General features: G+C 42.3%; 5 protein-coding genes and 1 long non-coding RNA gene across 11 annotated transcripts; all 6 read right to left on the bottom strand.

The window, feature by feature from the left end:
• Positions 1-10,965: 10,965 nt before the first annotated feature.
• Positions 10,966-12,198, bottom strand: LOC109734790 (uncharacterized). Its single transcript, XM_020293976.1, has 2 exons — positions 11,915-12,198; positions 10,966-11,431 (listed from the first exon to the last, which is right to left on the bottom strand). Exons 1-2 carry the CDS (start codon positions 12,196-12,198, stop codon positions 10,966-10,968), a joined length of 750 nt encoding a protein of 249 aa, XP_020149565.1.
• Positions 12,199-22,842: 10,644 nt separating this feature from the next.
• On the bottom strand, positions 22,843-26,695 carry LOC109734797 (subtilisin-like protease SBT3.9). Its single transcript, XM_020293982.4, has 10 exons — positions 26,585-26,695; positions 26,371-26,462; positions 26,159-26,256; positions 25,915-26,079; positions 25,049-25,662; positions 24,457-24,524; positions 24,096-24,362; positions 23,884-24,001; positions 23,599-23,770; positions 22,843-23,515 (listed from the first exon to the last, which is right to left on the bottom strand). Exons 1-10 carry the CDS (start codon positions 26,663-26,665, stop codon positions 22,977-22,979), a joined length of 2,214 nt encoding a protein of 737 aa, XP_020149571.1. The 5' UTR covers positions 26,666-26,695; the 3' UTR covers positions 22,843-22,976.
• A 2,213-nt stretch (positions 26,696-28,908) lies between these two features.
• Positions 28,909-32,705, bottom strand: LOC109734796 (subtilisin-like protease SBT3.9). Its single transcript, XM_040397110.2, has 10 exons — positions 31,991-32,705; positions 31,824-31,915; positions 31,592-31,689; positions 31,345-31,512; positions 30,638-31,251; positions 30,435-30,502; positions 30,049-30,279; positions 29,833-29,950; positions 29,534-29,705; positions 28,909-29,447 (listed from the first exon to the last, which is right to left on the bottom strand). The coding sequence occupies exons 1-10, from the start codon at positions 32,069-32,071 to the stop codon at positions 28,909-28,911; spliced, it is 2,181 nt and encodes a 726-aa protein (XP_040253044.1). The 5' UTR covers positions 32,072-32,705.
• A 1,555-nt stretch (positions 32,706-34,260) lies between these two features.
• On the bottom strand, positions 34,261-38,724 carry LOC109734793 (subtilisin-like protease SBT3.9). Of its 2 annotated transcripts, none has more exons than XM_073505629.1 (11): positions 38,326-38,724; positions 37,909-38,197; positions 37,727-37,818; positions 37,539-37,636; positions 37,172-37,336; positions 36,464-37,077; positions 35,923-35,990; positions 35,556-35,822; positions 35,328-35,445; positions 35,017-35,188; positions 34,261-34,930 (listed from the first exon to the last, which is right to left on the bottom strand). In XM_073505629.1, the coding sequence occupies exons 2-11, from the start codon at positions 38,065-38,067 to the stop codon at positions 34,392-34,394; spliced, it is 2,292 nt and encodes a 763-aa protein (XP_073361730.1). In that variant the 5' UTR covers positions 38,068-38,197; positions 38,326-38,724; the 3' UTR covers positions 34,261-34,391. The 2 variants fall into 2 exon arrangements, with proteins under 2 accessions (XP_073361730.1, XP_073361731.1); XM_073505630.1 differs by having other exon boundaries at positions 35,328-35,437; positions 38,326-38,699.
• A 494-nt stretch (positions 38,725-39,218) lies between these two features.
• LOC109734791 (ABC transporter C family member 10) lies at positions 39,219-47,278 on the bottom strand. Of its 2 annotated transcripts, none has more exons than XM_020293977.4 (13): positions 46,982-47,278; positions 46,243-46,322; positions 44,065-46,097; positions 43,282-43,602; positions 43,116-43,202; positions 42,420-43,016; positions 42,158-42,322; positions 41,696-41,990; positions 41,057-41,271; positions 40,668-40,973; positions 40,427-40,490; positions 39,946-40,185; positions 39,219-39,758 (listed from the first exon to the last, which is right to left on the bottom strand). In XM_020293977.4, exons 2-13 carry the CDS (start codon positions 46,256-46,258, stop codon positions 39,649-39,651), a joined length of 4,449 nt encoding a protein of 1,482 aa, XP_020149566.1. In that variant the 5' UTR covers positions 46,259-46,322; positions 46,982-47,278; the 3' UTR covers positions 39,219-39,648. The 2 variants fall into 2 exon arrangements, with proteins under 2 accessions (XP_020149566.1, XP_073361729.1); XM_073505628.1 differs by lacking the exon at positions 46,982-47,278 and adding an exon at positions 46,654-46,955.
• A 1,051-nt stretch (positions 47,279-48,329) lies between these two features.
• Positions 48,330-52,975, bottom strand: LOC109734795 (uncharacterized). 4 transcript variants are annotated; one of them, XR_005764214.3, is made up of 6 exons: positions 52,514-52,975; positions 51,866-51,928; positions 51,183-51,264; positions 49,436-49,669; positions 49,240-49,318; positions 48,330-49,129 (listed from the first exon to the last, which is right to left on the bottom strand). It is a non-coding gene; the product is annotated as an uncharacterized lncRNA (long non-coding RNA). The 4 variants fall into 4 exon arrangements; XR_002225941.4 differs by having other exon boundaries at positions 49,436-49,672; positions 52,514-52,955; XR_002225942.4 differs by having other exon boundaries at positions 49,436-49,685; positions 52,514-52,950.
• Between the last annotated feature and the right edge of the window lie 17,410 nt (positions 52,976-70,385).

Raw genomic sequence — 70,385 nt, forward strand, 5'->3', positions numbered from 1 at the left:
TACTTGGAAACTTACAAATTTGGGAAGCTGCCGGTTAGTGCATCTGAGTTTTTAATATCAGATTTTTTTTAAAAAAGGTGCAGCCATTATAAATCTGAACTTTTCTAGTACTCACATGTGTACTTCTCTTTGCCTCTTGTCTTTTTTTGCAGTGGAAGGCGTCAGGTGATATCGTGTACAACCGTCCTGTTGCAGTTGTATGCGGCAACTCTGATGCGGGGCCTAGCACTCATGCTAGGTTTTATGAGCCTATCTGTAGCCAGCTTCCAGCCTATGATGATGAGGTGCCGCGTACTCGTGGTTTCATGGCTCGACAGATGTTTTATAATAGAAGCTCTTCTAAACAGACATTTGTTGGCGGCAAAAAACACGAGGAGATTGATGAGCTTCTTCTGAAGGTTTTGAAGTTGACTGAAGATTTGCCAACCTCTGGTGACAGGTTGAGGACAGTTGCTGGTTTTTTCCCTGTTGGCCATGGCCCACGAGATGAAGATATTGTTGTTGCTCACAGTTTTGATTGTGGCGTGATTGAAAGCCTGAAGATTGCAGTGAAGAATGTTCAGTCTTCGTATGCTCAGTTGAGACATTCACAGGAAGAAAAATGCGGTCGGTATGAGAAGGATGTTGAGCATATTTTGGATGAAATGAATCGTCAGGACGCTGGCGTCGACGCTGATAATGTATGTTCTAGGTTTTTGTGCCTTTGAACCTCTTTTGTGTATTATGTGGACTGCTCCTCACTATTTTTGTTTTTGTGATAGGCTGGAGTGGAATCTTCTGGTGTCCATGGATCTAGGGACGATGGAATTGGTCAGGTACAAGTACTTCAGCCATGTCTGTTCTGCCATGCGTCCCTCTTCTTGAACTTGCATTTGTTGCTTTCCATTTTATTGTATTTTTGTGTACTTCACGGTTTGTAAAGTGTGTACTGCTTGTGCATAGTTGAAGTTTTTTCTTTTTTGGTTGTTACCATCTTATTTTTGTTTTTGGTTTGTTCTATGCCCGTAGACTGGGGTTGCTACTTGTGATGTGCACAAAGAGTCCTACGATGGCTCTGGGAAGGATGAGGTTTTGGCTGATGCATCGTCCCCTCCGGATGTTGTAGCTGATAAGGTATAGTTGTATTACTTTTTCTGTTAGTGGGTTGTAAACTAATTTTTTGTTGTTGTTATAAACTTGATGTACGCTGTTATGTTCACTCATATGCATTTTCATTTACATATGTGAGCTGCAATAGTTTTACATGTGTGAGCTTCAGTCTTTGACAGAAGTGACCAATAGTTCTTTTCGCATGCGTGGTCCATAGTCTTTTACATACGTAAGCTTCAGTATTTAACATAACTGAACTGCAGCGTTTGACAAAGTGAACTGCAGTTCTTTTTTACATATATGTGGGTTGCAGTTGTAGGTTTTGACACATGTGGGTTGCAGTTGTTTTGCATATGTGGACTGAAGTTGTTCTGTGTATGTTGTCAACAGTCTTTGACATAAGTGTCATGTGTGTTGTTGTGTTAATTATCCCCACGCTCATTTGTGTTATTGTGTGTTTTTTAAACTTTCCACGGCCTGGAGAAGGAAACGTAGAAGTTCATGTTGATCTGAAACAGGGGGGTTGTGCTGTTGATGGTGGTGGCAGTGTTGATGCTTCTGCATCGGTTGCCGTCGACTGTGCACACCCTTTTGTAGCTCAAGAATCCCATGATGTTGTTTCCCCTAGTCGGCATGAAGATTCTGATTTTGGCATTGAAAAGCCGCTGGAGAATGTCGTTCCTGCTGTTAGTGTTGCTGCTTCCCCTGTTTGTCTGGCGGCCAACAATGTTCCTGAAGTATCGAGAGTGGAGCCTCATGTAGCTGAAGTATCTAAGGACGTTGCGGTTGACCAGACTGTTGTAAATCCAGAGAATGCTGATGTTGCTGCAGAAGGGCAATCTAGTGAGGTTGTGGTGGATTCGTCGCAACCTAGCCAAGAAAATGTCTTGGTCACCTCTGAAGAACAACAACATGAAGACTCTGACACTGAAGGCAAGAGTTTTCTTTCGAACAGTGCAGTTGAAATTTTTCTCAATCATTTTGTTTAATTACTATGGTAGCTATATTAGATGTTTAATGATAAGTGAATCTTGATCTTTTGTTGATGATTTTCAAAATAGCTAGCAGAATTTCCTTATCTTAATATTTGAACTTCATTCTTTGGATAAGTGAACTTCATCCTTTTATTACAGATGACGAACTTCCTGTTGTGACACCGTCGAGCATTGATTTAGCTCTTCTGAAAAGATACAATGAGTTGTACGCTGCTATTACGAGGGTTCGGAAGGACAAGAAGAAGAAGTATGGTTTTTTAGAAATTGTTTTGCTCATATGTATTTTCTAATTTTGGTATTTTACCCTTTTTCTTTGTTGTTATTTTTTTAGTATCTTATGTTTCATTTTTTCATAAAAAATTCAGGGACATGATTGCTTTTAAAAGTGAGATGGCTGGTATTACCATTGGCGAAGTTGGTCAATCTTTTTGGGATAAAGGGATGCTCACTACAAGCCTTATAGATCGTGGGTTTTCTTTGCTGGTAGATAAGTTTAAGGGATCTCCGACAATGGTTGCCCCGTACCATATTTGTGTAAGAATGTAGAAATTTTTCTTTTATTTTTTGATCTTTTCTGATTTCGTGCAACGACCTGTTTGCTTGAGCACTATTTGATTTTTGGTTTTGTTTTGGCAGACAAGTATTTGGAATGGTGGTACTGTAGGCAGGAGTGCTAAAATGATGTTCTCTTCAAAAGCCGAGGAGCGTGTTGATAAAAAGGATATGGTGAGTAACGTTTTTATGTGTCGAAAACTATATTTTGTGTGTTTGTTTTTAAAGTGTTCTGTTTCTTCTTCTTATAATAATTTTATTTATTTATCGTGCTTCGAACAGGTCCTTTTTGCAACTTTTGATCCGCCAGAGATGAGGGATGGCGTTGGTCATTATTGTGTAGTTGCATTAAATGTGAAAGAAAGGCAGTTTGAATTTCTTGACTCGCTCAATAAACCTGGCAACCCTGATGTGATCAGGATTCTTAGGAGGATGGTTAAAAATATCAAGCATGCATGGAAAGAAGGTAGCTCAAGTTCTGATGAGCCGCTAAATCCTCCTACACTTGATGGATTTGTGTTGAAACATGTCATTGTCCCAATGCAGCCAAATGGGTGTGTTCCGTACAGCCCCTCTCCACCATACTGCTCAAGTTTTTTTTCATTTTGTGAAACTGGTGTTTTTTATTCTTTTATTGCAGGCATGATTGTGTATTATATATGTTTCAATTCTTGTAGACTTGGGATGGTGTTCGAGTTGCTCGGTTTGGGGTGGAGCAAGGCCATGCTCTATAGTTGGCTCACATCAAGAAAGTGTTGCCTTGATTTAACATCACTTTTAATTTTTGCAGATAAAGGTTGTTTTAGTGAACTTCTTTATCCTCCCTTATTTATCTGTTGTCTACTGCTTGCTTCCGCTTCTTATGGGCTTTTTTTACTAGTGTGTTTAGTTAAGTGTGTGATTTAGAATGGATGTGTATATTTTTTGTTGTGTTAGTGAGCTGCATTTGTTGTAGATAAAATTAGCTGCATTTATTTTTTGGGCAAGTGAGCTGCATTGTTCTTTATAAGTGGGCTGCATTGTTGTATACAAGTGGGCTGCATTGTTGTATACAATTGTTCTGCATTGCTGTAGACAAGTGGACTATATTGATGTAGACAATTGGGCTGCATTCTATTCTTCACTGAACTGCATTTTTTATATTAATGAGATGTATTACATGTTTTTTGGTTTTGTATTTTGTGCTGAGTGTTTCCATGTTTTTTCTACACGTTTTTAGGTTTTGATGGGGGGCTTCATGAAGGCTGTACGTCACTGTTCGAGTCCCAGGGTTCTGAGGTGGTTATGGAGGATTGTGCCATAGAAATCTCTCCAGATAATTCTGGTTCTTTGGCTGGAGATGGTTTGAACACAGTTGTGGCGTCTGGACCTGATGGTGCAAGTGTTTCTCGACCTAGCTCTCCACATGATGTATTTGATGTTGATGATGATGATTTTGTTACGCCGTCTCCACGTGTCACTAGGACTAGGAGTGCAGTAATTAATCGTCCTCCTGTGGATGAGGTTGAAGTATTTTCAAACAAGAGGGCAGGTGAGAGGGCTTTTAAGTTGAGATGCTCTATAGAGAAATTGAAGCCTCTGAGGTTCAAATATACTGATGAGGCGAGGAAAATAAAGGATTTTGTTCTCAGCAAAGATTTGTAACCAAATACCACGAGTAAGTTTTATGTGTGTGCCCTTAATCCTTTTTGTGTGTTTTGTTTTTAATTTTAATTTTATTGATCCCATCTGTGTATGTTTACTGCAGGAACGCGTTCTTTATGGTGAATAGTCCTTTTGGTGACGTTGATACTTACACTGTTGACTATATCTATAATACATTTGGCAAAGGAGCTTTCGTATCTCATGGATTTTGTCATCAAGTACTGGAAGCAAGACCCTGAATTGGGTTTAGTTTATCATTCTGGTGAACGTGTGCTACTTTCACCTTTATTTATCACGGTAAACGTGTGCTGTCATTTTTCTATTGTACTGGTTTTTTCATGTCCATGCGTGCATGCATGGTTTATTCTTTTTTTCATGTCCTATTTTTGTTCTTTTTCTGTGCAGTATGTTCTTCAAATGCAAACCTTTGTGACGAGAGATGATGAATTAAACCCTGTGTTGCCAGTTGTGCATAGCCCGTTTGTTTTAGAAGATGAAGTTAAGCAGTTCAAGGTTTTTTGTGAGCGACGACGTAAGCCTGTTGGACACAAAACTGGTAAGTCCATTGTTTTCCGTCATTTATTTTCTGCTTTGTTGCATTTCTTTTTATAGTTATTTTTAGAACAGTGGTCCTAGTGCTATGTGTTGAACGAACTTTTCATTTCATTTTTTATGTGAATAGATTATGACGCCGCGCTCCAAGGATGGTCATTATTCCTTATACACGATGAACCAGCCTCGCCAGACGTTTGATATCCATGACCCTAGGAAGTACACTGGCCATCCTGATGTCACGACAAAGTGGCGTAGGACTGACTACCACTCAGATTGCACTGAAGTGGTATGTCATTTTTTCTTGCCAAGTGCAAAGCTTTTTTGTGTTTCTCCTACTGCATTTTTTTATAAACTGCACATGCAATGTTAGCACACATAGAACCACACTTGTTTATGTAGTGCACTGCAACATATGCGTGACAGAACTGCATTTCCTCACACACCCCTAATCTGTGTAAAAAAAGGTGAAAAAAGGAAATGACCTCACGTGCATTTAAAAGAGGGACTGTCTAGACATTGAGAACAACTTTGTATTTTTTGGTTCGTCTAAATAGTAATTTGATCTGTGACGTGTGTTATTTTTACTTTGTGCTTCCTTTTTTTGCCAGGTGAGGAGGATGACTTAGCTGCTGAAGGCGATTTATGGTGAAAAAATGCATAAATCTAAGAACCGCCCTCACTAGGTTAAATTGGCAGAGAAGCCCTCTTACCCGGTCGTGCTAGCGCAGGGAGCAAACGAGTGCGGAATCTATGTTCTGAGGTTGACGCAGTTGTATGACGGCCAACGTCTAGTTGAGAAAATTATCAATCCGACATAATACCTTCTCTGTTTCTTTTTTTCTTGTTACTTTTTTTATTATTTGATTTTTTCACCTTTTGTTCTTTATGACAACCTTTTTTTAATCACTGGTCTGCATTTTTTTTATTTTTTTCAGCCTGCTGTCGAAGATTGGAAGGCAGAATACATGTTCCAGCTGCTGTTCAATCCTTCGAACATGTTGTATTATCAAGACATTCCGCTTGAGCTACGAGATCTGATTGCGGACCTCGGGCTTACTTCCCTGTCGCAATCGCAGACGCAGTCGCAGACGCAGTAATAGTCATTTGGCATTGTTTCTCCTGGGTAAAAGCCTGTGTATGGACAAGAACTAGGGTTCATGTTGTGTACTGTGTGCTGTCTAAGGTAAATAATGTATGAAAAGATTTTCTTTCTGTTGTTGTGTTTCATCTGCTTTTTGCAGCTGCGTATATGGACGAATTTGTATGTGTATGTGTATTTTATATAAATAACTCATACAGTATATATATGTGTATTTTTTTATTTTGTTGGCCACCACGTTCTGTGCGAACTGGCATTTGTCACGCTTACATATATCGTACGTGTCCCAGAAACTGCATTGCATGTGATGCCGAACTTCTTCGTCCAACAAAAAGCACTGCATTTGTCTACAAGTTTGTGCTGCACCTGTATTTTTTTGCTGCACTTGCCGCAGCCCCTGTATTCATGTGTGTATCCAGAAACGGCATTGCTTTATGATACTGCACTGCTTTGCCTAACCAAATGCACTTCATTGTCTAAAGTTGCGTCCTGCAGTTGGTTTTTTTATTGTTTGTACGGTAGGGTGGGGGGCCCAACCCCCCCCCCCATTTTTTTAGTTGTCTATAGATTTGTATTGCTCATGTATTCCCTGTACTTAGCGCACTGCGTGCGTTAGCGCGAGGCTGAGCAGGGGGTGGGAGGGGGGCCGTGACCCCCCTCCGCACCCCCACTGCAAGGCCAAGCCTAGAACGAGCCGGAGCAGGCAGCGACGCGGCGTGCCGCGGCACCGGATGCGTAGGCAAGTCCCTCACACTCCGCCGCCTCCCTGTCTATCGTAGGGGTGTGGCTCTGGGGTTGCGTGCGTCCTACGGTTGGAAAAACAGAATGTCCGCACTGCGCCTGTCAACCAAGCGCACTGTGTGCGTTAGCGCGAGGCCGATGACCACCCTTCCCACCCCCCTGCGAGGCCGAGCCTGGAACGAGCCGGAGCAGGCGGCGACGCGGCGTGCCGCGACGCTACATGCGTAGGCGAGTCCGTCACACCCCTCCGCCTTCCTGTAATCTTAGGGGTGTGGCTCTTGGGTTGCCCTGCGTCCTAGGGTTGGAAAAACAGAATGTCCGCATTGCGCCTGCCAACCAAGCGCACTGCGTGCGTTAGCGCGAGGCCGAGCAGGGGGTGGGAGGGGGGTCGTGACCCCCCTCCCCCACCCCCCTGCAAGGCCGAGCCTAGAACGAGCCGGAGCAGAAGGCGACGCGGCATGCCGCGACGCGGCATGCGTAGGCGGGTCTGTCACACCCCGCCACCTCCTTGTCTATCTTAGGGGTGTGGCTCTGGGGCTGCGTGCGTCCTAGGGTTGGAAAAACGAAATGTCCGCACTGCGCCTGTCAACCAAGCGCACTGCGTGCATTAGCGCGAGGCCGAGTAGGGGGTGGGAGGGGGGTCGTGACCCCCCTCCCCACCCCCCTACGAGGCCGAACATGGAACGAGCCGGAGCAGGTGGCGACGCGACGTGCCGCGGCGCCACATGCGTAGGCGAGTCCGTCACACCCCGCTGCCTCCCTGTCTATCTTAGGGGTGTGGCTCTTGGGTTGCGTGCGTCCTAGGGTTGGAAAAACAGAATGTTTGCACTGCGCCTGTCAACCAAGCGCATTGCGTGCGTTAGGGCGATGCCGAGCAGGGGGTTGGGGGGTCGTGACCGCCCTTCCCACCCCCTGCGAGGCCGAACCTGGAACGAGCGGGAGCAGGCGGCGACGCGGCGTGCCGCGGCGCCGCATGCGTAGGCGAGTCCATCACACCCCGCCGCCTCCCTGTCTATCTTAGGGGTGTGGCTCTGGGGTTGCGTGCGTCTTAGGGTTGGAAAAACAGAATGTCTGCACTGCGCCTTTCAACCAAGCGCACTGCGTGCGTTAGCGCGAGGCCGAGCAAGGGTGTGGGAGGAGGGTCGTGACCCCCGCCCCTCCACACCCCCCTGCGAGGCCGAGCCTGGAACGAGCCGGGGCAGGCGCCGCATGCGTAGGTGAGTCCGTCACACCCCGCCGCCTCCCTGTAACACCTCGTGCGCCTGTCAACCAAGCTAGGGTGTGGCGTGGGTTTGTGCCATTGTAGCCAAGTGAAAAGATTCACCAAGTGGAGGAGGCGGTTTGACTCGGGCTAGCCGTGGTAGTGTTCTTGATTGGCTGGAAAAAATAATCGTCTAAGCGAACTGCAATGCTTTATTGACAGCACATCTTCGGTCCCATACTGAACTGCACAGCGGACTACATTTTTTTTAGGTGAGGGGGTACTGGAGTTACTTGCTAGTTGTGCGTCGTTGGACTTTGTTTGTTTTGGGCTTTGAGAACTTGTTGGGTCCGTTGGGTTGTAAGACGCATTGGGCCCAAGTCGGCCTGTGAGCACGGCTGGTTCCCGGTGCGCTGTGTGTGCGCTCTAATGTTTAGTCCCACCTCGCCCGCGGAGACCACGCTCGACCTGTTTATAATCATTGGCGACGCATCTCTATCGAACTCCTCTGGTTACTTGTTTGGGTGCTTATACACGGCACTCGCTGCTCTGTACACTACTAGGAAAAGGGCTATAGCTAATATGGACACTAATGGCGCACCATGTATGTGGTGCGCAGTGGCGCACCAGATACAGGTGCGCCATTAGTGTCCTCATTACTAATGGCGCACCACACACACGTTGCACCATTACTAACAAATTTTTTTATTTTTCCAAAACTATTAATGGCGCACCAAGGCACAGTGCGCCATTACTAAACTAGTAATGGCGCACCACAAACTCTGTGCGCCACTACTAACATTTTTTTTACTTTTTTTTCAAAACTAGTAATGGCGCACCAGGGTACAGTGTGCCATTACTACTTCAAACTAGTAATGGCGCATTGTCCATGGTGCGCCATTACTATCTGAGCCTTACAAAAAATTCACCAAATGCAACCCCCCCCCCTGGGACCGCCTTTTCAGTTTCAAAAAAATAAAAGAAAATGATAGAAATGTCAAAAAAAATAAAAGAAAATAAGATTCCCATGTGATATGTGGTCTAGTTGTTAGCAAAATTTACAAACATGAATTTTCGACTTTTTTGCAAAATCTCTCGAGAATTTGTAAAATGGGCATAACTTTTGCATACGAACTCCGATGAAAAAGTTTTTTATATGAAAAATCATCTACTCGAAAAGCTACATCTGAATTAAACTGGGGGAACTATGTTCAAGATTTTCAGAATCCCCAAAAACCTAACAGAAAAAAGTTACGGGGCTTTTAAGATCTGGAGAGGCAAAAAAATCAAACTCAGTAATGGCGCACCTGCCCATGGTGCGCCATTACTATCTTCCCGCCTTCAAAATTCAAACTATATCAAAAATATAAATAAAAAAATTAGTAATGGCGCACCTGCCCAAGGTGGGCCATTACTATCTTCCCGCTTTCAAAATTCAAAAAAATAAAAAAAAGTTAGTAATGGCGCACCTGCCCACGGTGCGCCATTACTATGCCGTATATATGGCTGGGCGGGGTCCTCTCCTCCTTACCTCTTCATTGTTCTCCTCCACTCCACCTCTCCTCCACTCCATCTCCCCTCCTCTCCTCCACCATACTCCCCTCCTCCTCTCCGGCGACCTCCTCCTCCCTCCTCTCCTCCCCTCCCTTACGGTTTCTTCTCCCTCCTCTCCGGTGAGCTCCTCCTCCCTCCTCTCCGGTGAGCTCCTCCTCCCTCCTCTCCTCCCCTTCCCTCACGGTTTCTCCTCCCTCGTCTCTGGTGAACTCCTCTCCGGCGACCTCCTCCTCCTCTCCGGCGATGTAGGCGAGCTCCTCTCCGGTGACCTCCTCCTCCTCCTCTCCGGTGACCTCGGCCCTCCTCTCTGGTGAACTCCTCTCCAGCAAAAGAACGTACAAGATCCAAAAACGAGAACAAAATTTGAAAAAATATCGTGCAAAAAAACAAGCAAAAAAAAGGGCAAAAAAATCGCGATCCAGATCCAAATTCAAAATTCAAAAATAGCAATGGCGCACGATGGGGGTTAGACGGTGCGCCACTACTATTTTCCCGACTTCAAAATTCAGAAAAAAAATCCAAAAAATTCAAAAAAAAAGTTAGCAGTGGCGCACCTGTAGCAATAGTAATGGCGCACTACAGGGTGCGCCACTGTTACCTGCAATACTAATGGCACACCAGAGGTGTGCCATTAGTATTTGTTACTAGTGGCGTGGTAATAGTGGCGCACCTGTAGTGCGCCATTAATGACCAAAACAGGTGCGCCACTAATTAGCCTTTTCCTAGTAGTGGTGCTCTCTGACCTGTGAGCCCATGTGTGCCCGGCCCCATGCATTGTGGCTCAGAACGACTCGCCTACTGTGGGCGCAGACCTATTACGGGACTGGTTGGGGCCTGGTTGCACATGGGTGGTCAAAAAAAATCCTTATCTGAAGCATTTTTTCTTTTGTAGTATATATATTTCGTGGTAGTACAAATTATGTCATTTGTACTGCTTGCACCAACGTTGAGTACTGCACTGCGCGTACCAAGTCTGTGTGTTATGCACTGCACGAAAGTTGCTGCATCCCCTCTCGTTCTACATTTAAGCATGTACTGCACTACATGTATACACTTTGTGAACTGCCTTATATTTGTTCTGTGAACTGTATTCACGTTTGTTTAGAACGGTCTGCTGATTATATTTTTTTAGAAATATTAATATTAATGTTCTTTGTCTATAATTACTATTGTGGACTGCATGTGGACACATGTGTACTGCTTATTTTTAACATTGTGAACTGCATTAATCTTTCTTTTTTAGGTATGAGTTGTAGTCAGATTACTTAATTTTTTTGAATATGTTTTGTATGTGTGCAGTATGTTTTGGTATCACACATTAAATTTTTCAAAGTTGTCTGGATACTTGTTCTAATACAAAACTAAGTTCAGCAAAAGCAAATGATCACAAGCAAACTGACGACACAGAAGCAAACAACAAAAAGAAAATTTGATGATAATTCTAAAACGACATTGTTTTTACAAAAGAAATGTTCAATATGAACAACGGACATAATCAAAAGCTTGCAGACATGAAACAAAGATCAACACAACCACTAAAGTAAAATGAAACTAAACATAGCCCTGATTATTTCTAGTTGCTGTATTGGATTACAGCCTTGTTCTTCTTTTTCTTTGCTTCTTTCTCTTTTTGCCCTGTCCAGTCTCATTATGACATCGTATATGATTCTCCATGACTCATATGTTGCAAATGCATCTATTGCTGCATATTTGATAAGTTTTTCTGGCAGCGGGCAAAATCCCAACAGAGTATGGTCCTCCTTGCGGCTAATTTTTTTCTTCATGTCATGGTAGTGAATGTCTATCATCCTGCCGGCAACATCAGCCAAAGAGTCAAACTTCTTTTTATTGTATGGGTCTCTCCATTCCACCTGAATATCAATGTAGTTGTCGGAGTTGATCTCCAATCCAGATAGCTTCAGCTTGCTTTTGTCTCCTTCAATGGTGAATCCGACGAAGGTGTACTCACCATTCATGAGGAATTTGTCTAGTTCCATTGGCCTGCAAGATGTTTGTATAGACTGAATATAGCTTATTTTCTTAGAACTACCAATGTTTTTTTGTTTTTTCTGAAACTGAAGTGCAATATGAATACCTGAATCTGTTGCAGTGAGTAGCTGCTAATACTTTGTTTGGCATAACTAGTAAAACTGATAATAGATTGCATAAACAATGCATGTTTTATGCATGTTTGTATTCTTGAATTGAATTTCATACATGTTTTGTATAGTAATGTTGCAGTTTTCTATTGTTCAGTCAAATAATTTGTATTTGGTAAAACAAAATAAAACTGCGTGTATCGCTAGATCATATAATTCAAGACTTGAACACATGAGTTACATGGAGCCAGATGAAAACTGTCAATGAATTCCTATGCCATGCTTTTTAAAAATGAGAACCAAATTTTAAATAATGGCAATTGCAGTGAACAAAATTTAAAATCAATATTGACAAGCAATAGTACAGATTGATAGTTATTCTGACCTGTATTTAGCTGTAGAGATGTGGTAGACAAGGCATTCTTTTTCTACACATAGCTGGAGCACTGCTGCCCGCTGTGGCGTCACGTAGTGCGTGTACTTGACATCAACGCCGACTAGTTTGACGGGCATTCCGCCGACCTTCCTCCTGAGCGTGGACAGCATCTTGTCCACATCTTCACCCTTGCTTGTGCAAATGACGTGGAGCTTGTGGTTGTCGTGGAGGTCGATGTCATGGAGCTCCCTGGTGTACCTGTGGTGCTGCTTGTACAGAGGTGCATCCGCCATGACTCTCCTCTGCTCTCTCGTGTTTGTTCTGGAGAGAGAGGTTAGTGAAGGGAAGTGTGGAGAAGAAGATGCAATGGGGTTTTTGAGGGGATGAAGCGGTTGTGTTTTCTCCCCTGCTCTCCTTGACAGGACGTGGGAGAGGTGGAGCGGGGTGGTAGCGAGGTGGGGCTGCATTTTTAGTTACGTGGCAACTGCAGAGAGGTTCTGCTATGAGGATGCTCTGTTAGTGCGTTGGAAATCCGAAACGTCGTCTCCTCTTTTTTCGTGACTAGTTCAGGTATGCACGCAACTGTCAGAAAATGTGATGATTGTGTTTTCGGTGAATTTTCCTAGTAAGAACACTTCTTCGCTATCAGAATAGAACTGCATATGTCGACGTAGTGTACTACATGGAAGTGAAATTTATTCTTCGTGCACTGAATTATATCGGATCAGGATTCACACAGATGTACACACATTTAGTTTTTTGATGGAGTTCTTTTTTTATGGCAATGCAACTTTTGTGTGGATGGAGGGTAGTGTGGGTAGGGGTGTCAGACTGCTTTGCTTAACTAACAGGGCTGCATTCTTCATTTTAGCCATACTGCATTGCAGTAGAAAGAGAACTGCATTCCAGAAAAAAGAGTACTTCATGCTTCCACGTGGCGAACTGCATTGTTGTACATCGCGGACTGCATTTGTATGTTTACTTGGGGCCTCCTGCGTTTTATTTATTAATAGCCAACTGTAGTTTCTGGCAGTGCCCACGCACATCTCATTTTTCTTTGATGTTTTATTTTTGTACTTTTTGTTTTTTTAGTGGGCCATGTTGGGCCTGTGTTCGGGGAGTGAAGACGCATTGGGCCAAAGTCGGCCTGTGAGCACTGCTAGTTCCTGGTGCGCTGTGTGTGCGCTCTAATGTTTAGTCCCACCTCACCCGCGGAAGGCGCGCCCGACCTGTTTATAAGCGCTGGCGAAGCAGCCGTATCGAACTCCTCTGGTTACTTATTTGGGCGCTTATACACGGCGCTCGCTGCTCTATGCTCTCTGACCTGTAGGCCCATGTGTGCCCGGCCCCATGCATCGTGGCTCAGAACGACTCGCCTGCTGTGGGCGTAGATCTACTACGAGACTAGTTATGGCCGGTTGCACCTGGGTGGTCATTTTTTTAATATTTTCTCTTGGGTATTTTTTTTCCAATGTAGGGGTGTGCACTGCTTAGTAAGTCATTCGTGCACTGCATTGATCAGTATTCTGTACTGGATGTGCCGCATTCAACACTACACATGTTTGCACTACATTTTTGTGCACTGCATGGGGAGCATTTTTCTTTATTGTTTTTTTCTCTTACGTATCCTTTTTCTAGTGTACGGGTGTGCACTGCTTTGTTGGCTCTGTGTGCACTGCATTCGTCATAGTCCTGTGCTGCGGGTGTACACATTTTTCACTGCATGCATCCTTCTTTGTGAAAAAGTTGTGGCTGCTTTACCAACGCTGCAGACTGCATGACTTACATTTAAGGAGTGCATCAGGTGCACTAGTTCTGCCAAAGTTGTGCACTGCGCGAAAGTTCTTCTCTTGTGCTTCATTTTGAGCATGCAGTGCACTTCATGCACACATATAGTGAACTTCCTGATATTACTTTGGAGAACTGCATTCACTTTTATTTAGAATGGTGTGCATATTATAATTTTTTAGAAATAATTATTTAATGATCTGCGGTTAGTTCGTGGGAATTGTTGTAGTCAAAGTACACCTTTTTTGGGTCCTTTTTCTTTGGTAACATAAGCCTTTATTGATTGTCCTTCATTCTTGGTAACATAATTTTCATTAACTCCCCTTCAATTTTCAATTTTGACCTTTTTGCAATCCTCTTCTATAAATGTAGGCCAACTTCTACCCTTCCTTTTCAGTTCATTTCTCCTCTAGCCGCAACTTCTCTCCTTTCTCCAGCCTCTCTTTATTTTTTTCCTTTTCTAGGTTTTTGCTGCGATGGCTCCAGGCCCCTACGTGAATCTCTCCTGCTGCGGCCATGGTTGTGGTGTGCCGACACACTGTGATTGCTCAGCTTGCTCGCAGGCCCGTCGTGCTCGTCATGGGGGCAAGGTCTTGTGCTGAGCTGGGCGAGCGGAGCAGCTTGCATATGGCATAGTATTCACGGAAGGATTGGATATGGGCCACATCAACGTTGTTGCGTTCTATTCCGCCCTGCTTCGCCGTGGCCTTGGCCGCACAAGTCCTTTTGTTCATCAGCTTATGCCAACAGATGTGGAGACTCACTACAAGATTGTATTTTTCGCTTGATCTGATTTTTTTTCTTTGTGTTTTCTATTTTTTTGTATAATTCCATACTATTCTGAACTTCTAGTTTTTTAGGAACGCACTTATTTTGTTTTATTGAAGTGTACTGCACTATGTACTTATATCTTGTTTTTTTTTTGCTTGTGTGCATGGAGCTCGTGTTTCAGTTTGCATGGTTACAATATGTTAACTGCTTAGATATTAGATGAGCACTACTAGTTTACACAATTTTTCCCGCCTGTACGGTGTGTACTACATGCAGGTAGTCTCAAGAACTTCATGATAGTTATAAGCGTATTGCTTGTTTGCAAGTTCCATACTGCATATTAGATTGCGTTTAATCTGTACTACTTGTTGGACTGTTGTACACTTCATCTAGCTTGTGTCTGTATTGTGTGTAGGTTTTTACTAGTCTGTGCAAAGTATGAGAATTGTACTGCTAATTTCGTCGCCAAACAGTTCTAATTTTTTTGCAGAAAATTCCCCAACGAGCTATTAGGTATCTCCGGCTCAAGAAGTAGGGAATTCTCCAAGTTGTTCTTGGTAATGGACATCTTAAACCAGCCAAGTACCGTGTAGGCGTTGAGGGGCGGCTGTGTCTGCAGAAAGGATGGAAGGAATTTGTCATTGATAGTGGCATGAAGTCTGAGCAAGTTGTTGTCCTCAACTTCTTTGAACTCAGGGATCGTACGGTTAGAATCACGTTTGACGTGATTGGTTAAGGTTATGAGGTTGATTTGTAATAAGTACTTTTGCGTGTCGAACGCTTCATCTTTTTTATGTGCTTTGTAATAAGTACTTTTGTGATCTGAACCGCTTCAATTATTATTCAGAACTTCGTGCTGCCAGTGAGCTAACTGCATTTTTTCATGGTTTTTGGATCAAAATGTGTCAATGTTTACTCTAGACTGCTATATATATGGTATACTATATACACCATTTCTCTTTACATGGTTTAGTTGAATAACTCATAGTCAGCGGGAAATTTGTGTTTACACAAAATTTAAACTGATACATAAGTCATACAGATAAGCAAAATGCTATGTATATGATTAATTTATTGAAGTTCATCTATTTGGTCGTTAACCTGCTGCTTCTCCGCGGTGACTGGAGCGTCTCTAGTGTCGCACTTTCTACTGTTTTCCGTGGCGGTGTTGCTGGTTCTTGTCTCTGCACCGTTGTGTTTGTAGCCCCTCGCGTGCTGGTTGATGGCGACTTTTGTTTTTCAGCGATGTGAACTGCATCCTTCTTTGCTCCCCGCTTGCTGGTTGATGGCTGCTTTCGTTTTCCAGTGCTATGAACTGCATCCTTCTTTGCTCCCCGCGTGCTGGTTGATTCCGCTTTTGTTTTTCAGCGCTGTGAACTGCATCCTTCTTTGCTCCCCGCGTGCTGGTTGATGGCTGCTTTCGTTTTCCAGCGCTGTGAACTGCATCCTTTCGTGCTCCTACCTTGTTTTTTGAAAGTGTTGTCGTTCTCGGTTGTTTCTGTACAGCAGCATTCCCTTGTGGTGGTCTTGTTGGCATTGTTTCTTCATGTTCTTCGTCCTCTTCACCCTCTTCTTCCTCTTCATCATCTGTTTCTTCACAAGCCACTCCTTCTTCAGTTTCTTCATGTTCTTCGTCCTCTTCACTCTCTTCTTTTTCCTCCTCTTCTTCATCTGCTTCTTCATAAGCCATTTCTTCTTCAGTTGTGTCACCATCTTCTTCTTTGATTTCATCTTCTTCGTCTTCCTCATTTTCTGATCTTGTTCTTTTGGGGCAGGTTCTTGAAATGTGTCTCTTCCTCTTTTTGTAGATGCTACAACATCTCGGTTTCGTCCATTTCTTAGTGTTGTGAGTGGAATTTTTGTTTGGCTGTGCATCGCCATGTCCTCTTTTTCTTGTTCATGTCTTTGTGTACATGTCCTAGAATTGTGGCCGCTGATTTCATTACATGTCTTGCACCTTCTTATTCCCAGTGGGTGACCATCACTGTCCAGCTCAGGCTGTGGCTTACTGTTTTTGTCATCACTTTTCTCCTTGCATGCAACCTTTTTCTGGGTTGCGTCGCCCCCTTTCTTCCTTCCTCTTGTGTTTGAAACAGGAGGTGGAAGAATTGTTTCTTTTTTGATAGCACCAGTTGCGTTGTGTTCGGTATTTTCTACTTGCTCGGCATTATTGTCATGCTAGGATTTCTCTACTTGCTTTAGTTTTGCTGCTTCTTCTTCTTTGTTGAGCACATCAACTTCCTTGATCAGTGCCCTCATACAAGAGAACGCTCTGTGGCACCCAGCGTCGGACCTTGTCGCTCTGTTTGCAAGGTCCATTGCTGTTTCTGTCAGCAATTTTCTACGGAAAAAAGCGAGCTTCCATCTGGTGTTGTTTGTTCGTAGTCTCTCCTGTCAAACGTTTCATTTGATCTTGCGTTACGGGTGTATCTTTTCATGATGTACACCTCAGGAATCTTGAGTACTCTCAAATCAGAAAGCATGCATAACACATGGATGCAAAAGAGCCCTGCAGACAACACATGATTTCTTTGTTTTGTAAGTGAACTGCATGAAATTAATAAACACATATTTTTTCGTTATTTGTTCATTTTAAAGAAGTGAACTTCATTTGGTTTTGTGAATTGCTCATGCATGTGGACTTTTAAAGTTCAGTAAGTGAGCTTTCGTGCATGACTATCAGAAAGTAGAAATTTTTTTGCTAGGAGTTGCACCTGTGTGTGTCCAGAGTTTGCACACACATTCGTAGACACCTTTCTTTTCATCGGCGACCACTTGGAAATTATGCCTTGCCCAGTCAAATGCATCCGATCTGTTGTAGTGGTGTACGAGATACTTTGTCGGGTTCTCAGGGCACCGTTCTGCTCTGAATGCAGTGCTACGGTAGAGTGTTTCTTTGAAATCTGCAAACACTGCCCTTGTATACACTTTTGATAGCTGCACTTCGAACCCAAACTGGGTTGTTGTCTTTACCTCTGACTGCATGATCAGAAATGCACTGTTACGAACAAGAGAAATGAAAAAATTGTTTGTTTTTGTAGATATATTTTAGCAGATTTTGATGGACATTTTTGTTTACCTCATTTGCTATTGTCTCTGCATGCTCGACGGCCTTCCTGGTTTGAATGCACTTGTCCACCTGCTGAGCAAACAGATGGAGATCTTGCTTCTCTTTGACAAAGTTTTTCTTCAGTATGCGGTTCGTGCTCTCGCTTCTCTGCATGGAATCCATCCGAGCACAGAAAATTTCCTTGTAGTAAGCCGAGATCCACTCATGCCTGTCATCCCACAGCGAATTCATCAGTTCGTCATTTTGCAAGTTGTATCTCTGAATTAGGTCCTTCCATGCTCGTTCAAATTCTGACGGCATTAGTGGGTGGTTCAGCACCGCATTGAGGTCATCCTTGAGTTTCTCGTGCGCCTTATACAGCAAGGCGAGGTGGTCTTTGTACTTCTTCATGATATGCCACCGACACAACTTATGCAGTGTATGTGGGAGGATAGTTTTTAATGCTGCCTTCATTGAAGAACACTGGTCTGAGAAGGCACAAATAGTATTTTTTATTAAGTTGTTTGTGTGTGTGTAAGATAGATGGAAGAAATATAAGTGTACCAAACAAACGTAAGTATGCAGGTGTTGATTTTTTGTACATGTGAGCGTGCAGATTGGCGGCTTGTTGTTCATACACCTCAGAAATGTTTTGAAAACCCACTCGAACAATGGTATTGTTTCATCTCGCACGAGGGCAATCGCAAATATGGTGCTCTGTAGATGATGGTTCACTCCCACGAAGACTCCCAGCGGCTTGTGGAATTTGTTAGTTTTATACGTTGTGTCAAATGTAACACAGTCTCCAAAATCTTCATACGATCCTTTGCAACTTGCGTTGGCCCAAAAGACGTTTCTTACACGGTTATCTGCATCAATGTCATAATCATAGAAGAACTCTAGGATTATCTTCTGCATCTTCTAGAAGAAATCCAGAAGTTTCTTGACGTCATCTTGGGACTCTTCTCTGGCAAACTTTTGTTTCCTGCATTTTCAAACGCAATGCAAACTCATCTCATCAAACAGGAAATAATTACCGACAGAATGCTCAAGTGATATGCGCTGTGATGTGCTTACTTGTTTACCCAGTCGCGGCTAGTATGTCCCATGTACTGCAGACCACCGGACATACGCGACAGCGTTGACATCATCTGAGCGTGTGTGTGGTTGTCCAGTTGCATGTCTTTCACTAACTGGTCTATCAAAGGATCATCTTTTTTGTGCGATCGCATGTGCAAAAGCATCTCGGGGCTTTCCAGTATCTTGTGATTGTGGTTGAGTTCAACCATTTCTATCACAAATTTTCCATCCTTCCTTTTTTTGACTCTAATCTTTGCCTTGCAGTCAATCCTTTTTGATGTCTTCTGACATTTCCGGTGATAATCTAACAAAGTCTGCTTGTGCTTCCCTTCTCTTGAGCAGACAATGTAGGCATTTGTCCTGTGTTTTGCCCTCTTGCGTATGCCAAACCGTGCACATCTTGCATAATTGTTGTAAAAGTCCCATGCCTTGTCGTATGTGGTGAACTTCATTCCCACGGCAGGTATGAGGTTCAGCGGCATGTTTTTATCCTGCATTAAGTGCAATGCTCTATGAGATAATTTGTTTTGTTCTGTTTTTTAAATACGAGGAGTGCATACGAGTTTAATAAAGCATTGCAATGTTCCTAAGTTTTCAAAAGAATCCAATGTATTAGATGCTAGGTCAAACCCCACAAGAAATATCAGTGTGCACTGCAATGTTATCTGAATGGACTGCAACTATTATTATTTTTTCTGAACATAAACTTACATGTGTGTAGAGTCGTTCACCCGATGGTGTTTGCAGCTCGCCGGGTCGTATTGGACATGGCGGGGTTATAGCAGATCTGTGTACTTGAGGATCTCGCGGCGGCAATAGTGAGGAGGATTTGTACCTGCTGTTGACTTTTGACCGAGGCACCGTTGGTGGTCGCAGTGTCGAAGTTGATGCAGCAGGTCTGCTTGGAGCTCTGTTTTTCGGTGCACCAGGTGGACGCTGAGCTCTGTTTTGGGGTGCAGCAGGTGGACGTGGTGGTAATCCAGTGTTGTCACGATGTCTCAGTGAATTGGTTTGAAAATTTTGGAGCGGTGGCACATCATCATAGTCATAATCATCATCTGCTGCAACATCGTGTTCAACTGCAACATCATTGTCTGTTCGGACATGGTGTCCAAACGTAGTGAACTCGTGCTTATACTCTGGGTTGAGAACTGTTATTGGCTCATCTTCATCGCCATTATCTTCATCATCCCGTCAGTGAGTGCCCTCCCAGACGAATGTGACATCATCATCATCTTCGACTACCTCTTCTTCCTGGAAAAAATCCTCTTCCGGAGAGTACTGCACCTTGTTTGTTGTCGTGAAGAATCCTCGAGGAATCTCAGGGGTAACCCGGCCAGTATCTCTTTCAGAAGAAGCTTTACTCTTCTGAAAGTTGTTGTTCTCATTGTTGTCAATTATGCGTGGCATTTTGTATCTGCTGAACGTCATTTCCTGCACACAAAATGACCGAGCTGCATTGTCAGGATAAATGAACTGAATCATGCGAACTGCAATGTGTTTGAAAGGGTACTGCGACGTATTGCACGCTGACTGCATCACCCCGCAAGGTGAACTGAAGCAACCACACTGCATCATTATCCGTAATGAACCTATACAAGCGTACTGCATAACCGAGGAAGCGTACTACATAACCGAGCAAGTGCACTGCATCTTTCCCCAGAACGAACCGAAGCAACTGCACTGCATCATTTTTGGAGGCGTACCGGACTGCATGTACTGCTTTGTCTGGAGGAAGTTGAGGAAGTGTACTACTTACCTCATGTTGCAGTGATTTCTTGCGTTTGCAGGAGGAAGTTCCCTTCTCGTCCGTCTGCACAACTTTTGCGTTCGCCCGTGCAGTCCACTTGCCCTTCAGAAGTTCATGAGCGGTCTGGACGTTGCTCAAGGTGAATGGAGACGGAGGATTTGCTCTGAAGGTCGTTGCAGACTTAATCCAAGAAGCTGTCGTGGATAAAGGAACCTTGCGCACAGTCCTCCTTGCTCGAATTGGTTTGATGTCGCGGCAGCACCAATCCACATCTGATGAAGTACAGGTAATTGAAGCCCCGGAGGAGTTCGGCGGCAGCGCTACCAAGCTGCTGCCGCGGAAGAAGGACGATATGCGTGCGGGGGAGGCGTTGCTCGGTTGCTGCCGCTGAAGAGGCGACGGGCGGCGGCGCTGCTTGGCCGCTGCCGCGGAAGAAGGCCTGGAGGGGAGGGGCGACGTCGCTGCCGGCCGCCACCGCGGAAGAAGGCGGGAAGGGGAGGGGCAACGTCGCTCCCAGGCCGCTGTCGCAGGAGAAAGCGGGGACGGGAGGGGCGGCATCGCTCCCAGGCCGCTGTCGCGGTAGAAGGCGGGGAGGGGAGGGGCGGCAGCGCTCCCAGGCCGCTGCCGCGGTAGAAGGCGGGGAGGGGAGGGGCGGCGGCGCTCCCAGGCCGCTGCCGCAGTAGAAGGTGGGGAGGGGAGGGGCGGCGGCGCTCTGGTAGGGGATGTGCAGAATAAGGTGGGTGTTATTAGAATAAGACTCAAGGGGTGTTATCATAATAGACCCAACCTATATATATATGTGACGATAACATCTCGAAGTATATATAACAAACAAGTTGGGTCAAGTCAATATGATCATTGTACTAACATCATACTCTCAATGTTGTTTGGGATTATCGTTACACTTAATCAAACACCCATGATCAAGAAAACATGATCATCACACAACACTTGAGCTAGTCCTAGAGGCGAGACTAGGAATCGGGTTTTACCATTTATCATTCTACGCGTACTTATAAGTTTTCCTTTGAATCACATATTCAAGAATCATAACAGTTATAACATAGAATATAAACTCTTACTTTTAAATGCAGAAATAAATAATACAAATATTATTGCCTCTAGGGCATATATCCACACAACTCATCTCATGTAGAAATAGGTTACTCATTCCATTACAATATCATCAAGAACAAGAGAAAGAACTAATATCCTATTTTGGGATTTCGATTGAAATCCCCCTTATGGGTGTTTTACGTAAAAAATACTATGTTTGCTTATTTTGACGATCCCCGATACAGAAAATATTAGAAGGGTTCAGGAATTGTTAAATTTAGATATAGGACCCTAGAAGAAGAATATAGGAATCGAGCGCAAGACTTAGAAGAGGAATATGTGACCCTAGAAGATGAATATAGGACTCGAGAGGACGAATATGAATACGAAACCCTAGAAGAATTTAAATATGGAAATCTAGAAGACGAATACGAATATGAAACCCCAGAAGATGAATATGGGTGCCCAGAAAACGAATATGGGAACCGAGAGAACGAATATTAATTGGACTTTAGAGAAAGGCTCAGAAGAGGAACATGGAATCCCAGAGAGCAAATACATGGAGCACCGGCCACAACCGCCACCCATCCAGGCTGGGGAGCCAACCCTGCTGGTCGTGGATCTCCGGAGACTGCCGCCCAGTTAGAGACGCCACTCTAACAGTTGCACGTGCAAACACCACAGGAGGTGCCCCTGCCGCCTCGTGGGAGTTCCACTGCGAACCGCCCACCCTAGCGCCCTTGGCGTCGAGCCCGTTGCCACCGCGGCCCTCTCCTGCGGCAGTGGCAGTAGGACAGCACGGGGACGGGAGCCGGGGTTGCCCAGGGGAGGCGACGTGAGGGGTACGAGGGGGTATGTGTGCGCTATTAGAATACTGGTTTGGGCCAGGTATGGTACATGAACCATATAATCAAAAAAGAACATGAGTTCTTAGAACAATGAATCGACAACTGCCAAGATAAGAATCATGAAGTCTGGACCCAAGAACACTGAGGAATAAAGATCGTGAGAGCAAGTATGATAGGGTAACGTAAGAGGGAGGGCAGTAAATGACATATCATATTTTGCTTAGTTGGAGAGAGAGAGAGAGAGAGAGAGAGAGAGAGAGAGAGGTGGGATGATGTAGATTTACACATATCATACAATGGCAATACTAGTAACCTTGCTCTCGTAGGAAAGGAAATTCCGCAAACTATGATAACAATATAAACATAATTTACATTGTATGCACTAACACGAGCATTTTGGACATTAGAAGCCATCCATGAAGTCAGTGACAGTTGGACATCTAAGAAAACTCGACTGTAGTGATTTCTTTTCACCTCTAGTTTAGAAACATTTTCATCAAGAAAGAAATATTTGAGAGCTTTAGATCTGTCGTTGTGCCAGAGTCTAGTCCATGTTGATAATCTATGTTACCCGAGATTTTCTCATTAATTGAAATTTTTGTGAAGGAACCACTTCACAGAGAATTGTATTATCCTGTGATGATGTACAAATTTGATACTCAGTGTTTCTCCTACATTTTTTATGCCAACTACATGGATAAATAAGGTGTACAATAACTAGATACGAGTTTAAGCTGTATCCGCAATGAAGTCTTGTATCACTGTCCGTATCGCAACAGGAATTCTCACTGAGTGGGTACTTCCGTCTGACCATGTCAAGCTCCCGAAAGTGTATCCTCCTTGCACTCTCTGCCTTGTTGTGAACATCGCCGTAAACGTCGCGCTTCTACTGCTGCCTTGGGTGAAACTGATCACAGATGGTTCCACCATCACATCTATCCCTGCTGGAGCTTCAACAACTAAATGATATGTTGCTTCCGCTGGCCCAACGTTAGTCACAGTGCGCCGAAGAATGACATGGTCTTTGAGGTCTGGCACAGTAATTGACGGGAGGTTGAGGTTAAGATTGTAGGACTTGCAACCATCTTGTAATCCTAGGGTGCAGTTCAAGAACTTGTTGTACTCCCTTGCATCCTGGTCGTAAACCAGGCCAGGGTCAACAGCTCTGTCAGGGTCCATATGGCCACCACCGAAGTCGAAGGGGTCGGCTAGTTTCCTTGGGACTCCGTTTGCTTGGATCGGCATACCAAACCGATCGGTCACGGATGCTGCAACCAATGCCAAGGAAGTTTATTAAGTTAGTTTTATATCGTGATGAGTTGCACATTTTCTGGTATTTCTATGTTCGTACCCGTGGTGACGATGGCAGACTTGATCATGGCAGGTGACCAGTCAGGGTGAACTGACTTGAGCAACGCCGTCACCGCAGAGACATGTGGGCACGCCATGGATGTCCCAGAATGGAACACGTAGGAGTCACGCTCCGCTGCCAAGATGCCGACGCCAGGTGCAGCAATGTCGGGCTGTTGAAACATGTATATTGAAAATTAGGTATGCAAGTCTTGAGTTCAAAACCTAGAGAGGTTAGGAAATTTTCAACTACATGTCCCAAGCTAAGTAGTTGATAATGATATACCTTGAGTATGCGAGGGAAAGCAAGGCTCGGGCCTCTTGACGAGAATGAGGCGACATACGGTGACAACACCCCATTTCCAACAACGCTTACAGCTGGCGATATCTTCACCACCGGACTCCTAGCATAACACACATGACAACAGACATGAATTTGCCATTACATAATTAAGGAGAAGGCACATATACTCTCAAAACAATGTGACAAATTCTTACTCAGTCATTTTTGAGTAGGAAGCGATTCTTTGTGCGATCTCGAAATCCACCAGTGCACAAGACATAAATCCCTCGCAGCTGGTCAGGATTTCGAGAAGGTTGACAGTGTATTGTGCGAAGATGAGGCCCTTTGCGCCGGCCTCGATAGTACGATTGATGAGAGAATGAAGTTCTGCCCTGGGTGGCGTGATGGCCGCCTGCGCCGGTGCATAACAGAGGACGGTTTTGCCGGTGACGTTGCTCAGTGATAGTGATTCTGTGTCGCAGCTGCGCAAAAGTTTAAAATTTTAACATGGCTGTACAAAGCGCATGACATTTACTATCGATCAAATGTCGTCAAGCGACTGGTTTCTTTCACTACCTCTGCACATGAACAAGGTCCTGAAAGCCGCTGTTGTTCATAGCTGCGTTGTAGTTTAGAGATTGCCCCTGGGTTTCAAATCAATCACAGATTAATGAGCAAGTTAATTCAGGAAAGCTTGTACATCATGCTTCCTTGATGCTACATTTTAAGTTAATAAAAGTGTCCTTTATCAAAAAAGGAAGGCTTGTGCAGGATATGATATAGTTGGCCGGCCCGAGAAAATGGAATCCAGCTCGCATATATACACTGAAAGAATCATAAGGAAGCTTAAAGGAGGAGCTAGACATTTGTTTCTTAGTTTGATCGTCTGCTTAGTGTGTGCGCGTATGAAAGCTCATGTTCGTGAGTTTGTGTACGCTAGAGGGAACAGCAACTTGACCAATCATATTGATCCTACTATTTCGGGTTTGGAGTACGTCTATTAATATTAAAAAGTCACTTGTTTTTTCAATTAATATTTTCACTGGGATCTTTATTCCTTGAGAATGGGCACGAAGACAACACTTTGCTATAACATTTCTCAGCAGATGACAGAAAATGAAAAACAATGTACACATACTTCTAAAAGAAAGGAGAGTTCGGTACGTACCACGAGCTTTTCTTTGTTTCCCAGCGATATCAAGGTCGGGAAAGACCGGTCAATCGTGCTAGCGGCCACCGTCGTAACCCACGGCAGGGCATTACCCACAGTTTGCGGCACAGGTCCATCGTTCCCTCCACTAAACACAACAGAGATCCCTCTTTGCACAGCATGGAGCGTCCCGGGGAACTGCGGACCAGCCCCTCCAATCGAGAGCGACAAGACGTCCACACCGTCGTGTATGGCATCATCAACAGCCGCAAGGACAGCCGCACCAGAGCAACTCCCGCCCACCCAGCACGCCTTGTAGATACTGAGCCGCGCACGTGGTGCCCCGCCTCGTGCCATGCCCATGCCCAGTCCTCCATAGCTCACGCCCTGCACTTCCCCGCCGGCGATAGTTGAGGCGACGTGCGTGCCATGGCCGTTGTTGTCCCGAGCCGATTTGTAGTCGCCCTTTAGCAACTCAGCGCTGATGCCTCTGCCATACCACCGTGCACCAATGATCTTTTTGTTGCAACTTGTGGCATTGAACTCCTCGCCAGTCTCGCATTTCCCTTTCCACCGTGCCGGTACAGGGCCATACCCTTTGTCGTCAAAGCTTCGTGATTCTGGCCATATGCCTGTAAAGAAGCATGCATATTCATGGGCATGAATTGATTCGGTATTGAGATTTCTCATATTTAGGATTTAACCTTTCTTTGTATCATTCATTTCGAAAATAAATAAAAAATACGCAGCAGAGTCCTGTTGTTTCCCTCAAAAAAATATTTAGGATTTAAGCTTGAGGGTGGGGTGGCTGTGTGCATCATATGATGCAGAGGCCGGCATTATCCCTTTTCGGAAAAGAAAAACTTGAGGGTGGGATTGCGAACCTGTATCGATCACACCCACGATGACATCTTCACCGTACTTTGCTTTTTTGAGTAGTCCCGGTTGTTGTGCTGGTTGGTTATGGTCAAGGCCAAGAAAGTCCCAACTCCTAGTTGTGTGCGTTTCGTGGAAAGTGTTAGGCTCCACAGTGGCAACTTCAGGGAATTCTATATTCAAAATATGCTGATTAGTTCAAGTTGGTCATGCAAGTAGATACGGCGATAACTAGGACTGGCAATTACTTACTTGCGATTGCCTCAGCCTGAGACTCAGTGAGCATCGCCGCGAAACCAGAAAATCCATGCTTGTAACTGTAAACTATCGACCTCAAGGCTTCATCCTTGCTGTTGCCAAGTAAAATGAGGGTGAGCAAATCACGACTAATACGTCTACGATGCAACATTAACTCCTCGTTGTTTTTGCTTTGGATAAAATGAATTTGTAGCTAGTTACAGTACCTCCCAAAAACAGAGGTTAGCATGTCATGGTGAGACGCGGTGACCACGGACGGGTCATCGTGCTTCTTCTCCCCCATATACACGATGTAGAGCTGAAATTCATTTTGCCGCGTAAGTTTTCCAACAACAAAAAATAGTACCTGAGAAATTAGAGCTAATCTGGAAAGAAAGCAAATTGAAAGAGGGGCCTCGCCGCCTCGGATGTGTATCTTACTTTGCTCGATGCGCTAGCTGAAAGAGGCAGCAGTGTCACGAGCAGTAGCAAAGCGCCGCAGAATGCTGTTCTGGAATCCATATCTGGCTTGAAGAAGAGAGCTATGTTCTTGTGTTTGTGTTCCCTCGTTAGGTTTGTATGTTTATATAGCAGTCAGGAGCAATAACCATGGGGTGCAAGAACAGTTCAAACCAATTTGTTTTGCGCGTAGTTTTTTCTCCTTTGGGACGGATTCTTTCCATATGTTGTTAGGTGACAGTGACACACGCGTGAGAAAGAAAGACTAGATCCTTGTCTATATACCAAGCACCGCCACCGCGTGCTTTTGCTAATGAGGAAGAAGCACCATGCTTAATTTGATCAGGTCCTGGCGGCTATTAGCACCAAACTGGATATATAGATATTAATTAATTATGCTCTTTGATGTACTAGTGACCTTTTTTTGACTGGTCTGATGTAATGACCTGATCGTCTTTGCACATGCGTCTTAATCGTTCCACATGTGTCTTAATTGTTCTAAAAACGCGGCGGTAGGTAATACGTAACAAAGTTGACAAACGTGACACATTCAAATATTCCATGGGTACGTAAGGGATAATGACCCGCCAACTTCCTGTTATCGCATGTACTAAAAATGTAACTTTGCCTGTTTTCAAATAAAGTGCCAAGAGACTTTTTCTTCAAAAAAATATTTATTCCTTCGGCAGATTGGTTTTACTGATTTGTTTCCCGAGCTGTTAAAATTACATAAATCCGGTAATTCAAGCCGACATAGTGTGTTGTGGTCACCTTTTTAGATAGAAGGCGATTGCCCGGCCTTAGAATAAGGCCCTTAAGGTCGCAACAAAGCAAGGTTCTAAGAAGCTGCAAAGCAGAAGAGCGGAAAAACAAATAAGTTCGATACAAGGCCAACAATGACCCATCATGCGACGCAGTGCAAGTGAACCAATAACAATCAATTATTTTGAGCCGTGGTGTGGTGACTTCTGTGAGCCCGTCTCTCGACTTTCTTTTCTTTTGTTTGGAAATGCCTTTGCTTTTATGTTCTTAGCAAGAAAATGATGTCAGTGTCAATTAGGTCCGATAACAACTGGTGGAAACAGAAGCGGTCAGAATGATGCAGCTAAGAAAAGGTGGCCCACACATTGACACGTATAGCATTATCATGCAGTTGTCTCTCTGGGTTTAGTGACCTCATCTTGGTTGCGAGATTTGATCTGATGAGGCATCTTAGTCCGATGGTTGTTTTAAGGGTAGTTGGGTGGTGGCCAGCAGCGCATCCCCCCACTGTGGAGCACGTCCAGTCTTTCTGCAAATGCATTCACGGTAGATACACGTCGTACTTGGGCAGTTATTAATATGTGAGACAAATCCTAACTGCTAGGAGCAGTTGCTAATGTGTGAAACAAAACTCAACTGCTTATGAGGTCCGGTGTTTTTGTGGTTCTCGCATGTCCTTTTTTTTTCTTTCAAGCATGCCAACTTGTACATATTTTCCCTTCCTTATGAAAAGACAGCGTCATGCCAGTTGCTTGGAAAAACATTCAACACTCCCAAATTGCTAAATGCATTTAGGCTGACGCTGCAGGTAAGCATGAAGGCAAATGGAACATCGACGTCAATGATACTCAAATCGGAAGAGACCTGCATGGGGGGGGGGGGGGGGGGGGGGGGGGGGGGGGGATTGTGGCGGATAATCCATCATTTGAAAACAAATGTCAAACATAAATGTATTACCATAATTGTCATGTGTTTCATTATTTTTTACCTGGCTAAGAACCATGTCTAGAGGAGTAGAATCACATGACATTGGGTGGTGGGGACAAAGAAATGAGAAACTGTGAAAATAAGGATGTTGAATTCTGGACCCCAGGAACATCGATGAATAAAAATCACGATAGTACAAAGGAATTGTGCAAAATCTGATAACAATGTAAACATAAGTTATCTTCCGTGAGCATTTTAGACATTAGCAGCCATCCATCTATTCAATGATATTCTCCTAGCAAAGAAAATTCGATTGTGTTCATTTCTTTTCACTTCCGGTTCAACAACCTTTCATTGAGACAGAAAGGTTTGTGAGCTTTAGATCCGTCGTTGAGCCTTAGTCTAGTTCATGTCAATGATATATATGATCTGAGATTTTCTTATTAATTGCAATTTTGTACAAGTTTGTGAAGAAACCACCCCTTTACAAAGAAGAATCATATTGTTTCTGTATAAAAAAATATTTATTACATACAAATTCGATACTGAGTGTTTCTCCTACATTGTTTATGCGACCTACATGAATACACAAAGGTGTACAATAACTAGATGTAAGTTTAAGCTGTATCTGCAACAAAGTCTTGTATCACAGTCCGTACCGCAATAGGAATTCTCACTGAGTGGGTACTTCCGTTTGACCATGTCAAGCTCCCGAAAGTGTATCCTCCTTGTACTCTCTGCCTTGTTGTGAATGTCACCATAAACGTCGCCATTTTACTACCGCTTTGGGTGAAATTGATCACAGATGGCTCCACGGACACATCTATTCCCGCCGGAGCTTCAACCACTAAATGATATATTGCTTCCACTGGCCCAACATTAGTCACAGTGCGCCGAAGCATGACATGGTCCTTGAGGTTCGGCACAGCAATTGATGGAAGGTTGAGATTGAGGTAGTAGGACTCACAACCGTCTACATATCCAAGGGTGCAGTTGAAAAACTTGTTGTACTCCCTTGCATCCACATCATAAACCAATCCAGGGTCAACGGCTCTATCAGGGTCAATGTGTCCACCACCAAAGTCAAAGGGGTCGGCAAGTTTCCTTGGGACTGCTTCTGCTTGGATTGGCATGCCAAAACGATCGGTCACAGATGCTTGAACCAATGAAAAGGACCAATCAAGTTAGTAATATATTCTAATGACTAGTTTTGATGAATTTTTAGTATTGCAATGTATGTACCTGTGGTGACGATGGCAGACTTGATCATGGCAGGTGACCAGTCAGGATGAACCGACTTGAGCAGCGCGGTCACCGCGGAGACATGCGGGCACGCCATGGATGTCCCAGAATTGAACGCATAGGAGTCGCCCTCTGCTGCCAAGATGCTGACGCCAGGTGCAGCAATGTCGGGCTGTTCAAGCATGTGTACCGAGAATTATATATGCATGTCTTCAATTCTAGAAAACTAGAGAGGCTATAGGTAAAAACGAACAATGGCGACAACAATCTCAAGTTAGGAATTTGAGAATAATATGTACCTTGAGTATGCTAGGGAACAACAGGCTTGGACCTCTCGACGAGAACGAGGCGACCCTCGGCGACAACACCCCTTTTCCGACAACGGTCATGGCAGGTGACACCTTGACCACCGCATTCCTAGCATGACACATGACAATGACATGAGTTTCCGGAGAACAAGAAAGCCCATTCACTCTGTTTCGGACAACACGACAGGCACTCACCCTTTGTCCGACCTCCAATAGGAGGCAATTCGGTGTGCGATCTCAAAATCCACCACTACACAGGGCATAACGCCCTTACACAAAGGCAGGAAGTCGAGGAGGTTAGTAGTGTACTGTGCAAATATGAGTCCCTTGGCGCCAGCCATGATGGTGAGATTGATGGCTATGGGAAGTGCTTGTGGAGGCGGCATGCTATTCGCTGCTGCCGGTTGATAGCACAGGACAATTTTACCAGTGACGTTGCTCAATGCCAGTGATGATTCGGTGTCACAGCTATGCAGAAGTTTTAATTCAGTATAATTGACAAAATCACCGAATCGTGGTTAAAAAAGTGGACAACTACAAAAAATTCGTCAAGTGATCACAGTTCCATAACTACAAAAGCTTTATTTCATTACCTCCCGGCATAAACAAGGCCTTTAAAGTCGCCGCTGATCACAGATGCATTGTAGTGAAGAGATTGCCCCTGTGTTTCGAGTCAAGCAATGTCAGTAAAAGAATTAGGGAAGCTAGCTTCAGGGACGAGCTAAATATATTTTTTGTTTGTTTTCACGATCTGAGATGAATACTTGAAGAATGTTTGTTTGTAGCGTGCACGTACCACCAGCTTTTCTTTGTTTCCGAGCGATATCAAGGTCGGGAAAGACCGGTCAATCGTGCTAGCGGCCACCGTGGTAACCCATGGAAGGGTATTGGACACTGTTTGCGGCACAGGGCCATCATTCATTCCGGCAAACACGACAGAGATCCCTCTTTGCACAGCATGCAGCGTCCCGGGTAACTCTTGACCAGCCCCTCCAAGCGAGAGTGACAAGACGTCAACACCGTCATATATGGCGTCATCGATAGCCGCGAGGACCGCTGCTTCAGGGCAATTCCCACCCAACCAACAAACCTTGTAGATACTGAGCCGTGCACGTGGCGCCCCGCCGCGTGCCACGCCCATGCCTAGGCCTCCGTAGCTCACGCCCTGCACTTCCCCGCCGGCGACGGTCGAGGCGACGTGCGTGCCATGGCCGTCAATGTCCCTAGGCGACTTGTAGTTGTTGTTTAGCACCTCGTCACTGATGCCGAGACCATACCAGCGCGCACCGATGATCTTTCTGTTGCAACTTGTGGCGTTGAAATCCTGACCAGTCTGGCATTTCCCTTTCCACCGTGCCGGCACAGGGCCATACCCATTGTCATCAAAGCTTCGTGATTCAGGCCATATGCCTATAAAGAAGCATGCATATTCATGCGAATTAATTTATTCGGTAATGGGATTTCTCATATTTAGGATTTAAGCTTGAGGGTGGGATTGCGAACCTGTATCGATCACACCCACAATGACATCTTCACCGTACTTCGCTTTTTTTAGTAGTCCCGGTTGTTGTGCTGGTTGTCGGTTATGGTGAAGGTCAAGAAAGTCCCAACTCCGAGTTGTGTGCGTTTCGTGAAAAATGTTAGGCTTGACAGTGACAACTTCAGGGAATTCTACATTGAAAATATGTTGATTAGTTCAGGTCAGTCGTGCAAGTAGATACAATGATAGCTAGGACTGGAAATTACTTACTTGCGATTGTCTCGGCCTGAGACTCGGTGAGCATCGCCGCAAAACCAGAAAAACCATGCTTGTAACTATAAACTATTGACCTCAAGGCTTCATCCTTGCTGTTGCCAAGTAAAACGAAGGTGAGCAAATCAAGACTGTTTCGTGCTAATTAATATGTCTATATATGATGCAACATGCACTCAGTAGTTTTTGTTTTGAACACGATGAACTTGTAGATATCTAGTAATAGTACCTCCCAAAAACAGAGGTTAGCATGTCATGGTGAGACGCGGTAACCACGGACGGGTCATCATGCTTCTTCTCCCCCATATACACGATGTAGAGCTGAAATTCATTTTGTCGCGTAAGTTTTCAACAACAAAAATTAGTATTGAAAGAGGCCTCCGGTGTGTATCTTACTTTGCTCGACGCGTTAGCTGAAAGAGGCAGCAGTGTCACCAGCAGTAGCAGAGCACTGCGGAATGCTGTTCTCGAATCCATTTTTTACGTCGAGAGGAGAGCTATGTTGTTGTGTTTGTGTTCCCTCGTTTGGTTTGTATGTTTATATAGCAGCCAGGAGCAATGAGCATGGGGTGCAAGAACAGTTCAAACCAATATGTTTGCGTGTCTTTTTTTCTCATTTCAGAGGGAATGTTTCAGTTTTGTTAGGTGACAGCGACACACACACGTGAGAAACAAAGACCAGATCCTTTGTCTATATAGGAATCCCCGTGCTTTTTGTAATGAGGAAGAAGCACCATGCTTTGATCAGGTCTTGGCGGCTATTAGTACCAAACCGGATATAGATATTAATTAATTATATGCTCTCTCCTGATCGACTTTCAAACAAGCTTCCGCGGCTTTGCACATGCGTCTTAATCGTTCTACAAACGCGGCGGTATAGGTAATATGTAATAAAGTTGACAAACGTGACACATTCAAACATTCCATGGGTATGTAAGGGATAATGACCCGCCAACTTTCATGTTATCGCATGTACTTAAAGATGTAACTTTGCATGTTTCGAAATAAAGTGCCAAGAGGCTTTCCCTTCAAAAAATAAAAATATTCCGTGGGCAAAGATTGGTTTTGCTGATCCGTTTCTCCAGCTGTTAACATTATATAAATCCTGCAATTCGAGCCGACATAGTGTGATGTGTTCTCCTCTCTAAGCTCGTCTCATGGTTTTCAATTCTTTCACTGGGAAAGCCAACTAACAAGTATTTAAAGAGAACAAACATTTATAGAAAACATAGACCCGAGAATGGATATTGGGACGTTACATAGACATCATCAATCATATCATAGTGCACATAACAAAGCATATAAAACCAAGCTCATGTTCTCCTACTTTTGTAGGCATGTATTAGTATGTAGTTGAACTTGCTTATCTATAAGAACAAGAGCTTGCCCAACATCTATAGTCCTACCCTCCCATGTCACCATGGTCATAGTTTAAACAAAGGGTAATTAAGGTGTCATTTTGCGAGACAGCCATGCCAACACATTAACACTTCGTGAATACATGGAAACATCAAATTACAACACTCCCCATTGATACCCCGGTATGTCACCCTTAGGGCCACTTTTGAGACTATAATAGGTACATACCACTTGCAGGTACAATCCAGACACAGTGACATCATGAAAACGTATATGGTTAAGATATGATACCATATTACTTGGGCCATAGTAATAGACATTAGGCATAACAAAGTTGCAGCAACAGTACATCAAGACCAATCATCATCCTAGTTATCAAAACCCTGTAAACATAGCACTATTATATGATCGGCATCGTCAAATTCCCATCCACCTGCCTACAACAGATTACTTGCATATGGATGGGAGAAACATAATGGAGATGAGGGGGAAAGAGTTGATGGAGTTGATGCGGTGGAACCCCCTCTTTGAATGCAGAATCAACCTCCGGGCAACCCTCCTAGATGAGGATTAGCGATGGCGTCTACTGTCAAGTGTTGGGATAATATGGCATAAATTTCATGGAACTTAGACGCCGAGGGAAACTGATAGCCAGAAGGAGATGATGGGAGACAACCTTTGGACCCCCACGCGGGTGGCTCACACAGCCTCCTCCATACCCCGCGTGAGGAGTGGGGCATTAAGGTCATTGATACTCAAATCGGAAGAGACATGCCGGGGACGAGGTAAGGGTGGGGGATAATCCATCATTACAAAAGGAATGTGAAACAGAATTTTATTAAACTGATTTTCATGTGTTTTAGATTATTATTTTCACCCGCCAAAGAACCCTGTCTGGAGCAATAGAATTGAAATGGACATGGGTGCTCAGAACAATTAATTGACAAACGCAAAAATAAGGATCTTGAAGTTTGGACCCAAGAACAACGAGGCATAAATTTTGTGATATCACAAAGGAAATATTGCAAACTTCGATAACAACGTAAACCTAAATTAACTTCAGTGTACTAACACGAGCATTTTGGACATTAGCAGCCATTCATGAATTCGGTGATTTTGGCCCAGCTAAGAAAATTTGATCGTGTTTATTTCTTTTCACTTTCAATTTAGAAACGTTTTCATCCAGAAAGAAAGGTTCGGGAGATTTTTTTATCCTTCGTTCTCCCTTAGTCTATTTCATTCGATATGATCCGTGGTTTTCTCATTAATTTGTTTTTCGTAAAAGTTTGTGAATAAACCTCCCCATAGCAAAGAATCGTATTTTATTCCAGTATAACATTTTCTGTGATGATGTAAAAAGTTGAAGTGTTTCTTCTACATTTTCTTATGCCAACCACATGAATACATCAAGAATGTGTATAATACAAAGAATATGAGCTTAAGATGTATCTGCAACAAAGTCTTGTATCACAGTCCGTACCGCAATAGGAATTCTCACTGAGTGGGTACTTCCGTCTGACCATGTCAAGCTCCCGAAAGTGTATCCTCCTTGTACTCTCTGCCTTGTTGTGAATGTCACCGTAAACGTCGCGCTTTTACTACTGCTTTGGGTGAAATTGATCACAGATGGCTCTACGGACACATCTATCCCCGCTGGAGCTTCAACCACTAAATGATATGTTGATTCTGCTGGCCCAACGTTAGTCACGGTGCGCCGAAGCATGACATGGTCCTTGAGGTCTGGCACGGCAATTGATGGGAGGTTGAGATTGAGGTAGTAGGACTCACAACCGCCTAAATATCCAAGGGTGCAGTTGAAAAACTTGTTGTACTCCCTTGCATCAACGTCATAAACCAAGCCAGGGTCAACGGCTCTATCTGGGTCAATGTGTCCACCACCAAAGTCGAAGGGGTCGGCTAGTTTCCTTGAGACGACTTCTGCTTGGATTGGCATGCCAAAACGATCGGTCACGGATGCTTCAACCAATGCCAAGGAACGATCAAGTTAGTCATATATTCAAATGGGTTATTTTGACGTATTTTGGGTATTTCCACGTTCCTACCTGTGGTGACGATGGCCGACTTGATCATGGCAGGTGACCACTGAGGGTGAACCGACTTGAGCATCGCGGTCACTGCGGAGACATGTGGGCACGCCATTGATGTCCCGGAATAGAACACGTAGGAGCCGCGCACTGCCGCCAAGATGTTGACGCCAGGAGCAGTAATGTCGGGCTGTCAAAACATTAATTTGTATCATGAATTAGGTGTGCAAGTCTTCAACTCTGAAAAGCTAGAGAGGCTAGATAGCAAACAAACAGTGACACAAATTCAACTATTTGTCTCAAGTTAATAAGTTGATAATGATATACACCTTGAGTATGCCGGGGAACAATAGGCTTGGACCTCTGGACGAGAACGAGGCGACCCTTGGCGACAAGACCCCATTTCCAACAACGCTTACAGCCGGGGACACCTTCACCACTGGATGGCTAGACACATGAGAGAAACATGAATTAGTTCTTGGATAATTAAGGAGATGGCACACTGACTGTTCAAATATGTTCACACTGCTGTTTCAAACAATTCGACAAATTCTCACTCAGCCATGTCCCAGTAGGAGAAAATTCGATGCGCGATCTCGAAATCCACCAGCGCGCAAGGCATGAATCCCTCGCAAGCAGTCAGGCTGTCGAGATTGTTGGCAGTGTACTGTGCGAAGATGAGGCCCTTCGCACCGGCCTCAATAGTATGATTGATGGCATAAGGGAGTGATATCTGGGGCGGCCACCACGATGCCTCTGCTGGTGCATAACAGAGGACGGTTTTGCCCGTGACATTGCCCAGCGCCAGTGATTCTGCTTCGCAGCTGCACAATGTTTTTTAACAAGTTCCATTACGTAAAGCTTTCCATTTACTATCAATAAAACGTTGTCAAGACTCAAGATCAGACTGGTTTCTTTCATTACCTCCCCGGACAAACAAGGTCCTGAAAGCCGCTGTTGTTCATAGCTGCATTGTAATTTAGAGATTGCCCCTGCATTTGAACAAATTAAAGAACAAGCTAACTGAGGAAAGCTACAAGAAACGATATAGTTGGTGGAGAACCAATAATGCCTCTATATATATTGAATGAATTAAGGAAAGCTTCAAGGAGGAGCTGACCATTTATTTTCTCGTGTTGTTGGTTTGAACATCCCTTTCGTGTTCAGAGAGTCAAAAGGTTATTATTTAGCAAAATTATAGGGCAAAGCCAACTTGACCAATCCTCCATATTCATGCTATCTTATAGGAACTATGTCAGAATTGGAGCACGTCTTATATCCAATAACATTTTCACCTGCTTTTTCTTTGTCCGTCAATATTTTCTGTGGGTTTTTTCCATCTCATGAGAATGGGCAAAGATATAAGTATATAACACTTTCCTACAATATTTCTTTAGAGATGGCAAAGATAAGAAATTAATTTATATACTTATAAAATAAAGGAGCGAAATAGTATGGTACGTACCACCAGCTTTTCATTGTTCCCGAGCGATATCAAGGTCGGAAAAGACCGGTCAATCATGCTAGCAGCCACCGTCGTAACCCACGGCACGGCATTCGTCACGGTCTGTGGCACAGGGCCATCATTCCCTCCGGCAAACACAACAGAGATCCCTCTTTGCACAGCATGCAACGTCCCAGAGTACTCCTGACCAACCCCTCCAACCGAGAGCGACAAGACGTCCACCCTGTCATGTATGGCGTCGTCGATGGCAGCAAGGACCGCCGCGTCAGGGCAACCCTCATCCACCCAGCACACCTTGTAGATACCGAGCCGCGCACGTGGTGCCCCACCGTGTGCCACGCCCATGCCTAGGCCTCCGTAGCTCACACCCTGCACCTCCCGGCCAGCGATAGTTGATGCGACGTGTGTGCCATGGCTGCTGAGGTCCCTAGGCGACTTATAGTCGCTCTTTAGTGACTCGGCACTGATGCCACGGCCATACCACCGCGCGCCAATGATCTTTCTGTTGCAACTAGTGGCGTTGAACTCCTCGCCAGTCTGACATTTTCCTTTCCACCGTGCTGGCACGGGGCCATAGCCATTGTCATCAAAGCTTCGTGATTCAGGCCATATGCCTATGAAGAAGCATGTGTATGCATGGGGTTAATTGATTGATGGTCTTGGGATTTCTCATGTTTTGGATTTAAGCTCAAGGATGGGATTACGAACCTGAATCGATCACACCCACAATGACATCTTCACCATACTTTGCTCTTTCGAGGAGACCCGGTTGTTGTGGCGGCTGATTATACTCAAGGCCAAGGAAGTCCCAGCTCCGAGTTGTGTGCATTTTGTGAAAAATATTAGGCTTGACAGTGACAACTTCAGGAATTTCTACATTCATAGTATGTTGATTTAGTCCATGTCGATCATGCAAGTTGATATAAAGTCATAAAGATAGCAAGCTCATGCCACCTCAGGATTGACAATTAATATTCATACTCTAAACAAATATGGTTGTGTAAATGGCAATGATGATGCAGAGGCCGGGGGGTTAACCTCGTCTTATATGAAAAAAGGGTTGACAATTACTTACTTGCGATTGCGACAGCTTGAGATTTAGTGAGCATCGCCGCGAACCCAGAAAATCCATGCTTGTAACTGTAAACTATCGACCTCATGGCTTCATCCTTGCTGTTTCAAGTAAAGTAAAAAAAAAAGGTGAGCAAATCACGACTATGCTAATACTTCGACGGTGCGACATGAACTCGTATCCAGTAGTACCTCCCAAAAACAGATGTTAGCATGTCATGGTGCGACGCGATAACCACGGACGGGTCATCGTGCTTCTTCTCCCCCATATACACAATGTAGAGCTGGAATTTCAACAAAAAATGTTCTCAGTAGAAGATTGGAAAGAAGCTAAGATAAATGCTGTGCAAAGAGGAATCGAGCATGGATCTTACCTTGCTCGACGCGGTGGCTGAAAGAGGCAGCAGCGTCACCAGCAGCAGCAGAGCGCCGCAGAATGCTGTTCTGGAATCCATATCTGGCTTCGAGGAGAGTGTTCCCTCGATCGCTTCTCCCTGTGTGTATATATAGCAGCCAGGAACAAGAACAAGCATGGAGGTATAACAAGAACAGTTCAGAGGAATTTGTCTGCGAGCTGTTGTTTTTCTTCCCTTTTAAGGGATTGTTTGTGTTGCCACTTGCTAGGTGACACACACGTCCGAAAGGAGGACCATAGATCCTTGTCTGCATACAAAGCACCATGCTTTTTCCATCAGAGAATAAGCGCCCTGCTTTGATCAGGTCTGCCAGGATTAAACAGCTAGTGCCACTACCAAACCGGATATAAATATTCTGGTGTCTGATGTAATGACCTGATCATCGTCTTTCAAACAATCGTCCGCGGTAAGTTGGGCATGAAACAGGATGGGCCCCTTTGATGCCAGGACATTCACTTTAGGTTTTTTAGGCTTATGCCCTTGGTGGGTTCCCACTACTCTTTGATTTCGGACCTTCACAGTTTTACCCTTGTTTTGATTAAACAATTGTTTTTTTTTTTTTGATTTTAACTCAATTTCATCATTTCTGAAGTTGCCACTCACATGTGTGATGTGGTCCATTAAACCATTGCTTAGGGCATCCCCAGCGAGAACACCTACTCCGACTTCAAATGTCTGGACCAGATGGTCCAGACACTTTAGGCCTCCCATGTGGGCTCCTACTTTGGGCCGGACACGTCCAAAATCCCTCAAAATGTCCCCAAATCGAGAGGCAGGGTAGGGGAGTCTAGGCGTCATCATGTCTCATTCTGACATCCGAACCCAGCAACCACCTCCTTGACCCCCTCCCTTTTTTCAGACGCCATCCCTCCTCCTTCACTCTGTCCCCGTTCCTGGAGCCCGACGCCGATGCCACACCCATCTCCATGTCACCCAGGCCTTGCCGAACCTCTGCCACTCTACCAATCCACCTCTCAACGCACTGCGACCAAATTGGTATCCAGAGCTCCACTAACCACCATCCGTTGATCATGCGCCCAACAACTTCGCCTCGCCACCCAACCTTGTGAGTCTCACCTTGCCTTTGCAATCATTCGATGCAGAAGGAATCACTCCCTAAGGCCGTCAATCACCTAAGTTGCAGTTGTCGTCCTTGCCTTCGGTCGAGCATCGCCACGGTTAGGTCCCAGCACCCCTCTGTCCATCTTAGCAATTCTCAGGAGCTTCCAAAGACAGTGCTGCAAAATAATGTATACAAACTATATAGCTTGGCTACGAACAATAGGTCATCCCTTCATTTGTCTCCTAAGCAGTTCCAACAATGTATTAATGGTGACAGCGGGGTTAATTACAAATTTGAAATTCCTCTCAGATTAGCCTTCTATATCTGATTGCTGGAGCAAAGGAATGTTCATGGGCTTATTCTATTCTGCCTCGGTGCTTCTGAAGAGTGGCAACACCCAACAAACAAAAGCTAAACTATATGTAGCTCACAATTTCAGGTAGCAGTTGATAGCAAAAGAATTTTCCAGGCAATAACTGAAATTGCACTGTATTTTCTTCTCAAATAGAGGTATGTCAAGAGATCACTCCATCTCTTTTGTTCTCTTGTCAAGGCAAGCATATCTTTTTTCTGAAACTGATTCTAGCATATCTCCCCGGAAACTGCAGCAGTGAACACACCATAAAAAATCTCTTCTAAACGTTTCCGTTCGATGTGTATGACCAGTACTCGTTGACCAGCTCGCGGAAGAGAGATCCCTCAGTTTCCATGAGCTTCATGGGCTTGTCATACTCCACTACTTTCCCTGGAAATGTATGCAGATCATTAGTATGGAATACTATGCTGCGGAACCAATAAGTTGCGGAACCAGTAAGTTGGCAATAAGAGAAACCAATAGGTTGCGGAACCAATAAGTTGGCATACTCCACTACTTTCCCACATTAGTATGGTTATGCTGCAGAACCAATAAGTTGGCAATAAGAGGAACATACCATCACTCATTGCAAGTACCATGTCACAGCCCATAACTGTTGGTATACGGTGTGCGACAGTAATAACGGTGCAATGTTCGAATTCTGACTGGATCGTTTTCTGAAGGACGGCATCAGTTGCATTATCTATAGAGGCCGTGGCTTCATCAAGAACTAAGATACGACACCTTTTCAAAAGTGTGCGGCCCAAACAAAAGAGCTGCCTTTGGCCCATGCTCCAGTTCGACCCATCTTCCGCAACTGTATGGCAAGATATTGATTAGTACGATGAAGAACACAATTCCAGACATCATGCTAGCAAACCGATCTGACTCATACGCCTAGGACTGCAAGCAGTTTGACAGATTTATTGGCGCATGTATTCTAATTTGTTAGGGGCATAAAATGAAAAGACTGAAGTAGAATTGTATGTTATCCTATTTTGTTAGGGGCATAAAATGAAATCCAGAAATTAAACCATAGGTACAGTGAGGGTTCCTACCAAGTGAATCCAATCCCTGTTCCTTCTCCTGAACAGCTTCAAGAAGTTGGCATTTATCAAGAACCTGCAACCGAACAGCATATGAATTAACCAATTTAGTGGGGTTTTTTTTTTCAAATGCACGTATGGCATATAACAGAGAATGGTAACTTGCCGTTTGACAGGCCCATTAATCAGTTTATTCATCCCAATCAGATAAGGTGCTTACTGTTCTGAATTGTAGATATATTAAACGTCTTACCTCCCATATTTGCTGATCTGAGAATTGCCCAAGAGGATCTAGATTGTATCTTACTGTACCCTGAAAAAGTGTTGGATCTTGTGGAATGATGCCCAAACGTGAACGCAGGTCATGTAAGCCTATTGTACTGATGTCCACAGAGTCTATAATTATTTTCCCTTCAGCAGGTTCAACGAGGCGAAACAATGCACCAATTAAAGTTGTCTTGCCACTTCCTGTTCGACCAACTATGCCAATTTTATCTCTACCTTGAAACTTGCAAGTGATACCATGTAGCACCAGGGGAGTATCTTCCCTATACCTAATCTGTCAAATGAAATCAATCAAACACATCTGTCAGAATATTTGAAGGGTTTCGCCCTATACATGCATATTTTATATTTGGTTACCTTCAAATCATTAAGCTCCACACTGCCAACCTGGGGCCAATCTGGTGCTGGTCGGTTTTCTTCAATAACTTCTGCTGCTTCACTCGGAATGTCCATGTACTGGTTCACCCGCTCCACAGATATTATTTTGTTTGCAAGGTCACATTGCTTTTGAATAGAGCTAACGAAAGAATTATTTAGGGAAAGGCCGTAGGACAATGCCATTCCAACAAAACCTGTGCCAAGTATGGTAAAAAGTAATTAGTTTTCTGAGGGTAATGTTGATTTCTTTATAATCCTGTGCATATTAAATGTATATTTATAATGACAGTGGCACATAGACATTGAGCGTATCACGTGTTACTAAACGGAAAATTGGGTATCCTCCACTAGGGTTTCGAGCCATTCGCCGTTATGCAGAAGGATTCTGTAACTTTATTCGATAAAGAAAGTAGGCTTTCATAACGAAGTAGAGCCTTCGTAACACCTAATACCAGGAGCCTATGGAAACAAACAAAAAAGCTTTTGCAGTGCAAATAACGATTCATTGCACATCAGATGAATGCAATGATCAATCGTCATACAGCTTGTAAGCTGCCATAAATATGTGCAGCACATGGAACAATTATGTAATGCTTGTACCTGGAATAAGCTACATACCAGGGCTAAAAGTTCCTGCAGGAAGAAGAGCCATGACAAAAGCAGAAGAAGAAAGAACCGTAGCACTCATTATTTCCAGACGTTGAATCAACCATTCAGTTGCTGCAAAATTAAAAAAGTACGGACCAGCATTCTTGTCAACTAACTCCAGATTTTTTGCAAAGAAACGACCTTCTTCCTCAAAGGCACGTATTGTTATAGCCCCTGAGATCGATTCACCCAAGTGATTTGCTAGAGCAGACTTGGTAGTGCCATTGATACGCATCAATTCCTTAGCCGAGGCTAAGTAGTACCTCTGCATGAACAAACATATGAAAAGTCAGCCAACGGGAATTGTGAAACGTAAAAAGTAGACGAACTTTACATCCTTGGTGAAAATAGCAGCATATCATTTGGTGAATGAAATAACCAACGAAAGGGGGTTTAGGCCTTTAGCTATACAGAAAACGGCCACAAGATTACCTGTAACCGAATTGCCAAAACTATCATTGGCAATGATACAAACAGAACTTGCCATGTAACAACAGCCAATACCCCCAGATTGCTATACGCATTTAAGCTGGAACTAAAGCCAAACATCAATGCAAATGGAACATCAAGGTCAATGATGCTTAAATCTGAAGAGACCTGCAGGTTGGGGGGAGGGTTGATCCATTAATATAAAACCTTGTAACGTTAAACTGAATTGTAGTTCATATAGTTGTGTTTGTTTCAGAATTTTTACCCGGCTAAGAACCCTGCCTAGAGGAGTAGAATCAAAGAAGGACATGGGTGCACGGAACAATGAATTAAGTAGCTGGGAAAATAAGGATCTTGAAGTCTGCATCCCAAGAACAACGAAGAATATAGATCTTGATAGCACAAAGAACACCGTGCAAACTCCAATAACAATGTACACAGAAATTAACTTCAGTGCACTAACATCAGGATTTTGGACATTAGCGGCCATCCATGAATTCTGTGATATTTGCCCAGCTATGAAAATTATGTGAGACATGACAGAAAGGGAGGCATACAGGAAGCCTTTTTTCTGGCGCAGGTATAGGATATAAGGCTTAAGACCTGCGTCCCCTGATTCTCTTTCCTCTGTTTTTATCAGTTGATCTACTGGTGATGGCTTCACAGACTCTATATATCTGTTTCCATGAATACCATCTGTCTCCTTTATTGGTAAATCCTTTGCTCTGTGACGGGCCATATTGTTAAGATCTGAAACACCAGTAGTATCTTTATGGGCATTTACAAGATATTTAAATTCTTGACAATCGGACAATAAATCAAGATAAGATGCAGACCGAATAACCTCCCCATCTGACATTAACTGCCAAAAATTATCACTAGTTTTAGACGAAATCGACAAATATAAATACATCTCACTACAAAAAATATATATTAAATCAAGAGAGAGAGAGAGAGAGACCAGAATGGAGTCAAATACGGGTAGAAAATCCACTTGGTGGGTCACCAAAAGAACAGTCTTGTCTGACAGAATACCCATGACATAATCCTGTCACACAAGTAAGAGCTTTATTACACAATTCATAAAAGATAGGAATACAATCTACTCCTACTGATGCAATTCTTACATTAAAGAGACTTGTTGCTGTATGGGCATCGACAGCACTGAAAGGGTCATCAAGAAGATAGATGTCGGCATTCTGGTATAATGCACGAGCAAGCTGAACACGCTGCTTCTGACCACCACTAAGATTTATTCCTCTCTCCCCAATTTGAGTAAGGTCGCCGAATGGCAGCATTTCAAGGTCCTTGAGCAACGAGCACCTTGCAAGTGTTTCTTGGTACATTTCTCTGTCCATCAGAGATCCAAAGAGGATATTATCTTGTATAGTTCCTGTTTGGATCCATGCAGTCTGAGAAACATATGCTATTCTTCCAGAGACTTGAATCTGAAATACGTACACAAAGATTAATGATCTGATATTAAGTTCTTACGGAAAAGGAAATAACGAGTCTACTTTATGGTGGCAACTATTATCAACCAAAATTATCATGACAACTTGGCAAAATCAAACAAAATGCAGTTGTTAACAGGCGGTACTTCGATAAAGAAATTGGAAACTAGCCGACTTAAGGTTCTTAACCACACAGAGAAATATTGTGTTGCCCAATGCCTGATGAATATGGCACTTGTACTTGCAGCACAATGGCAACTTTTATCATGATACAAAATCTGCAAGCTGATAAAAAAAGGAACATAATGAATGTAAACAATAAATTACAAGAGCAACAGCTTTTTCCGTGCATGAGAAAACCCAAAAGGGATAACAGAAGTACATCATAACCTCACAAATAGACAGCCATTTGATTTTCTACTTCATAAAAAAGATGAAGGCAATAGAAAAGCATACCGTGCCTTCAGTTTTGGGGACCTCTCTGAGTACAGCAGCCAAAAGTGTTGATTTGCCTGATCCTACCTCTCCACAAATTGCAATCTTTTCTCCAGCTTTGACCACCAGATTTATATTGTTTAGAGTTGGTTTTGATGGATTCTCATCCCAGGAGAAACTGCATGAGTTCATTGCTATTGGATAATCGGTGCCCACAAGGTATTTCTTCCTAACTTGCCCATTCAGCTCAGGTGCTTCAAGAAACTTTGATATCCGAGTGAAAGCAACCTTAGCTTGTATTGCAACTGCGATAACAATTGGTATTGATCTAACTGGCTCCTGCACAAGACGCAGAGTTGCTACAGTGGTGAAGACGTTGCTAGCGTCAAGAGGGATTTTCAAAAGATAGCATGTTAGAAAGGTTGCCGCTGAAACTAAAACAGGTGATGACCAGAACACGATACTGTTGTATGCCCTCCTAAGCAAGAATGCTGACAACCACTTATACTCAACCTCCCTCAACCCCTCGATGACCTTCTTGAAGTGAGCTTCCCATGCATAAAGCTTCAAGATCTTTATATGAACTAATGACTCAGACATGGCCTTCAATCTCACATCTTGTGCTTCCATAAGCTTACTCTGAAATTTGTTCTGTAGTTTCGCCAATGGAGCATTACCAACTACAGTGATAATGATAACAGTGAACGATGAGACCGCTGCAGCACCAACTGCATTGTACAGAATTGCCAGAGCAATGCAAAGTTGAATAGCTGTTGTCCATGTTTGGTGGAACCAGTACGGGAATTCCCCAACCCGGTAGGCATCAACTGTCACATAGTTCATAATCTGTCCAGAAGAGTGCTGCATTTTTGCGGAGTTTGATAGCTTCTGTTGCTTCTTATAAATAGCTGCTGATAGCAATGACCTCACCTGGAGTCCTAATCTCCGAGTACGGAAATACCACTGCCTCTCTGACAAAGATTCACAGCATTTGCAAATGAACATTGTCGCAGCAAGCACAAAGCCTTCATATTTGAAGGTCCCTTTCCCAACTGATACATTGATGAATGCCTTGAGAAGCAATGGGCCTATAGATAAGGTGAGCACCTTGAGCAAAGCAAAGAAACCTGAGACCATGATCCCACGCTTGTGACAAGAAACAATGGTCCACAAGAGTGATGGTGTGGCATTTGACTGCGACTGCTTGCTGTTCAGCTTCGCCAAGAATATCAAGTACTGGTTATGTGCTAGGTCTGTGGTTTGTAAAAGTGGCACATCTTTGTCCTCGAGAGGCTTCTTGTAACCCATCTTCATCAAATGATTTAACCACCAGAATGACATCTTGCTGAAAAAACCAGCTTTGGCAAAAAGAGTCACTTGACTGTCAGAATCAGCCATCTCACCATCTGCCTCGGCGTTCAGGGGCTTGTATAAAGCATTTCCATTTCCTTGGTAACCCTCTTCGTCATGGCTGCACCGAACGCCATAAAGTAAAAAGAGAAATGCACCTGGTAGGGACAGAACATCCAAGCAAGCCTTAATGGTAATTGTCTTCTCTGCAACAATGCCAACCACTGAGGAACAACATATGAATGCTGCATACGTGGTCACCAAAACCGACAAAAATTTAACAAATGAAGCTCCAAGAAACTGAGGCCTGATGCTGAAAGCAAAGCTGAAACAGATCAAACTGAATCCTTGAGATAATGCCACAAGCCACCAGTGTGGCAGGTAAAAAGAAGCGTCCTGATTGAATATATTGCCCAGCATCGACAGTCCTAGGCCAAGATAAACCAAACCCAAGCAGCCACTGAACAGTACTGCAGCCAACTGCAGTGGTGAACTGAGTGTGAAGAGTTGCCGCATAGATGCTCTACTCTTCGGAATTTTGACAAGTAACTGGAGTGTGAGCATGAGTATGAACAGCACGCTGATGCCAATCACCACCAGATGATTCGTGCAAGTGGAAGAGTCGAATATTCCGTTGAATGCACATGAAAGTACATCTTGGTTGGAGCAGACTGGGATCCCACACAAGTTCATAATCCAAGAACCTGAAGTAATGGCCAAGTATTGTAATGAGATTCCCAGCTTGCTTTAGTCACCAACAAGTTTGATTGTCAAAAGGTAGCAACAAAGATGTAGCTAATATATGCTTAAAAAATGATGTGGCATGAGAAATGTGAAGAGGGGACTAACTTGTGAGGAACCCCATCAGTGTAATTTCAGGTGCAGTGCTGCCGAGGAGAGTGGATCTGGTCCTCTTCAGAAATCAGAACCTGCAGCAACCCATGAACTAGTCAGAATAAAGAACACTAGAACAGCTGAAGAGAACGGACAAAGAACAGATACTGAAAACACCACTGAGCAAGATTAGAAATGTTTGTACGTAAAGAACGGACAAAGAACAGATACTGAAAACACCAGCTGAAGAGAACGGACAAAGAACAGATACTGAAAACACAGCTGAAGAGAACGGACAAAGAACAGATACTGAAAACAGATACTGAAAACACCACAGATCTTCCCACGCTTCACAATGCAAAGACCACAGTGAGGCGCGAAAATCAGGGAACCACAAAGCTGCACTGCTTTTCATGAGCAACTGACCAATAACAAGACACTGCTGGAGCAAGATTCCACAACCTATGAAATTAAAGCAGCCACAGATCCCATGGTCACACAACCTCAGGAAATTAAAGCAGCCACAGATCCTGCAACTACTGAAACTGAAGAAACCATGAAACTGAATATAATCTGAGAGAAATCGAACAGAATCAGGACAAGGCGCGAGCGCCAAACACGGAAGAGAAAACCCCAAGCCTAGACCCCCTTCCGCATTGACGCCGCCAGTCGAGAAGTAACTTTTCCCCTTTTACTTCCTGAAGCAGTTCCTCCTTGACTAGTTGACTAGGTGGGCAATGGTGGCAGCACTGACCTTTCTGGCGGCCTCCTCGCCGTCGTCACCGACTGCGAGCTCCTCGGCGTGCTGACGCGCGGACGGACGAGCGGCGGCAGGCCACTCACTAGCTGCTGCCCCTGGGCTCGGCGGGCCGCGGGCCTTTTCATCAGTGGGGGGCCGGAGGAAGGAGCCGCGGCGCTAGATGTCGACAGGAGGGGAGAGCGACGGAGCGCACGCGGGCGCGCGCGTTCGTCACTGCTCTCGTCGTCGCGGCCCGCCGGCACGCCGGCATCCGGCCTGTGGCTGCCGCGCGTGCCGTGCCCCGCATCGCTATATTTGTCAAGAAACAAACAATTGTTGGTGGTGTATCGTGAAAAAAAATAAGCAATCATTGTCTGGCTGCTATATTTGTTAGAGTCTCAGGCACCTTTCAAATTTTGATCAGATATAGTTGTTGTCTTCCGTCAGCATCACTCGTGCATAAGTACAAACTAAATGCTACAATTAAATGTGGCTACAGGTTGTGCACTTCCAATACCTCAACTTTAGGCTAATTGATGTGCTTCCAAAAATAATTGAGAATTTGGTAATAATAACACGATGATAGTGATAATAAACCAGTAATAAGAATAATAAAACACCAATAGCCCCGTTCAGTCAAAACAGGCATATGAGATCAACATCAAGCTTTCCTTCTCCAATGAGATGAGATGGTATCAAACTTCTCCACTAGATTCTCCCTAATTTGTTTTCTTCCGCACATGCATGCATGGTTGACGGAGAGCGACTTAATTCGAAAAGCATCACCTTAGCCTGAATGGAGTTAACAGAACCATATCCCAAAGAAAAAGAAAAAGAATTCAAGTGGCAACGTTGGTGCGCGACATATAAGCTTGCTATTCCGTGGCAAAGCACGAGCACTCAACTAGTGATCTCAAAATTTCAAGCAGTGGTAGAGAGCAAAATAATTTCGGAAAATGACTGAAAGATGGCACCGTATTTTTTTTAGATCTCAAATGGGTAGATCCCTCTGAGGTATGTATTATACATATACTAAACCTAGCTAGGTTTAGTTTACCTCGTTTTTTTGACTTTTTTCTATCGGTAAAAAAGCAGACCAATGAGAGGATGCCACGCCAATTACTGGGGGACACAGGCGTGTGCAGTTCTTTGGGTGTGGCTAGCGATTTCGTATGGAATAAGATATTCTTTTTGCATGGTTGACCACGTGAGTATTGAACAGTCTGTCTGTTTTCTGCATGGCAGTTTGCATGCGGTGGTGACATGCATATACGCGGCTGTTTAGGAAAAAAACCCGACTGAATTGCGATAGTTCGTGGTCGGTTGTTGCATGTTGCCCGGATGGACCACGTGTTGACACGCATTTAGTTGATCGGTGGTATTTCGATTCTTCGAGTGTCCTCTTTTCTACTACTAGTATTAAACAAGCAAACATATTCATCACTAAACACACCTAACCAGACCTACACACAATATCTTTGACCAATTACAGCCTCACGATCAAAATCACTTAATTTCATCTAGCCATCCAAATTACCCTATGGTTAGCCAACTGTGCGCTTAGCAATTTCCGCTGGCCCCGCCCATCCCACGTCCGCAATCGGGCATGAGAATAGGAAATTGATCGCAATCAGATCCCCTTAATTTGTGAGCTGCGTTGCTCGTGCTCGCTCAAAACAACTACCCCGCGACCCATGCCGCCTGCCTCTGCGCGCCCGTGGCGACAAGCCGACGACGAAAAGAGGCAAGGCGAGAGGCGGCGGTGGCGGAGGGTCAGACGGCGGCCCGTCTTTCGCAAAAAAAAAAAGACAGCGGCCCGTCGTCGCCACCGATCCGCGTTGGCCTCCGCACCCGCCTCTGCTGGCCGGCCTCTCCTTACACATAGGTCACCGCCTGCCGCTCCTTCGTTTGGCCGCCGACCAACGCACGGCTCCACTGGCCTCTCCTTACGCGCAGGTCGCGGCACCCCGGAAGAGGGCGATGAAGGAGTAGGTGAAGGACATGACGGCGGCGATTATGGAGACGAAGGTAACAGATCTCCAGGCCCAGCAACTGCGAGAGGATGACCTTGGCGAGGCCGCACAGCACCAGGCACATCGTCCCATCTGGCTGCAGTTTGCGTCGTGGCCCTTTTAATGGCGGCAGTTGCTGGGCACCACGGACCTGCACTCTCAAGGCAAGGAAATTATTTCAGTACCATGACTTTTCTCAACAAATATTTACAGATCTTCAGAAGCCAAAGAGGCTTAAATAGTTAAACTGCTTGTGCTTACATGATGCCCGTGGCAACTGTGATGCATAGAGAATCTTGTACTGTGCAATGCCACACATATATAGCTACATCTCTAGGCCCTGCATGGACATGATCAACACTGTGAGACCCATTTATTCTGCCTAACAACAGGTATGCATGCTGCCAATGTCCATCCATATATGCCAGTACAAGTTAATTTGAGGATTATTTGTTACCAAGACAGGAGCGGACGGCGTCCATGTACAAGTGTAGTTCCGTTTGCCGTGGACGGGTTCCGGCCAGCGGTAGCAGTAGGAGAGGAGGACGGGGTGTAGTAGGTGATGTAGGCGCAGACGATGAGGGCGATGTGGCCGAGGATCCAGCCCATCTGTGCCACGCTCAAAAGCAGCGCCAGCACGCCAGACCTTCTACCATTTTGATCTTGTGGGGATCTTGACCTTAAAAGTGTGCTGCTACATGGCAAAACTGGGCAAGATGTATTACTCCAAATTTGAATCCCACTACAGAGCACCAGTAATTAGAGGATAGGTATTATTATGTAGATATAAAGAAAAATCTCCGGGTGGATATTTTCTGACAAAAAGTACAGAACTAAGTTGTGGTTGAAAATACACTTCTTCAGAAATGGAATAGCAATGTGACAGCTTTACATAGTGCTTCAGAGATATAGCTTTGTACACTGCTTCAGTGTTTATAATGGAATCCATTGCAGCTTAGATAAATGAAGAAGGAGGGACAACAACACAAAATTCAAGTTTTTTTTTTGTTTGTGTGTGTACTATCATACATTAGTGATACCGAATTTGCAAACTGGAAGTATGTGAAAGCAACTTTTAAAATAAAGTATGTAGAAGAAAATAGTAGTTCAGAAAAAATATGAACACTGGTGTAATTGCAATAGCTTGTTTTCAAAATTTAACTATTGTATCCCTCATCGAACTAGAACACAGAGTTCTGCAATGAAAATGATCGCTTACATTATATTTCAGGGTGAAACATTTCCCAACAGAAAAGTATTGGTTAAATGAGCATTGCGTAAAAGTCTATCTAAGTTCTCTTTCTTATTCTTCTATTACCTGGAAGGCCAATATGTACCAATTTGGGACTGTTTCACCACTGAACAATATTGCCATGTTGACCATTTATCATGTCTTTGCAGTATATATAGGAATTCTATAATGTAAAAGTATTATGTGCAGCACAGACTTTTATTTCTTTTGATTTTGCTTTGCTTGTTATTTATGCTTATAGCTTTATCTCTGGGATTAGCATGCGGTGCACTTTCTGAATGCCATTTTTTCTTCCTTGCATCCCAAATGCAAGCAAGCATGCTTCTACCGAGGCTTAGAAGAAGCCATGGAGTATGTTCCAGAACCTCTTTTATATTACTTCATCACAAAAAGTTACTGCAATATTTGCTTTTTTCCTAAATACTCCCTCTGTAAAGAAATATAAAATCGTTTAGATCACTAAACTAAGATCTAAACTATCTTTTATTTCTTTACAAAGGGAGTACACATGATAGACTTGAATCATTTTCTGTCCTCATCGAACAACGTTCCTTTTCTTTCATGTAAAGTTTTCTTGAAAATATCAGTGGATATTTAGTAACTTATGTTAGCTATATTTGTAATGAGAACAGCAAGAAATCTGTGAGATTTGCGGCGCCTAGACTGAAGTTGAAAGGTATTATTACTACTATAATATCAAACATACGTCATTCCTGGAGCTTTATTAGCACACAAGCTCACGTGATTTTTTTTTCAGAAAATGAAAAGAATATACCATAGAGTATTCAAAGAGAATAAATGGCATGTAGATACTACAATGAATTACTCCCTCCGTCCCAAAATATAAGAACGTTTTTCACACTATTATAGTGTCAAAAATGTTCTTATATTCTGGGACAGAGGGAGTATGTAACAGACTAACATGCTGGATAACCACAGTGGGCGAGAATACCTGTTCCAACATACATCAAAGTCGCTGGGAACTCCCAAGAATACATCTTCTAACTTCTCCCGTGGGGTGAAGAAAATTGATTCTGAAAACATAGAAACAACCATCAACATTTCTTTCAAGCAAAATTTGCATGCTAAACATAAGCTGCAAGACTGCTAACACTCACACTCTACATCTATTTGTCATTTCCAAAGAATCAGAAAGAATGAATCTCCAGGTGAAATACAAATAACATTAAAAAAATAATGAACTGGTTATATTAACCGGAGAGGCTAAAGATATCCACAAAGTGTCAAAAGAGTTCACATATATTCATGAGAAGCGGTTTATTGTGTCTAGATCATATTAATCGGCTCCAACTAACAATCACGATTTGCAGAAGTGGTAACTGAGAGAATTGTGTCTCAGTTAAGCTTTACAGATCATCAACAAAATCCCAATTTGATGGTACTTCCATAGAGGAACTAAAGAGAAGCAGTTTATTGTGTCTAAATCGTATTAATCGACTCCAACTAACAACCATGATTTGCAGAAGTGGTAACTGAGATAATTTTTGTCTCAATTAAGCTTTACAGATCATCAACAAAATCCCAATTTGATGCTACTTCCATAGAGGAACTAAAGAGAAGGCATGTTTGGTTAGTAGCAACAGGATTCCATAGAAGATCCGCAACAAAACATACTCTTCGATTCAGACTTGTTGCTCCCATCCTCTTTCGGCACCTCCTCCTTCTCCTTTGGGAAATCTGAACCATTAAGGGCCGCTTCATCAATACAACCACCAACAACTAAGCAGATGATCTCTCATATTATTGAAAGGGGACATTCTAACAGAAAACACACTTTCTAAAGATTAAATGCGACACTCATTCTTGGTCCATTTTATAAAGAGAATTCCCATATTTTATATTCAAATGTCATGTCTAAATGTAGTATGGTTAAAAATTTGCATATGCTACTTGATTAGTTAGTGTAGGCATGAGAATCATGCATTTGTTGTTCCATTTAAGCTCTTGAGAACCAAATGCCACTGAATTCCTCTTCATCAATAATAAATTCTCCAACTTCCTTTCTTTTATGAAGATAATGTATCATCTTTCAAAAAGATATTGCATCATGTTAACTCTTGGATCCACTCACACCCAGAAGGTGCAGCAATCTAGAACAGAATAATACTCAATTAAATAAACTTTTCTAACAAAACCCTATAACAGAGCAAATTATGCACAGTCTTGAAAATGAACATTCATGTGATTTCTCAGTGAGGCGATGCACCTGCGACTAGCCGAATTGACGAGGAGGAGTAGATGGCGGGGTCGAAGAGAGATTACCTGGACCCGGACGATTGCGCCGGAGATGGTGGAGATGTTCATGGCGGCGACGGCGAGGGCATCAGGAGGATGGAGGGCCCGGCGTCTTCGGCGAGCATGCCGAGCTCGAGCGCCTCCTCGAGCACTTGTGGGGCAGATTCGAAGGAGCGGGGTAGAGTAGGGCCTGCGAGTCCCGCGCCTCCGCGTCCGCATCCAACGGCGTCAAGCGCTGGCGCGAGCATGCCGAGCTCGAGGGCCACATCGGCCACTTCCGCGACCTGATTCGAATGGGAGGGGCGGCCTGCCAGGCAGCGTCAGCGCTGGTGAGGAAGGGGAGGGACGGCCTGACCAGGAGCACCGGCGGTGGTGACGAAGGGGAGGGGGCGGCCTGCCAAGGGAGCGCCGGCTGAGGAGGATAGAATGGGGAACGGGGAGATTGTGGGCGGCGATGGGGAACTATCCTGAGAAAAAATGTATGTGGGCAGTGGAGTACCAGGCAGTGACGTTGTGGCGTTGTCCACACCAAAAAAAAAAATCTTCTTTTTACATTCTTCTAAAAATACATTCTTTTTATAGTCAGGATCATTTGATGGTTTTAAAAGTCTTTTGTATATACAATATCTATAAAAGTTGATAATTTTTTTACTGATGAAAAACACATTCGATATATCTGAATTTTAGTTGAGTAAATGAATTCATACACGAAGCAAAAGCTTTCATGTTTTGTTGATTATTAAAGCAAAAGATTGTTCAGTTAACCATAGAAAACCACACAAACACATATCAGTTGGGGGACTCGCTCCGCCAAACAAGCCACTCTACCATCAATGTCGGAAAATAAGTCATGAAGTACTCTCCTGGTGTAATGAAGAGGCAAGCATTCAACATGCCTGCAATAGTCCATAACGTTGAAGTTGGAAAGCTCACAGGCTGTCGCCCTGACATCCACTGCCCTGACATGCCTTGTGCACTTAACTGATACCGCTTCTAGGGTTGCTACACCGACATGCCACCGCAGATACGTGTGTTGTATGTGCACACTTACTAGTCTCTGGAAAGAACTCATCAAATCACATACGATTTCCTCCATGCTTATCTTGAACCTGCTGCCCACCGCAGATTGCGCCTATAAAAGGAATGGCTTTCTTCCTAACGAGCATCCACATCTAGCTTCTGAGCCTCACACCCATCGGTATTCTAAATTTCTGCCGCGCTCACACCCGGTATGTCGTCGGCCCGTACCTCGCCATTGACCACCACCAGTCCCCGCCCTGGCCCGCCGACTCTCCGTCATGGCCTTCTCCGACGGCGGCAAGCGGCTGCGGCGGATATCGACACAGGGGCAGCGGTGGCGCGGTCGATTCTTGACCGGCTGGTGGTGTGCCCCGCCGCGCAGGGGCAGAAGCATCCAGGCGCAGAACGGTTGTTCCGACCTCGAGCTCGCCCAGCTTGACGGTGGCGCAAGCTTACGTCTGCCCAAACCACCGGCACTGTGCCGTCCTATGTCGCCCAGGTGTACCTCTTGCTTGACGTGCGAGTGTCCTCACGTCCCCGGCGCCTCGACCCAACACCCGTCCAGATCGCCGGCGTCCTGCCGTCCCATGCTACCGGAGCCTTCCGCCCTGCGTCGTCGTCGTCAGGAAATGCGGCCTGAGCTAGGCTACCACCTAAGCGGACGCGAGAAGGCGCCCCCAGCTTCTGTCGGTGCGCCTCGGCAGCCGCATCAGCTGTAGGAAGGTAGCCTCCAGCTCGCTCTTGGCCGTGCACGCCCCTTCCACCGCCTCGCGCGCGCGGCTTGCGTTCATCGGTTGCGTTATGTGTGGTTCGTCGGCTAGCTAGATGTGTGTGCACTGGGTGGTCGCATGTGTTCCGTGTCCGTGATGTGCTCTACAGCGGCAAAATACAACCGATGTTATCTCCTTTTCCCGTGTCTATGCATCTCTTCCTCCGTTCGGCATCCATACATCAGGAGGTACCGAGAGACACTGAGATTTGGGAGCGGCTACCTGTCAATCGACTAACCCCAGAATTGGGTAAGTCGAATGGCAAAAACATACAACAGCTAATTCAGAAATAAGATTTGACTGACCCAAAATTGTGGTCAGTCGAAAAGCCTAGAAAACGTTCTGATTCTGTTTCTGATGACTTGTGGCCAGAGTTTGTGGTTTCTGGTCACAGCCCACGTCTAAAACGGGCCTGAACCCGCTAAGAAGCTAACCACTAAACAACATCCACCCAACGCACACAGCTCTACTAGGTCTTCTTCCTCCCCCTTTCTTCGCGTAGGTCTAGCCACACGGCTGAGCCGCCGTCATGGAAGGCGAAATAAAGTTGATCTGATCTGATCTTTCTGAGAGCTCTGTTGATTTTCTGCTAGCATTTCTTCTTGCCAAAACCCTTCTCCTCCAGACGCCCAGAGATCCCAAGCAGATGATCGGATTTCTTGTGAGTTTTTTCTAGATCTCCTCCTTGCATTTCATCCTGTCAAAACCATTCTGGGCGTCTGTCAAACCCATTTGTCCAGACGCCCAGAGATCCCAAGTTGATGATCTGATCTGCTAATACCTCCAGATCTGCTAACTCAGTTCTCTGAATTTTGTAGATGTTGTGCTTCTATTTCTTCATGCTAGGACGCCCAGAGATACTAAGTTGAAGAACCAGAAAAAAATGGATAAGCTCTCATATCATTCTAACATCTCAGATCTGTCAAGCAACAAAGAAAAACACAACAGAAGCAAACCTGGAGTTCAATCTCGAATTTCTAAGGTAGTACTAATAATCCCCCTACCATTTCTTTGTTCAGGCATCATATCACCTTCATGAAAAAGATAAAAAAGATGGTCATCAGGAAATAGACACCAAAAAATTAATGAATAAGTTGGTGTGTTGCACATTCAGAGAACTGAAGTTGCTTGTCGTGAATAATATAACTGTTTGTGTGTTCATCGGTCAATATGTTTCAAGTTCTTGCAGCAAAGGTTCATTTAGATATGCAATTTCAATTATGCCAAATCATGCTACATAGACTTCTGCAGCAAGTTTTATTTTGTTAAGTTTATCCAGAACATCCCCAGATACAAAAATGGATGCACAAAAAAAGATTAAATGATGAATGATGTCCATGTTCTCATTAATCTGTGTTTTCAAGAATGCCTGATAGCGTACAGTAAATACGTAGTCTAAAATAGTTGCATACTTGCCCTGTACTTGCATCTGAACATATGAAATTCAAATTGTACAGTTAAAAACAAAAAAGACCAACCTGAATTAAAAGCATGAAAGTGTTTCATATTGAACGAAATAGATTCTCAGAAAAATACACATCTTCTTGTTGATTTTGAGGTGCAACTACCACAATTGAGTTCATTGTGCAAAAAGTGCAAGACTGAGTTTCCATTTGCAGGTAAACATACTGGGACAAGATGCTTACCACCAAGAATGTTGTTACAGTGCAGAAAGACAAAAAGACAACACGGTTAGCAACTTTTTCTGAACCTAAAAATGTCTGTTTGCATGCTAACATTTTATGAGTGATTGTTAATACAAAAAATTACTCGTATGAATTTTTTCAAGTGCTCAAAAATTCAAAGCAACATTGTCAACAAGTACAATCAAACAGAAAATCAACTGATGTAACTGTGTTTTTTTCTCTTTTATTTGACCATGTAAAAAAACCGATAAGATGAACTTACCTGTTTATGTTTCCTTCTGCAGAACCCAGTAGTTCCGCATAACTATGGAGTACATCAAGACCAACTGTATGCTGCACAAAACAAAGAACTTAGAAAGCAGGTGAATGATAACAGTAATGCATAGACCTCAAGAACAGCAAAATGAAAATTAAACACACTTTTGCGAAGGGATCTGATGAGAAAATTATGAATTGCAGGAATTAAATGAAGTTCAGATTGGAAATCAAAGTTGCAAAATGATGAATGAACTGCTTGCACCAGAAGGATTTCCGCAGTCGTACACACAACTCATGAAACAAATGACTCTCATGAGTCATCTCCAAAGTGACAACATGACTATCCCTATAACAAGTTTCACTTCGCTCTTGACAACAAGCATGGATGATCAGGTATGACTCCTTAAAAATGAAATCTTAAATTTAAAATTTTCCATGGAGTTGAAATGTTAGAGAATCTCTATATGACAAAATCTTATATTGCAGGTTCACAATGAAACAACAGATCCAATATCAAGCAGCTATCAAAATGAAGAAGCAGATGAAGGTGCACCTATGATGATAATTCTGAAAGCAACAATGAAGATTACCTCGCCTGCAGTAGTGATGAGAATGAAACTGATGCAGAGGAAGATTACCTGGAGCAAAACACAGTGATTTGTGAGCAGTTGTCTGCAGATCATGAGTATTCAGAGTTGCAATAATTAGAGCAGAGTTGGCACAACTCTGTTTTAGATGATGTGCAAGAAATGTTGATTAATCACGAAAAACAGATAGCAAAAATGAATGAGCCATTGCAAGGTCCTGATTATGCAGAAACAACTGATACAGATGGCACAAGTGGGAGTGACGAGTCAGAGTTTGAAACAGAGAACCAAGAATATGAACAACTCTCATCTTGACAGCAGTGATGAGTTGTCTAATTCAGACCAACACGATGAGAGCATGCATGAATCAGGCGACCAAGACATTGAGCACTGACAGGATGAGGCCAAGAATAAATCAAACAAAGATAAGAAAAAATTATCTCAAGAAGATATTGAATTTTTTCTTGAGAATGAGGTCATAGATAAAGCATTGAAACTGAGCCAAGAAGATGAAAAGAATCACATGCCAACGCTAAACATGTCATTTGAAAGTGATGCTGATGCACACCGATTCTACAATGAATACACAGCTATTGCGGGGTTTTCTATACAGAAAGCTGCAAACTATCACTGCCAAAAGAAAGATGCTCACAATAACAAAGTGACAATATTTACTTGAAGTGCAACAGGTATGGTAAACCTAGAAACAGGACAAAGCCGACAGCAGCAAGAGCAAAAAGGAGAAAGTACAAAGGTGATAAAAATGCACCCACCATCCTTGAGAATACGACAGACAGGAGAAGGAATTACACAATCAAAACAGGGTGTCAAGCTCAAATGGTTGTTACCTTGAAATTTGAACTTGAGCAATGGGTCGTCACAAGGCTGATCATTCAGCACAATCATGAACTCCATCCGCCAGGCGAAGTCAGGTTCCTGAAATCACACAAGTATATAACTGAGCAAGAGAAAGACTTGATCAGGAGTTGCAAAAGAGTAAATACACCAACTAGAAAGATAATGGCAATCATGTCATCCTTCCGAGGAAGAGGTCTATCTTCATTGCCTTACACCCCAAAACAGATTAGCAACATGGGTACAAAAATGAGAAGAGAAAATGGTCTGAATGATATGATGCAAGTAGTATCATTTTTTGAACAGAAAAAGTCAGAAGATCCACTATTCTTCTACTCATTCAAAACGGATCCAAAAAAGAATGTGATGCATATATTTTGGGCAGATGGGAGTGGAATAAGGAACTATCAGCAGTATGGCGATCTTCTCAGTTTTGGCACAACCTACAAGACTAACAAATACAATCTGAAATGTTCTCCATTTGTGGGAGTAAACGGGCATGGAGACAACTGCCTTTTTGCATGTGGTTTCATTCAAGATGAGAAGAAAGAAACATTCGAGTGGCTCTTTAAGACATTTCTGGAATGCATGGGAGGGAAAGCTCCTAAATCTGTCATAACGGATCAAGACGCAACTATGAAGAAAGCAGTACCTAAATGCTTTCCAAATTGCAAGCATAGGAACTGTTTGTTCCACATTCTCACGAAAGCTCAAAACAAAGCTAGGAGGACATTTGGAAAGAACCAACACTTGAATGCTCAATTTCATGACATAATCCTAAACTCCCAGACAATGCAAGAATTTGAGGAATTATGGCCACAAATGATTCAACAGCACAATGTTTAGCATATCAAGTACTTTGCAATTATGTGGAAAAACAGGAAGAGATTCGTACCTGTCTACTTCAAGAATCACTTTTATCCGTTCATCCAGACAACAGCCAGAAGCGAAGGCACCAATGCTGTATTCAAAGCAAATGTAGCTTCAACTCACAGTGTGATTGCTTTCATGACAGAGTTTGATAGAATATCACAAAGCATTGAAGAAAAAAGAAAAGAAAATGATTCTGTCACAAGAAGAACTTCTCCAACAATGTGGAGTGACCGGGCATTGGAAAAACAGGCAGCAAGACTATATAACAGAGGCATTTTTTTACAAATTTCAGCAAGAGTTGATGAATTCAACTAAGTTTCACATGGTTGAAGTTGAAAGAAACAAACAATATGAGGTGTTCAAATCACCAACGCAAGCACTATTTGACTATAACCCTAGAACTTTCATAGTCATGGTGGACATAGACTGAAACTTTCACATGCATATGTGGTAAGTTTGAAAAAGACGGCATACTATGCTGTCATGCACTCAAAGTGATCCAAGCATTGGACATTGATGAGATAGCAGAGAAGTATTTCATTGATAGATGGAGACCTGAAGAGAAGAAATCAGAACAAGTCAGTGAACAAGTGACAAACCTTGAAGATTTGGATGATCAAATGGCTTTCTTCTCATTCTCTAGAAGGCTCACTGAGTTAGCTTCTGAAGCATCAAAAATCCTGAAAGGAGGAAAGTTATGAGTGAGCAGATAACCAATTTGGAGAAATTAATTATGGGCATACCTTGCATACCAGAAGGTGAGGAACCAAAGAGTTGTTCGTCATAAGTAGCATCTGACACTGTAGCAGCTTTGAGTTTGGGTAGCAGTTCTGAAAACACACTAAAGAATCCGGTATACACAAAACCAAAAGGGAGAATGAAGAAAACAGGAAGGCAAAAGAGCATAGTTGAGGAAATTATAGCCAAACCAAAAATGACTTGCTCTGGGTGTGGCAAACAAGGTCACAGGATAACTGGATGTAAGCCAACAGAAGAGAATGCAACGCAGAAAATTAACAAGAGAGGTACAACTTTTCTTCGTAATTTTAGAGTTCAAACCCAGACAAAAGTATAGAAATTCTAAAAAAATGTTTCTCATATGTTATATTGATTCATAAATTACAGCTAGAAAGGACAGCATTGCATTAAATTCAGATGATGAGAAGGCAAAGACGACAAAGAAGACTAAATGCATTGGTTTGTCAACATTATTTACATAAAAAGTTTTGTAGTAAAAATTCCTAAATATACAAATGGTCTAATTTGAAGTTGTTTTCTTCTTCTACAAAATCAGAAAGAAAACAAGGCAATGCAAAGTCCAAGAAGAAGGCGTTGTAAAGAAGTTTGGAATTGAAGCCCTATGAGATTGAAGAGCTAGCTCAATAGATAAATGAAAGCAAGCTGACACAGATGAAAACATGCGTGCTGAAAATGACAATTTGTTTGGTATCAATGTGTATGCAATGATGCTTGATGTAATTTATGAATTGCAAGATGAGTTGCTCCAGAGTTTACTATTTATGCCATTTAAGAAATAGTAGGTTGCTATGTATCATTTTCCAAACTTGTGCAAATCAAAAACAACATAAAATTTGCAAAAAAAAATCAAGCAAAAAATGAACCGCTCATATTAAGAACATTGATAATAGAGTACTAATATCATGACAAAGTTCCACATGAAGTTGAAACGCCTAAATTTAGCAACTAAGTTTTTACTACAGATAAGCACAAAGCAAAGAACTACACACAACTAAACTTGAAGCAGATAGACTAAGTAGCATTCGAATACTAGCGGTTGGGTCTAAAAAGCAACTACATCCATCGTCATAAACATCTACTGTGATGTACTAGCTGCTGGATTGACTTTTGTTGAAAGGCTTCATGCAGCAGATATGCTTGCACCAGCTCCACCTTCATCGTGACCATCACCTCCAAATCCAGCAGCAAAATTGCCACCAGAGCAGCTGAAATCAGGCTTGGGGTCAGCACCTCCATCTCCTCCATCATCTTCATTGTCATCATCCTCACCTTTGGGTCCAGCTGCAATGATAATATTCCTCTGAAAGTAGCCATCCCAATCAGGAACACACTGCTCAATTCTGGTCACTCGACGAACAGACATCAGCGCTTCTGGACCACAACGAATGTCGTTACCAGCAACAAGAAGGACATCAAAAGGATCCTCAAAAGCAACTAGGACTGCATCCTTGACATAATGGTCTGCAACTGTAAACTTCCTATGCCCAGTGCAGTCAAACATAGGATGTCCAACACAAAATGCAGCTGAGTGAGTGTTGCTGGTTACTACGCAGTAGACAACTCTATCAGTATCCCCAAAAGGGATTTTGAGCTGAGCCCTGGTGACAGCTGAAATCTTCATTGTTTTACGGCTGAAGTCCTTTTGTATCAAAAAATGGAGAAAAAAAAACAAAAAAAGAATTTAAAATTTACATTTCATATGTTTAATACAGAAAGGATTGCCAAAAAGCATGACTTCAAGATAAAACTCAGAGTTGCATAGTCTCTAGGAATTCATTTAACAAAAAACTCCTAATTCCATAGTTTGTACGATATCACACATCATTTTTGTTTTAGTGTGAACAAAAAATATTAATGGTAGAATTTGGTAACCACAAAGACTAAGTGGCAACATTTGCAATTCAAATTCTTTTCTGTTACCACGATTTGAAATATAAAACAAAATAACAAACTAAGTAAATAAAGAAAAAGGTATGTCATATTGCAGAGCACATTGTAAAAACATGTAACTAAATTAAATTCTCAAGCACATCAGAAGTATGTGTAACTAAAATATATTCAAGCACTCACGTAATGGGTATCATTTAAGCAAATCGAAACACTATGATCCTAAAAAAATTTAAGATATTGTGGATACCTTAGTTGTGGCAATCTTCTCAGAATCAGAGCTAGCCATTTCTTCATACTTGCGCTTGGAAACACTCAGTCCTAGTTGAACCACCTAAATTAAAATAGGAAAAAAGTTATGAAGAAAACCTCAGAAAGCTATAACAGAAGCAAAAACATTATGAATCATCAGGGTGACAAAATTTAGAATGAACGTATTTCACAAGAATTGCTGTAAAAAATTATTTACTTAGTTAAAACTGAAATACATCAAAAAACAGTACAATGAATTTTTTATTACTATCATGATTGGCACAAAAAGAATTTATCAAAGCATAACAATGCATGAAAAAAGCAGATATGCTTGCTGTACTGATTTGGAGGTCCTAGTTAATTAACAAATATTGCATAACCAGACAAAATGCATTTAAAGGTTCACATTATATATAAAAACAAATGCGCAAAATGAGCTTGCATTGGATATATATATACAGCAAGTTAGATCATTACTGAAAAACATTAAAAAAAGGTTCCAGGATACGCATGCACTTGCAGACATTATCTACAAAAATTATTGATAAAGACTAGATGAAAAAATGCACAACCTCTAAATTAACAGTTGAGCATTCACCGCTACAAAAAAAATGCAGTGAGCATAAAATTTCAACTTTGCATGATCTTAAAAGAGAAAATGCGCACAGTTGGCACAGTTGAATTAAATATACATTAACTGAGAGAAAGTTGCACACAGAAATATAATATGCAAACTAAAAGAACTAGCACACTAACAAATGTTTTTCATTGTATATTGCATGGGAAGTTTGTCACTGTATTTATGAGAGGGGGAAGAATTACATAATACATACTAAAACTTGCACAATAGCACTAACTGCAATAAATTAAAAATGACCAAAAAATTATGAATAAATGCGTTCAAAGTACTAATCTAAAATTTCATCAACATCATAGTCATAGAAGAAAAACAAAAAGTACCTTCTTCATGGAGCCATCACCAGCACCAGCACGATCCATCTACCAAAAAAAGACGACGAGCATTCAAAGTTTGGGTGAAGGTTCAGTCAGAACTAAATTGCTATGAAAAGAAATCTGACAAGAAAAAGAAGAAATACCTTCTTCTTGGAGCCATCAGCAGCATCAGCACGATCCATCTACCAAAAAAAGACGGCAGAAAACATTTAAAAAGTGCAGTTGAAGGCTCAGTCAGAACTAAATTATGAAAAAGAAGGCTGACAACAAAAAAAGAAGAAATATCTTCTTCTTGGAACCATCACCAGCACCAGCACGATCCATCTGCGAAAAAAGGAAAAATGTCAGACATTTAGAATGTGACACAGTCAGCAGTAGTTTGTTCAAAACCGAAGACAATAAAAGTGGGAGAACCAACTTCATACTTTGTGTCTACTTGAACCCAATACCTTCTATGTGAGTTTCTGAAGAACAAGAAAGAAACAGATAGACATTGGAATCAAACAAAACTGAAATAAGAACAGAAGCTTGAAAGCAAGAACAGATAGATGTTAGAAAGACAGACTTTCGAACACACAACTCTCACCAGAACTAGAGAAACGCAGAGGAGAAAAGGTCTACAAAAGGAGACGCCTATAGAGCACGAGATGTACAAAAGGAGTAAATATATAGGGACGAGGAGGAGGGTGAACGGCGGAGATGCAGAGAAGTTACAAAGAGGCAGAGTTAGTGGGGGTAGTGGCCTCTCTGGTTGTCGGTTCCTCGGTATATGTGGTGTGTAGTGGGATTTAGTCCGTGCAAAGTAGTGGGGAGTAGTGGGGTTAGTTGGATAACTGGCATCAAACATGTGTCCACTCTAAGAAAAACAGGTGGCAACAAAATGGCAACAAACAAAATATAGGGGACAAAGAATGAACCCACGCTGGTAAACACAACTGGTTTTTGAAGAAAGAGCAAATGAATAAATGATCCAGAATTTTTTTTCAAGTCATCAAAATTGTTTATATAAAAAAGTGTTTCAAAATAAGTCAAAAAAATGCAGACACTATTAGTCATAAGAAAAATCAAAGTATAAAAAAGTAGAAAACAATAACACGTGTAAACGAATAAAAAAATCCAGAAGTGCGGAAAAGGAAAAACTAAATGTAGGATCATATCATTGTTGTTCCTGTTTGATCTGTATGGAAATCAAACAGCACAACATGATCCAGAAAGAAACTATAATGGGAAAAAAATAAATGATATATAAAAAATATTGAAGTGACCACATAAGAAAAAGATTTATATTCTAATACATCAAAAAGTATGCAAGCATCACATGGGCTTGGAAAAACAAAGTCACAAAAACTCATAACATCTCAAATCATTTCATCATCACAAATAGACATGAGGATTTCATCATCACAGTGTACACGAGGAATCCATTTACAAAAATATCGTAACAGTACTCACATATATCATTCCAAATCATTTCTAAAATGACCTATTACACATGAAAATAGCTACTGAGATTTTATAGCTGTCTTCATCCCATGTTTGAATCAACTCCGTCCTCAGAATAGTTATCTTGTTGATGAACCTGCGTCAATGGCTACAATCTGATTGTGCAACAAAGCGAAGCGTGAGAAAATAAAGTTGGTTGTAAAACATTTGACAAAATTAGATGAATGGCACAAGAAATCAATAGAAAAATCATGAAAAAAACACTTCAAGAAATGGGTAAATGCTGTTAAAAATGAATGAGATGACATTCTTACTCATGAGCACTCTCAGAAATCAAGAACAAAATTCTTCTGGTCACTCAGAACGTTGAGGTCCGTGAACATCATCTCGTTTGCCAGCCTGACTCTGATGTTTGGGATATCTTCATCCTTAATGATGTCATGCACCTGGACCCTAGGCTTCCAATGTTTCAAATATAACGCTGTATGAATACCACAGTCAACACTTCAGTGTAATCAAAAACAGCAAAAACAAAATTAGACATCAAAAAGAAGTACAAATTTACTATGCTTGCACTTCATGAAAAAGATTCTGGACTGCACAACATGGTTTGATCATGAAATGCAGATAATATGCAATCAGCGAAAAGTTTTTGTATTAGGATATTTGACATGGTCTATTATATGTACTGGACTGAAAAATGCACATGTACAACTAACACATACAAAAAAAAACCTAATTTTTAAATTTAAAAAACCCTAGAACAAATAGAACTTGCATCCAGATCATTCTAAGCTGCATGGTGCATGCATTCCACATAAAATGAAAAGAAAATGTTAAAGCAAAACAAATAAAGAAAGAACTTACGCATTTGATTGTTTAGGCACACCAATAAAATGTGTAGACCAATTTCACCAATTAAGGTTTCGTGAGCTTCCATACATGTTCCCAACCCTTTTGAAATTTGGTATCTGCAATTTTACAGCGAACTAAATTATTAAAATGCATATGCACAATGAGAACATCATGGAGAATGCAAAAAACAAAAACATATGAGAGCGAAGAGCTCTAGTTTATAGAATTACCAAAATGCTCAACACATGCTTGTGGTAATCACTCTTGTCATCAAATGCTGAATCTAAGATGACAAACATTTCATGCTGGAGCAATACAACAAAATCAAACCAATGCTTGCATTGATTGAAGGTGTATAGAGTTGGAAAATGCACCTGAAAAGATTTAACAAATAGTAAGCACTAAAATGCATGAAAGAAAAGTGTAGATAAATAAAATGTGAATGAAGAATGTTTACTTCATTACATGAATGAATTAATCTTGCACCGTTTGCCAACTAAAAGCATCTCTTAACCATGTTGGACTTTTGATCATAGAGCTCTTGAGTATCATATGAGTCCATGTTCATAAGATGTTCCTGTTCATTGAAAGATAGTTAAGATAGTAAAAAGAATATGCACAAAGCTCGACCTCAAAAATATTAAGAAATCAACAAGACACATACAAAACACAGAGCAAAATGAAAAATGTACTCACAGAAATGAGGTGGAAAAAGTGATGCACTTTAGAGTCATTTGGCTTGTTGTCCAAAGACAATTTACGACACCAAGCATTTCTAGTATAAGTGTCCACTAGGCCCTCATTTGCGAAAGAAGTACCAAATGAAAAATACGTCACTGAAACCTTGCCATAATCAATACATGGTTTGTTGCAACCAAAAAAAATAAAAAAAATAAGGTATAAGATAACAAAAGAAAAGTAATTTATGAAAACAGAACAACTTAATGCAAAAGTAAAAACACAAAGAAATGTCTTACTATTTGAAGTTCTCATCAAGAGACAGAGTGACAATAGCATCATGCAATTGAATCATTCTGGTGGTGACAGGATACTTTGATGATACATCATTTACATAAGGAGATGCATTGTATTTGCTTGGATGTACAATCCTTTTTGGTCCATATCTGTTCGCCTCTCTTCCAGATCTACTAGCAGAGTGATTGTTAATTTTATCATTATAAACTCCTTCAGAATTAGCAAGCAAGATGTTATCCATGTCAGGTTCGTGAACTTCATATAAGATGGCAACTTCAGGAGAGTTTGCGGGGCTATCAAGACAACCAGGAGGATCTAAATCAATCTGAGAAGACACAAAGAAAATGCAAGGACCTAAACCCTAAAATGAAAAAAAATATGAATAACAAAACTCCAAGGACATTAGTCAGACAAACATATTACACGAAAAGTAGGGATGGACATCAAACCTTAGTGACATGAACTTGAGGTCGAGATGTTTCACCCAGAAATTCATTGCGGTTAGCAGATTTTGGAAGTGACCTTGATCTTGGTGTGTCATTGGATTTCTGCAATAAGGTACAGATTATACAGGGAAATAGTAAAGGCAACTAAAGTAGAAAGAAAAATGCATAGTAAAAGCATAAGGCAAGTAAACCAACTAAAATAATGCAAGTAAAGCAGCTTAGAAGTAATGTCCGAGTAATAACATTGTTTGAAGGACTTGACACAGGAGTAAAAGGCAACGTATGCATTTGAATGGGAGTCCGATATTGTGACCCTGGTACAAAATAAAGAAAAAAGTATTAAATAAAGGAAAATGAACAATTTAAGTTTGTACAAGGTGGAAAACATTAACAAGGTATACACAAAAAACTTGCATGAAATTTTTAATAAACAACGAAAACTGTACAGGAAAAAATAAGCATAGGTTTGATGTAGAATAAACTTGCAACAATAATATGTTGAAGTTGCAACAAAAAAATATAAATCAAAGGTGCAATTAATAATTACCTCATCATACTGCTGAAAATGATGTTGGCCAGATGGCGTAGCTAGATCACGAACTGATTTTTGTGATGAATCGTGAGTACATTCTCCCTTTGGACAAAAAAAATTCATAAGAATGTGAACGATGCAGATAGGACGCACAAAAAGGAAAGAAAGCTTGAAACAGAGATACATTCAAACAAATGAAGAGAAAAAGGAATAATACCATTTGTGCTGGTTTTCAACCTCAGTTTCTCAGGGAAAAATGACTTCTTCCTAACACTCATAATGTTATTCAATGAGGTCTGGGTAGAAGTGACTTTTGAATTGGCTGCAACTTCCGCCTTTGAACCAACCAGATGTTGGAAACTAATGCCTTTTCCCTTTTCAATGGATTCACTGGTAATGGGAGCCTTAGGCGGAATCAGTTTCCTCATGAGCTGTGAAACAGACTCAAGTTGCTTCCCCACATTGCTGAAGTCAAGTTTTCTTCCTTCCTCCTGCATTCGGTTCTCAAACACGTTATTTGTATGAAGAAATGCAACAAGACAAATGATCAACATTAACAAAACACTGGAAAAAATAAACTCAATTCATCAAAATTGAGTGAATTTAAACATAAAAGAAAATAAAAACTTACAATAGAAACTGGATTTATATGTGTAGGCCTTTGTAATTTGCAAGGTTTAGGATAAGAGTTGCTGACGAATATATCATCTTCATCAAGTGGTAATCGAGCTTTCCTCTTCACACCTGAAACTGAATCTAACAATTTAAATGGGGATATTCAGTGTATTAAATAATCTCGTAATCACAAAACAAAATGAAAAAACAGAACTGGAGAATGATGGACCAGCAGTATCATGCAAATCCACATTTGGATTACAGACATTGGGGGAGCGTTGGGTGAAGGGTGATGCATTTGTATTTGGAGCATCAGCATTATATCCTGATATTATTACATATTCAAGAATGAGAAATACCAAATATCATACAGACAGAACAAAAATAATTATCAACATTAATACACTAATGGATAACTGAAAAAATGAAGTAAAGTACCACAAGGAGAGCATTTGTCGATTGGTGATGCATTAGTATTGTGAGCATTGGCATTAGATCCTGAGATTATTGCAAATTCAAAATGAGAAAAACAAAAATAAAATAAAGAAAAAACAAAAAAGGACAAACATTAATACAATTATCATAAATGAAAAATGAAGTAAAGTACAATAGGTTTTCGCTGAGTTGTTATTAGTGTTCGCCATATTATTACTCGTGTCATGTCTAGAATTTGTATCAGAATCATTATCCTCGTGATCTGTTGCACTAGCAAGAATGATACAGTTCAACGAGTCAAGCAGCATATTCTGAGCTCCTTCGATAGACTTGTCGTCAGCAGTTTCACGGAAACGCCTAGCTAGTAGAGATAACTGATCTTTGACCTACAGAAATTGAGTAAGAAAAGTCATGCAAAAAGCTAATTTCATTTTGATTAGGTGACAAAAAAAATTCACAACAAAATTGTATAAAAAACATTAAAAGAAGAGAGTAGTACCGAGCTTGGAAGTAAACCACCAACAGTTTTGTCAAGAGCTGATCTGAACTTGACAGATTCATGACTGGAATCCTGATGCACAACATAGCAACCAATGCAACCCATAGAATAAACTGTTTGAGAAATATTCTTCACCTAAAAACATTGTTTTCAAAATAACATCAGCATGCAATAGAATGAAAGCATTGACATTACTCACCATTAAACAAATTAAAAACAAAAAATAAACATGAGATTAGCAAGATGCAAAAACTTACAGGGCGAAGGCCATATTCTTTGGGAGCTTTGCAATCCAAATTAGCAAATTCTTTGACTAGAGAATTTTTCCATGCTTTAACCCTAGGTAGTCCAGGTGGAACTCGCCGTAAACTGAAATCAAGGAAATCTAAATAGTAACACTGTCAATACAAAAAACAATCATTAGACAAACAAAAAACATTTAAAAGAAATTTTCGCAAAACTGGTAAGAAACCATATAAGAGTATAAGAGTCTTACACAGAGGCCATAGATGCAACCACCCAGTGTAGTGAATCCATCTTCTTTCCCAGGCTTTTTTGGTTCTTTCTGAAACTTCCTTATGTACGCCATTAACCAGTCAAATACAAACTGAGACAAATCATAGTGCGTAGCTTCCATGGGATCAATGAGAATTCCTAGGTATTTCGTGCTTGGGTATATATTTGAATTAGGACACAAAACAGTTGCAAAAGCGACTAGAAGGAAACATCTCATGAATTCACTTCGAGATGTATCAGGCTTAAGCATTTCACGGCCAAACCACTTGATTGATGGCAATGCAGGCTCACCAATAATGTTTAAGAAGGCAGATTTTGTCAACTCAGAGTGAAATAAAACTTTCTTGCCACCTAATGGAAGACCAAACATCATATGAAATGACTCTGGGCTCATTGGGATGACCTTGTCATCAAGAACGATATCTCCAGTAGGAGGATACACTCTCCCAGCCACCCACTGTGCAAAACCTCTTGGGACAGAGCTACATTCAAAATCTAACAGAAAGTCAAAACCATACTCTCTAACGACATCATCTCTTCCGGGTGGCATTTTCTTTAGGAGGTCAGTAAAGTAATCATGATTGCATCTGCTGGTTGCTTTCTTTGGTGGGAGTGGGGGGTGCTGAGAAAAACTAACAACAGTGTGAAAACACTATAATGCATATTCAGAAAGTTGCTAAGAAGAAAGTGCAAAAAGATAAATCAGTGAAAAAAAATCATGATTGCAGAGTTAACATGATGACATGGAAATGGTTGGATGAGACACAGATGCTACATTGATTTGTAGCAAACTAAAAACAAAGCGCAACACAAAACGAATTAAGAACTTGTACCCTCATCATGCTAGAAAAATGCGTACACTACACATCAGGAAATGTTTAAATAGGAAAAATCCTCGTCGAAACTCAATTACAAAAAAATGAAAAGAACTTTCATACTCACAAATCTAAATTTGCACCAACATTAGAGCAGGAAAAAATCACTTGATATATTGCATAAATATAAAAAGATCCAGCCATGTTTGACAGTCAGTTTCTTGTAGGAAAAATTGTGTATACATCGATAACAACTGAGAATTTATGTAGTTGCATTTTCATGATACTAAACTTGCATTCTAATGACAACAGCAAGAAATTGCTCAACTCAGAATTGACAGTCAGTTTCTTGACAGTCAGTTTCTTGTTGGAAAAGTGTGTATAGATCAATATCAACGAAGAATTTATATAGTTGCATTTTCATGATACTAAACTTGCATTCATTTGAGAACAGCAAAAATAGCTCAACTACTTACTGACAAGCACTAGAAAAATTCCCTACTGTAAAAAATCACTGTATACATTGCTTACACAAAATTCTAAAACTTGCACGCATTGTACAAACAGCATAACATCCACAGGAACATGCAAAAAGAAAAAGTACGTTCATATACTAAGTTTCACTTTTAAAAAGGTGTGTATTCATAAAATATCATAGCATCTAAAAAATGCATTTACATCATAGTAAAACTTGCATTCATTTTACAACAGCAATAAAATTCAGACTAACCTATAACATACAGTGGATCCTGGGTATAACTAAAATAAGTTGCACCTCCATCATCGTAAAAAATGCATATATTTTATATAATGGGGCACTAATGCATATTCAATTGATGCTGATAGAAAAAAACAGCAAAAAGGAAAACCTAAAAGTAAGAAATTGCTTTCAATATCACTATAGACA

This window comes from Aegilops tauschii, chromosome 7 (genome assembly GCF_002575655.3).
Source record: "Aegilops tauschii subsp. strangulata cultivar AL8/78 chromosome 7, Aet v6.0, whole genome shotgun sequence".
NCBI lineage: Eukaryota > Viridiplantae > Streptophyta > Magnoliopsida > Poales > Poaceae > Aegilops > Aegilops tauschii.

Coding starts and splice junctions, on each gene's coding strand:
- LOC109734790 (XM_020293976.1), bottom strand. CDS start 12,198: ATGGCGGATGCACCTCTGTACAAGCAGCACCACAGGTACACCAGGGAG. Junction 11,432..11,914: donor ATCTCTACAGCTAAATACAG/GTCAGAATAACT, acceptor AACATCTTGCAG/GCCAATGGAACTAGACAAAT.
- LOC109734797 (XM_020293982.4), bottom strand. CDS start 26,665: ATGGATTCCAGAACAGCATTCTGCGGCGCTTTGCTACTGCTCGTGACA. Junction 26,080..26,158: donor TCAGGCTGAGGCAATCGCAA/GTAAGTAATTGC, acceptor TTTTGAATATAG/AATTCCCTGAAGTTGCCACT. Junction 24,525..25,048: donor GAAACAAAGAAAAGCTCGTG/GTACGTACCGAA, acceptor TTTGAAACCCAG/GGGCAATCTCTAAACTACAA.
- LOC109734796 (XM_040397110.2), bottom strand. CDS start 32,071: ATGGATTCGAGAACAGCATTCCGCAGTGCTCTGCTACTGCTGGTGACA. Junction 31,513..31,591: donor TCAGGCCGAGACAATCGCAA/GTAAGTAATTTC, acceptor TTTTCAATGTAG/AATTCCCTGAAGTTGTCACT. Junction 29,448..29,533: donor GTCTGCCATCGTCACCACAG/GTACATACATTG, acceptor CATTGGTTCAAG/CATCTGTGACCGATCGTTTT.
- LOC109734793 (XM_073505629.1), bottom strand. CDS start 38,067: ATGCTTGTTCTTGTTCCTGGCTGCTATATATACACACAGGGAGAAGCG. Junction 37,337..37,538: donor TCAAGCTGTCGCAATCGCAA/GTAAGTAATTGT, acceptor CTATGAATGTAG/AAATTCCTGAAGTTGTCACT. Junction 35,823..35,922: donor GACCTTGTTTGTCCGGGGAG/GTAATGAAAGAA, acceptor AACATTGTGCAG/CTGCGAAGCAGAATCACTGG.
- LOC109734791 (XM_020293977.4), bottom strand. Junction 42,323..42,419: donor TAGGCAGGGTTCTTAGCCGG/GTAAAAATTCTG, acceptor CCCAACCTGCAG/GTCTCTTCAGATTTAAGCAT. Junction 39,759..39,945: donor GGTACTTGCAATGAGTGATG/GTATGTTCCTCT, acceptor ATACATTTCCAG/GGAAAGTAGTGGAGTATGAC.